Source organism: Gossypium hirsutum, chromosome A06, assembly GCF_007990345.1.
Source record: "Gossypium hirsutum isolate 1008001.06 chromosome A06, Gossypium_hirsutum_v2.1, whole genome shotgun sequence".
NCBI lineage: Eukaryota > Viridiplantae > Streptophyta > Magnoliopsida > Malvales > Malvaceae > Gossypium > Gossypium hirsutum.
In genome coordinates this window covers 28,019,517-28,091,605 of record NC_053429.1, presented here as the reverse complement: position 1 = coordinate 28,091,605, position 72,089 = coordinate 28,019,517, and the positions used below count along the sequence as shown (strand labels likewise).

The window sequence follows — 72,089 nt, the reverse complement described above, 5'->3', positions numbered from 1 at the left end:
CCCTTTTTTTTGGTAATGGCCTTTTGCGGCGTTTAAAAAAAACGCCATTATAGCTTAATTTTTTGTGATTTTTTTTCAAAAAACGCCATTATTGCTTAATTTTAATTTTTTTCATTTTTAACATATTTTTTCCTATTTTTTCTTTTAAAATTTTTGTGCTGAGATTATCATTTTTTGGATTTTTTTTTAATTTTGAATATTTAAATTTTTAACTGAAATATGGATTAAAATATTAAATATTAAATTTTTAAGTTTTTTATTTTTAAATTTTTAATTTTTAATTTTTAAATTTTAAATTTTTTTGAAGATTTTTATAATTTTTAAATTATCATATAAAATACAAAAGGAAACTTTAACAGAAATAAAATGAAATCGATGAATTTAAAAAAAAATCAAAATGACACAGCAATACAAGCATTATTCTTTTAAGTATGGTCTGCATTAGTTGTTTAGATTTTTATATAAATAGCATTAAATTATATGTATACACCTAAATTTTGATAGAGATACATCTTAGAATTATATATGAATTTTAGTTTAATGTGTAATTGTAGATGTGAAATTCTAATTGTGGTTTAAATGTATAGTTGAAACTTTAATTTTGATTTAATCATACACATTTTAAAAAATAAATACATCAATAATATATTTTTATATTGGAATGTAATATCTCGAAATAGGGCCTAAATGGAATAGTGGTTGCAAAACCACAAATTTGAGATAGAAAAGTTTATTTCGACTAATTTTTATGATTTACCGAGTGATTAGATGCATGTGTTAGAGTATTGATAAGAAATTTTATAGATTGCATGTTTAATTTGCCTATTAGGGCTTATTTGCAGAAGTTACTGTAACAGCCCAATTTAGGGCCTAAACAAAACGATGGTTTTAGAACCACGAATTCGAAGTCGAAAAATTTATTCTGATTAATTTTTAGCGTTTATTTATTTATTAAAATATTGTGTAAAAATATCGTTAAGTAATTTTACTGATAAAGTGCTTAATTGGACTTTTAGAACTAAATTGCAAAAGTTGCAAAATATGTGTTCTAATTCATAAGTACTTGATTGAAATGGGGGTTTAAAGAGGAGGTCCTTAAATGGAAATTAGACCATTATATTTCGTTTGGACAAAATGGGCATGAATAGGATAAAATTTTAAAGAAAGGCCTTAAGGGCATTTTAGTCATTTGGTAATTAAAAGAAATAAAAAAGGGAAAATAAAGCCAAAATTGACTCATCTTTTTCATGGAGGCCGAAATTAGCATGGGGAAAGCCATGGCTAGGGTTTTCAAGCTTTCCAAGCTCAATAGTAAGTCCGTTCTAGCACCGTTTTTCAAGTTCTTTACGATTTTAGAATCCCGGTAACTTGATTAAGCTTATTCTAGCAATAATGTAAGCTAGGGTTCATATTTGGAAAAATACCCATAGGTGAATGTGTTTATTTTGATGTTTTATGTTAGAATATAAAGGCTGAAGTTATGTTAAACAACTTTTGCTAAGCGGTTTTAACCAAAAATGAGTAAAACGGCTTAATCGGTAAAAGTTGTTATTGTTCATAACTATGTGTTAGAGTGAGAATTTGATGTTGCCATAGAAGGGAAAAATGATCAGCATGTCATAAAACATAAGAATAAGGGATGAAGTTTAATTCCCGAGCCTAGGGGAAAAAGTGTAAATATGCAAAAGTTTAGAGGCAAAATTGTAATTTTGCCAAAGTTTGAGTTAAGGATTGTTTTGAATAGTACATTAATTAAATAAATAAAATATGATGTTTTAGGTCCCGCAAAATGAGATTTGAATCTAGAATGGGAGAAAAATCGAAAATCGGGAAAGTTGGTAAAATGGCCGTTTTAGTATCGAGGTAAGTTCATATGTATAATAAGTATTAATTTATGCATGTTTCAATGTAAAATTGATATATTTACTATGATTGCCGAGGTGTTGAAAGCAAGTATAATTATGATGATTTAAATGTTCAATATTAATTCGACATGGAAATGAGAAAGTATGTAAGTTTGTATGTAAATAATACATTATCTTTATTATGTTTTTGTATTTCAGCATATTTTATATATTGTAGTTGATTTTTGAATCATAATTGACTATTGGAAGTACGGAATCAAGTATTAGAAAGAGAGAGAATTCCCGGTTGAACCTTCGGAAAGATTGGATGATACAGATGGAATGTAGCTAGGTCACATGTATGGTGCTGAGTGCACATCATGTGTACAAGAGAGCTACGAGACATTATGGTGTAGCTAGGTTGCATGGGTGATACTATGTGTACACCATGTAGACAAGAGAGCTACAGGATATATGTAGCTAGGTCACATGCGTGGTTCCAGGTGAAAGACACCATGTAGACAAGAGAGCTACGAGATAAACTGCCTAGGTCACATGGGTGGTACTAAGTGTTCACCATGTGTACAAGAGAGCCAAAATTATGTGTACAATCGAGCTAGGTCAAATGAGTGGTGCTAAGTGAAGGCCACTATGTGTACAAGAGAGCTTCGATTTTAAAGGTGGGCTGTGTGCGATACCATTGCGTATCTGTTATTATTCCGAAGCGTTCAACTGAGAAATTGATTAAATGAAATTATGTATGACTTTGTGATGATAAGTGTAAGTATATACGTGTGTAACTTATGAGCAATATGCTCGATATGTGATTGGAAATTGGAAAGATTGTTATGGGAAAGTGATGAATACAATTGAAGTGTAAAAGATCAATATTGACAATAAAACTGTTCTAGATAGTTGCAGTGACGTGAATCTAAAAATTTACCAAAAATAGTAGAAATTGAATCAGAGACTGAATGAGATATAAAATTAGATCTTAATGAGTCTATTTTCATATAACAGAAACAGAGCAAGCAAAGAAATTCTATTTTATGAGATATTTAAGTTTTTGAGAGACTGGTTCAGAATGACTACGTGATCCCCTGTTCTGACTTGGAAAAATCATTAAAAATTGTAAAAAAAAAATAATTAGGGGATATAATTTATATGCTTGAAATACTTAATGAGTCTAGTTTCAAATGAAAAAAACTAGAACATCCTTTGAATTCTTTACAAGGAGAAAATTGATTCGTAGTGAAGAGTGGTTAGAACAGTTGAGCAGTGAAATAGGGGTAACTTCAATGAATAAACTGTACTAATTGGCTAGACCAAAAATTTTGAAAATATTATGGTAAGAATATATGTTAATCTAGTTTCAAGGAAAATTAACGGTTTGTAATTTGGAGTTCTGTAGCTCTAGAAATAAATAATTTAGTTTCTGGTACTCTGCTAGACAGCTTATTTTGAACCTGTTTATGATTGTAATAGTGAAAGTATGTGTGTTTGTGATGGTAATATTCCGGGAACATATTGTGACTTTGTTTAAAGTATGATAATGTATTTTTTATTAATATTTACATACTTACTTACTAAGCTATAATGCTTACTCCTTTCCTTTCCTTTTTCCTATAGTGTCACAGATGTTAGCTCGAGTTGGAGGTCGCCAGAGGTTAAATCACACTATCAAACTATTGATCGATATATAAAGGTTTTAAAGTATTTTAAGTCTTTGGCATGTATGGAGACTCGTTTAATTGTTATTAAGTTGCTAGGAATTGGCTTAAAATACTGACCTATGTTATTTGAAGGTCTCTATTGTATAAAGTCATTTAATGTAGATAGTCTTGATTATGTTATTAATTATGAATCAGTTTTTATCCGATGATTAGTGATTAAGTCCGGTAATGCCTCGTACCCTGTTCTGGCGTCAAACACGGGTAAGGGGTGTTACATTGGATAAATATAAATATTTATGTATGCAATATATAAATATAAAATGATGTTATATCAATAATTGTGTTAATAATTTACAAGAACTGGATCAAATTAAAGTTCATGTATAAAATTGCACACTAAACCATTGTTAGAAAAAGAAACATTTACCGGGGATAATCATAAACATAATCTCTAAACCCTAAAAACCTAACACTTAACCCCTAACCCCTAACCCATAATTCATAAACCTTAAAATAGTAACTCGTATATTTTAAACCCTAAACCATAAACCCTAAACTATAATGATAATTAATTCAATATTTTAAAATTAATACTATCTCTTTTACAATTATATAAGAAAATATTTATCATATAAATTAAAAAACACTAATTAATCTAAACCCTAAACTCTTAATCCCTAAATCGTAAACCTTAAATCCTAAAACATAAACCATAAACCATGAACCCCTAACCCTTAACCAATGACACCTAAACCTTAAACCCCAACTCTTAAACCACCCTTAAACCATAATCCCTAAACCCATAATCCATAAATCTTAAAATAGTAACTCATAAACATTAAACCCTTAACCATATATCATAAACCCTAAACTATAATGATAATTAATTCAATATTTTAAAATTAATACTATCTCTTTTACAATTATATAAGAAAATATTTAACATATAAATTAAAAAACAATCAGTCATATACCAAAAATCTTTAAAATTATTTTAAATAATAATATTTTAATTTTTTTCATTTTTAACAAATATTTTTCTATGTTTTTACTTTCAAATTTTTTCTACGTGTCATTATTTTTTCCGAAGAATTTAAATATTCCATTAAAAATAAATAGTATTTTAATATAAATAAACCAGTTAAACTATAAGTAGACAGATGAAATATTTTTTTGTGGCATTTTTCAAAAAGCGCCGCTAAAGCCACTAAAAGCTTAATACAAAACAATGGCGTTTTGTAAAATTCTTTTGCGGCGTTTTTTGGAAAGCGCCTCTAAAGCCACTAAAAGCTCAATACAAAATGACGGCGTTTTGCAAAATTCTTTTGTGGCGTTTTTTAAAAAGCGCCGCTAAAGGTGTACTTATAGTTTAAAAACACCACTAAAGCCACCAAAGGCTCAATACAAAACGACAGCTTTGTGTTAAATTTTTTGCGGCATTTTTTGTAAAGCGCCGCTAAAGATCGAGCATTAGAAAAAGCCGCTAATGCTCGATCTTTAGCGGCGCTTTACAAAAAATACCACAAAAAATTTAACACAACGCTGTCGTTTTGTATTGAAAAGGCGCCGCTAATACTAGATCTTTAGCAGCGCTTTCCAAAAAACACCGCTAAAGCCATTGAAGCTCAGTTAAAACGACAGCGTTGAGCATAAGTTTTGCGGCGTTTTTTAAAAAGCACCGCTAATGCTCGTTCTTTAGCTGCGTTTTTCGAAAAGCGCCACTAATGCTCGTTCTTTGGCAGCGTTTCTTATTCAAACGTCGCTAAAAACACCGCTAAAAACCTGTTTTGCTATAGTGTATGAAACATGTATAAAACATAATGCATTGGATTAAAAGATATCCAAACACTCCAAATGACTCAAAAAGTCGTACACTATCCCATGTAAGTGTAGCATAAATGCTAACACTCTCCGAACACACCACGCTATCCCAGTGAATGGAGCTAAGCTCAATATTCTCTTTTCTCTCAAACGCTGTCCCAGGGCCTCAACTCCCAATCATATAACAAAAAAGGTGAGCACCTACAATCGTATGGCATGCCAATGATATCCATTGGGTCCAAGAGATCAAAATGCCAACATATTCACTTATAGACACATTTACTTACTTATTTATACACACTTTCACTTACCAAAAACACTTATACACATCACTTTCACAATCACTTTCAATACAGTCTCAAGTGCTTTCACAATTACTCAAAGAGCCACATTCAATTTAAATCACTTAGGTGTGCATAAAACCAGCAAGCCACTTAACATTAACTGTCAAATACACATATCACATAAATATCCTACATGTATCACACATCAATATATACAAGCATCGCATGTAATATCAAATAGATCAAGTAAGAAAACTTACACTCGAAACTTAGTTTAGGTTCTTAGGCCAACCTAAGCTCCCATTTAACGTAAGTAATCGTGCCAAGAAGTAGCAATTTTGATCACTCACCTAGTCGAGTCCACTAGCACACTGAAAGCTCAAACAAGCTTTTCTTTCCCTTTCTCATTGCTTATAAAAGTTCCTAGTGGATCTGTAACTTTGCAGACATATTAAACATATTATAAACACATCATGAATAGCCTCAAACATAATCGATTCGCGTTAAAAATGCAAATCTATGATCTCTTTTCTCAATACCAAACTCTAACTAGTTTTACCGTTTCCTTCCTCAATTTTCGTTCCTAACCCTTAAACGTGTTTATAAACATCCTAATATCATATTATTACAGATCAAGCCATCAATTTCATTAAATTTCTTAGATCTAACTTTTTCGAAAACATGATCATTCATGAACATTAAAAGAGGGAAAACTCTCAATTCTTAAAAATTCATTAACGGCTTATTAGATTAAGTTCAAAAACCTTCTAACTAGTTCAAAATAAGTTTAAAATCAATTTAAAATAGCAAGTTTACTTAATATTTCAGATTTTACCATTTTTTGAACCAAAATTTGATTTAAAAGCTTTAGATCTATTGAAATCTCGCAATAGTTGATCAAATCTCAAATTATTAAAACAACAAGCTTAGAATTATCAATAGGAATCAGAATGTTACCTCAATTTGAGATGAACAACGATGTATAGATCTAATTCGGTGAAAAATGTTTGAAGAATAATGAAAAGACTGATGAATAATACATGAATTTTCTTTAAAATAGGGGGATGATTTAATTTTTGGAATGTAGGAAAATCAGTGTAGTTTAGTCAATTTGAGAGAAAAAGTTCTAATTTGATTTTTAGAAAAAATTTCAACTGGGGAATATAAAGGAGGGAAGGGACATTTATGAGTATAAATAGGCAAGGGGAGGAGAACAGATTTTTAAATTTTGGACAAGTTACGTTTTAAAAACTTTTAGTTTTTCCCCTTTTTCAAATCATTCCTTCTTATAATTAAACATATTTTCTTAATTATTTTTCAAATCCAACTTCGTTTTTAAAATCCATTCTAAGAAAATTAATAGTCGAACACTTAATTTTAATTTTTCCAACCTACATTTTAATCTTGTTTATTTTTATAATACTTTTATTTATTTAGTACGATCCTAATTTTGAAATTTGGTCCACTAACCCGATTCTACTAACCCGATTTTTGGGATGTGACAAGATTCATAATGAATAATTAATTTCATTTCATTTTCAAACTTCAATTATTTAATTAAGGGAAAGTAAGGGGCTTTGATCCATGTTTGGTCCAAGCTTATTGCACCATTATTGATACACAGTATCAACGAAATGGAGAAGAAGAGAGGGGGTGTTGAGGAAGGTTGGTTCACCCACTCTAACGTTGAGAGTCGAAAACATAAAAGGACTCAGGATGAATATGTAGGAGAGTGAGAATTCGTACCTAATTATTCCTTATAGTGGGCCTAGGTGGCCCAAGGAGGGCCCAACTAAGTCCAAGTAGGGATATAACAATTTTTAAATGTTTTTAACTTTAGAATATCTTTCAAACAATAAATTTTGGTTTTAATTTCAACTTTGAGCAAGTTCTTGAAAAATATGCCATAGAAGAGTTCTTAAGAGAAAATATTTTGATATTTTAAGTTAAATTTTAAGTTTCTAATATTTGTTACAATGTTAGATTTTGAGTTTTTAGAGTTCTCTTAAATGGTTTAAGAAGTGAAAATGGTGTATTACTTTATTGAATGTATTGTTCTTGGAAGATTTACGAGTTTTCGTTGTTGAATTATGTTATAATAACTTTATTCATGTTTTATTGGAGAAATGGAAGTGAAAGAGGTTGTTGAGAGTTCTAAAGCTAAAGGAACGGAGAGAGTTTCAAGAGGAATAAAAAGGTTTTTTGTTTGTGCACTTTAACTTTTGACGTACTCGATATTTTTTCTTCAATTAAATTATTTGGAATGATATGTTTGAATTGTTGATTGACTTATTTATTTGGAATTTAAGATGTTTGTTTGAAATGTAGCATGAGTTGGAGTCCTATATAGTGGTCAATATTTTTTCTTGAGTTAGAATTTAATATTGTGATAATTTAAGGTTAATTTTATGCTTAAATGACATTATTGTGATAGCATGATGATTATAATGTTAATGTATGAAGTTATATTAAAATAATCCTTTTTAGATGATAGTGGAAAGTTCTAGGGTATAATTGACTTGCCATATGATATAGAGCTCTTATATGATTTTGGTTTTCAAATTACTTTTGCACATGGAAATATAATATACTTGAGCTTTACACATTCTTTGGGAATAGATGGATAAGTCATGTTTCCATGATTGGTTAATTGGGACAAAGATTTATATGTGTATGCTAATGATTCAATGTGAAAGGATGGATTGTCGATCATTCACTATAAGAACTTGATATGAGATGTTATTATAACTGTATGCCATATGAACATTTTTTTTGTGACAATTATCTTTTAATTGGTTATATTAATTAAAAAAAAGCATGATGTGAGCACATTGATTTTGTTTATTGATGATTGATTGTTGCAAATTGTTGTTTACTACCATGCTTTTAATTTTTAGCATCATTTATGGTATTGTTGGGAATTGAAAATGCACCATTGAGCTTTGAAGAAAGCTTAATGTGCGGATGTTTGCTTCGTTCACAAGTTTGAAGGATTTTGACAACAATTCTTGGTTTTAAGTAGCATCAACCTCAAAGATATCAAATCGTCGTTGGTTTTGTAAAGTTTATTTGGGTTTCTAGTTGTCTTGGCATGTACTTTGGCATCATATTGATTTTAGAGTCAATTGTCTTGGGATTAAATGAAATTTGGCCATATTTTCTAGTATCCTTTCTTTTCTTTTTTGTATTCCCTCATATTTTAGTAATATTGTTAATTGTCTTATCTCAACTTGATAAAAAAAAAACTTATGGTTAAGTTTAACTAATTCAACATGATACAAGTTAATAACAAATTTTTAACATAATTTTTGGTACATACTCATAATTTGTGGTAATCTCTCATTTTTTTTTTGGTATTTCATCATAATTTTTAGTACTCCCAAAATTATTGGTAATATTTCATAACTTTTAGTATGCCTTCAAAATTTTCAGTATGCTTTGACAATTAAATTTTGGCATGAGAAATCTATATTTGGTAGTAAAAAATATTTTTTTTGCATACTAATAAATTTAAAAATATTAAAAAATAAATAAATAAAGTAATTTTTTTAAAGACAAACCAATATTTGATACTCCTTCATTCTTTTGTGCTTTCTTAGAAGTTTTTATACTTCCTCATATTTTTTTGGTTTTTCCTTTTAATTTTTGTACAAACTAATATTTTAATACTAACAAAATTTTTTTATATATAAGAATAAATTATTTTAAAATTAAATAAAAAAAGAAAGGAAATTACCAAAACAATATAAGGGAGTGCCAAATATTAGTTTGTCTCAAAATTTTGCTCTATTTATTTAAATTTTAATATTTTTTAATTTATTAGAGTATAGACAACAAATTTTATTAGTATGCAAAAATAATATTTTATTCTCTATTTATGTCCTCAGAATTATTGGTATGCTTTCAAAATTATGTTTTGACATGAAAAATCAATTTTTGGTAGTCAATAATATTTTTTTTTTGGTATTCCCTCAAATTTTCTCATAATTTTTGGTACTTACTCAAAATTTTTTATACGCACTCATATTTTTTTGGTATTTCTTCTTAATTTTTTGCATCCCTCATAATATTTTGTACTCGTATTTTTTTGGTGTTCCACATGTATGCTCTTGACATTTTTCAGGCCCTAGACGAAATAATAAATTAGGGCCCCTATAAAATGTAATACGATAAAATAAAAACATACTAATAAAAATTGTTACTTTTGCATACAATAAATTAGGGCCTGAGACACGACCATGTGACCCATCATTGAATACACACACGGTCTAGCACACGGCCTGCAACACGGCAGTTTGTCCCTATTTCGAATATACACACGAACTGGGACATGGCCATGTGGCTCTAGTTCAAATGCTTACACGGTCTAGGCTAAGTCACACGACTGTGTGACCCCTATTTCCCAATTTTTTCATGTTTTTCCATAACTTTCTGATTTGTTTTAAATTGTTTCCCGATTGCTTTCAAATTGTTTTTAGGGCCCCAAAGGCTCGATTTAAGGCCCAAATTTGTATATTTGTTATTATTAGAATGAGTTATTAAGAATTAAAATTATATTGTATTATTTTATGTTTTGAATTTAAGGGTTCTATTTTGTACGGTTACACTCCATAGCCCTAATTCGGCAATAAAGATGGGTTAAGGGTGTTACAGAATCACCATGAGAAAAGATAGAGTGAAAAGTAGCACAATATTCTCTCAATTCCTTTTCATCCAATGGCTTTAACTTGTTTGAATCAAACAAAAACCCAAAATTACTTTCAAATGTTTTTAATTGCTCAAACCTGCTCTTCAGAGAAGTAATTGCCAAGTCTACAATAACTAAAAAATAATCAACTTTAAATAATTCATTAGACAACTGAATTTCTTCATCCTCTTGATTGTTCTCATGAAATTATTTTTTTCTAATAACACGACGCTTTGTTGGAAAGGTAAACTCTACATCCATATCAAGTGTAATACTTTTAGCAATATTGATACTAGAAGTAAAGCCTTCCTCTCTATACTTTTCAAAATATGACAATACACCTTCTAATTCTTTATGGTGGTATCAATGCACATAGGCTTAGATTGCAATTTCTTACTCACCATATTTATAGCAAATAAAATTTCATACCAAATTACCATATCAAGCAAAAAGTCAAAACTCCCAATGCATTAACCAAACTCTTCGCTTCACTCTTTGACTTTGTATCATCATAAGATTCATATAATTTTGACAAAGCCAATCTTATTTGGGGAGTTTGAAATCTAATAGCTTTAAAACTTTTAATTCGACTCTCCCAACGAGTATTAGATAAAAATTCCACAGTTAATTCAGGGACATTATCAAGCAAAAAATTTCATCTTTTTGTAAAACCCGAAAATAATGAATATATGCATTAAAAATTAAAAAAAACTGAAATAGCTCTAATTGTAAGAATGTGTGATGTCACTAAGAGTAAGATTCAAACTATGACAAGCACAAGGCATATATATTGCTCTCGTGTTTATTTCAAGAAATTGGTTTTGAACACCTTGGTGCTTCCTTTTCATATTGGAACCGTTATCATAACCCTGACCCGTTACATCATATTAAGAACAAGAGACTTCAAAACATCTTGTAATTCATTACAAAGTCCCAATCCAAATGTATCATCCAGCTTCAAAAAACTCTAAAAAGTACTCTTAAATTTTTGTTTTATTAGTTGACATATTCACACTTCATATTATTAGAGTCATTTATTCATGATAAACATTATCATGGGTACAATTAATAATTATAGAAAAATATTTCGCCTCTTTGATGGTCTTAAATATAGAACTTTTAACACTATCGTCCAAAAGGGAAATAACTCATTTTGAATTTTATGCCTAAGATAATGATAATGAATTTCATGGTTTTAAATGCATCTAACATGATCTTGCATTATCACATCGAATTCCGCAATCAATTCAATCAATCCTAAGAAATTACCATTGCTATCTTGATAGAGTTTTTCATTAGATCCTCGAAAAGCCTAATTATGAGTAGCAAGACATTTCAAAGCTAAAAATATTCTAAGTAAAACTTGCCTCTATCACTCTTTCTCTTTCATAATCTGTTCTTGCAAGCTTTTATCAATTGTTAAATTTTTATCCAGCCTTACTCTCATTTCATTCCCAATATTCATTTTAGTCATATGCTCAGCACTATTTTCATGTTGTTTGAGCCTCTCATTTATATGCCTTCAATTACTTAAACCCTCATTTGCTAACAAACTTTTGTTACTAATAGATTTGAAAAATTTACAACAAAAACAAAACACTTTGTCAACATATTTGGAATAAACCAACCATTTTCTATTGCTAATCTCACCATTGCTCAACTTCCTAAAGAAATAAGCATATGAAAAATGCAAATTATTATTATCGAAAGGAAAATCAAGATTAATTTCTCTTAATATAGGCCCATTTTCGACTAAAATGTTTCTTGTTTTGTTATCAAGATTATCCCAATTTCTAGGATCATAAATATCCAAACAAAGAATTGTTTGTTTTACATCAAGACCAAGATTGTAAATATTTGATACATTTGGCACATCATTATGCTTGTTACAATGTCAGTTATCTTGGGTCCAAATGGTCTAAATCTGAATGGGTTTGGGTCTATTCGGGTCTGATTCCATTGAGGTCGCATGACGTGTTAGTAGGTCGGGTTCGCGTGATGAGGTGTGATCGTAGGGTGTGGACTACAATCCCCTACGAGGTCGTGCACGTAGAATTGCACGTGGGTCCATGTAAACACATGTTAAGTCTAAGATAGGATACGTGTCCACGTGTATGAAGCCTACCTAATATGTCATGTCAGTAAATAGTATTTGTATCATATAAATAGGTCAACACCATCTTTTGAGAGGACAAGAGAGAAAAATACCTCAACAATTGGTGCAGCGAGTGTGGACAGACTTCCGATCTCCAAACCTTCAGTTTGTAAAATTTGAAAATAGTTCGCCCTCAATGAAAATTCCCTTATTAATTTCTTCACCAAACAACCTGGGGACTCTAGTGCAAGAAACTAACCTAGTGAAGCTTATTTGTTTACTGGTTGGTTTGCCGACCAACAAGAGAATATGGGAAACCTAGCTTATGCAAGAGCCTCAAATTCCTTCTATTTAAATATCCCTGCCGGTTAGGGTATTACTTTTGGTCAGAGATTTTCATTCCCTTCTAGCAAAGATGCATCTTCACAACAATTTGTTGCGCTTCAAGAACAAATGAGATTAATGAATGAGCAAATGACTTTGCAAAGTGCTAGATTTGAACAACAGTAGATGTTTTTGAACAACAACAGATGCTTTAGTAGGAACTGCTAAAGCAGAATAAAGAGTTAAGGAAGAAGGTGAAGTTTGAAAGTTTTTATCTTCATGATAATAGTGAAATGAGTGAGGGTAGTTCTGGATTGCATGTAAAGTCGTGGCAGAAGGATATGGATTCTCTACAAAGGGATGTACGAGCTTTACATCCTGATTCTCAAGATATGGATTGGTTATTCTGTTCTAACAATTCACTAGCTATTAAGGTTGCACCAGTAAGCTTGCCACTTGATTTTAATCCAAAAGAAATGTTTCATGGTAGAAGGGATTCTTAAGCACATCTCATGCATTAAAATAGTTACATGAATGTGCTAGAAGCCTCTGATGCAACAAAATGCCAAGCCTTCTTGACAACTCTCAAAGGTAGTGCAAAGCATTGGTACTTATCCCTCCTGTAAGGTTCTATTTAGAGTCTTTCGCAATTAGGCCAGATGTTCCTGGGTAGATTTCAAGCACACATGAAAATAGTAAGTACACTTATGGGGCTAATGACTGTTAAGCAAAAGGAGGGCGAGCTCTTACAAGAATAAGTTAAATGTTTTCATGCAGTAACGTTAAATGCAAAGAACTTGGAGGATCAGTGGGCCATCAATGCCTTTATTATGGGAGTTCTAAATGAACATGTACAATGTTTGTTCATCAAAAACTGGTCCTAGAGCTTGGCAGATCTGTACGAGTCGGCCCATAAGTTTGCTAAAGCTCAAGAAATAAAAAGAGCAGCTCGTGGTACATTTCATAGGGATGACATACAATCAAGGAAAAAGGAAGGTGTTCGTAGTCAACAAGCTACATCTTTTCAAGCTTTACGTGTGCAAGGTAGGGGACAGCAAAAAGGGTAGTCACAGAATGAATCACCTAGAACATTTCAGAGGTCACAACCTGAGCATGCCAGAAGGAATCCTCCTTATGGTAACTTTGAAACTTACACTGTTTTGAATGCTACACATGCCTACATTCTTAGCCAGGTAAAAAGCTTTGGTATTTTTCCAACTCCTCCACCTATGAGGCATAATGCAAGAACGTCAAGATCAAGAGACAAATTTGCTTTGATAAAACTAAAGATTGTTCTTCTCTAAAAGATTCCATCAAGGAAGCGGTTAGGAATGATGAGTTGAAAGATTTTGTGGCTCAGGGTACAAGCTAGCCAGGGTAGAGTTTAAGGATTGAGGCCAAAGGTAAAAAGAAGGTAAGAGGAACTATTCATGTAATAATTGGGATAGACGAGGATTGGGTGACTTCCAATCTAATAGCCCAATTTCAGTAAAATCAGAGCAGTGGTTTCGGGACCACAAATCCGATCCGAAAATAAATTTTATTTTTATTTTATTATATGGTTCGTATTATGATAGACATGTCGTGTGAAAATTTTGACATGAAAATTTTATCGATTAAGTGTTTAATTACGAGAAGGACTAAATCGCATAAAATGCGAAAGTTGAATTCTAGTAGCTATAAGGATTAAATAGCTATGGAATTCAAAAGTAGAGGTCCTTATATGAAATTAGACCATTAAAGAAAATTATGTAGATTTTTGGTGACTCATCCATGAAAATTTAGAAAAAGGGCAAGGACTAAATTGGAATTTGAAAAATATTTAATTAATTAAAAGATGAAAAGAAAATATCATCTTATTTTCTCATCTTCTTCAACCTAAAATACATAGAAACCCTAGGAGAGAGAGAAGAACTTTTATGGCATAATTGGGTAAGTTTTCTTGTCCCATTTTTAGTAATTTTGATATTTTTAAAATCGGGATAACTTAATCTATCTATTTGGGGGATTAATTTGAAAAGTTATCAAGATATAAAATTTAGTTCATGGATGAATATGCTGAAAATTAGAAATTTATGGTAGAAAATGAAAGTTTGTTGATAGATAAATAACTTTTACAAAGTGATTTTTGATGAAAACATGATTTAGGGACTAAAGTGTAAACTTGTGAAATTGAATAAAAATGATGAATTTTTATGGAATTTTTATGAATAAATGTGCTGTAAATTTTGTAATTGGATTTTGGTTAGGCTTAGAATAGGGAGTACATTGCACAAGTTTCATTTTCTGAGCCTAGGGACGAAATTGGAATTTATGGAAAAGTTAGGGCAAAATGGTAATTTTTCCTAAGACGTAAATTGAGTCCAAGTGGGTATGAAATATGAGAAATTGATGATTAAAACTATTTATTTAGATCCAGACAACTCACATTCGAGGTTAAATCGAGGAAAAGAAAAGGTTTAGGATTAGTAGATTACTTACGTGAACAAGTGATGAGATAAGTTCATGTAACTTAATCGAGCATGTAATAATGTTAAATTAAATGTTGTGATTGTATGAAGTGTGATTATCATTTATGTGATTTACTTGGATGTTACAATATGAGAAATTAGTACATGCTTGAAAATGGTGAAAAAAAAGGGCTATGTCCCGATTGAATATTGAATTTCGATTAACATATGTGCTTTCCCGAAATGGATGAGGTCCTTCATTTGTTTGGACAGGATTTAGTATGGACGACTAACCCTATTAACCTCATTATAGAAAGGATTTAGCTCGTACTGGTAATCCTGATATAATACCTCTCGAGTATACGTTATGATTAGGGTTTAGCCTGGACTGGTAATCCTAATTAAGCTCTTTTGAGCATACGTTATATAAAGGATTTAGCCTAGACTGGTAATCTTGTTATACGTCATGTGGCTCGAGAGTGTGTTCATTGATTAAGTGCCCTAATGGGTACTCATGAAAAAGAATTGACGGGTTATCGAATCATACACCTCAAGTGTACTACTTGAGCATCCATCGGAATTTCAATAATTCAACAGACATAAAACTCTTGACATGGCAAGAGAATTATGAGATGAGATGATAATGATTTAAAAGAATATTGCATGATGAGCTCATATATGTTTACTTGATTGATATGAAGATTTTGGTGACTAGGATGTTTGATTGAATACATGTGTTTAAGCAATTTTGCTAATGGATGGAAAACATGATATTGTATGCTTAGATTTAATAAATGGGATTAGTAAGTTTAGTTTCCGTTATATGAACTTACTAATCATGTAATGCTTACTCCATTTTATTTTTCCCTGTTTTATAGTACTCGAAAGCTCGCAAAGGTTGGAGATCATTGGAGTATCGTCACACTATCAATTAGCTTATTTTGGGTATACTTAGTAAAATCATTTTGATATAATGGCATGTATAGGACAACTTGACCATTAGTAGCTTGATAATAATGCTTGTAATCTAGCCATTAGAATGGTTAATAATGGTTGTTTTGATATACTTGTAATGCCATGCTATTGTAGCTAAATATATGTTAAGTAGTTGATCAAATTATGTCTAATATATGGATTGAACCAAAGTAAGATTGTAAGCATGTATGCATGTATGCATGTAATGGTATGCCATGATGAATGATGGAATTTGTTTAATTTGAATGCTTGGAATGTTTGTATTGGATGTGTGTTTCAAGTGCAGGTCATGGGTGTGATTTTGGGTGAGAAATGAAGCTAGAAATGGCTTTATTTTGTCCACACAGGCGTGTGTCTAGACCATGTGGGACACACAGCCGAGTACATGGGTGTGTAGCTAGGACATGTGTCCCCCGTACCTTAATTTTGAGAAACAGAATGCTTAGAATTGAGCACACATGCAAAGAAATGGGTGTGTGTCTTAACCGTGCGTGCTACACGGCCTAGAACACAGGCGTGTGTCTTGGCCGTGTGAAACCTACACCTAATTTCGAATTGAATTAATTAGCCATATAGCCTAGCACACCAGTGTGTGGCATGGCCGTGTGCACAACTAAGAGAGTCACACGGGGTCAAACACAGCCTGCAACATAGGCGTGTCCCAAGGTCACACGGACGTGTCTGTAACATCTCGAATTAGGGCTTAGTCAGAATAGTGGTTTCGGGACCATAAATTTGACGTTAAGATAATTATTTTATGATCATTATGAGGTCTAGGATATGAAAATAAGCATGTGTTAAAGTTTCATGAAGAAATTCTATGTGTAAAGTGTCTAATTGGAAATTAGGGACCAAATTGAATAAATTGCAAAACTTGGATTCTAGAAGCAATTTGCATGAAATTGCTTTGGAATATTAATTAAAGGTCCTTAAAAAGTAATTTTCCCAATTTTTAAGTTTTTGGAAAAAAAGGGCATGCATGGAAAATTTTGGAAGTTTTTAACATAAAAATTTTGGAAAATTTTTAAGTTTTTTACAAAATAAAAAGGGAAAAATCAAGCTAAAATCAGCTCATTTTCTTCTCCATGCTGCCGAAATGCTAAGAGTTTCCATATCTAGGGCTTTTAACATTTTCAAGCTCAATAGTAAGTGCTCCGCAGCCCTGTTTTTAACATTTTTCGTATTTTTGAGATCCTTGTAACATGCTCTCTCTATTTCTACCCATATTTCAAGCTAGGGTTCATGTTCAAAAATTTACCCATGCATGAGATGTTTGTATTTTGATGATTTATGGAGGAATATAAAAGTTTAAAGAATGGTAAACAACTTTTACTAAGTAGTTTTTCATGGAAATGTCTTAAGGGACCATTTTGTAAACATTACAAAAATGGGTAAAAATGTGAAATGAAAGAAAATGTGGGCTACTATAGGCAAGAAAAATATTTAGCTAGGCTTGGGTAACTTAGAAATAAGAAAATGTTGGCTGCTATAGGCAAGAAAAATATTCGGCTAGGCTTGGGTAACTTAGAAATTTCATGCATTTCATTATATGAGCCTTAGGACTAAATTGTAAAAGTATGAAAGGTTAGGGGTAAATTGGTCATTTTTCCTGAGAGTGAGTTTTAAATCCTAAAATAAAAAATGTGATGTATTAATAGTCAAATTTTATTGATATAGACCCCGAGAAATAAATTTCGAAGGTCGACTATGGAAAATGAAAGGTTCGGAATAACCGAAATACAAAACCGAAGTAATTACCAGGTAAGTTCGTATGATCCGAAGTAAAATCTTAATATACTAAAATATGCAAGTTCTTGCATGTATGAAAATTTAGATATTCATTGTATGATAATCCATGAAATGTGGTAGTGTAAATGAAAAGATGATAAATGACCCGGTTGAAATAGAAAGGGAAATCTGATGGATAAATTATGGCTTACATGACATGAGATCCTGCATGTGTTGCAGAAAAGGATTTAGCCCGGACGGGTAATCCGATGATCTCAAAATGGAAAGGATCTAGTCCGGACGAGTGTTCGTTGAGTGATCGAGCCTCCCGGAGAATATGGGTGCATTAAGAATTTAGCCCAGACGAGTAATCCGATTGAAGACTGAATTTAGCCTCGACTGGAAATTCAGATCCGAGCTTATGAGAGCAATTGTCGTTAAAAGGGATTTAGCCTGGACTAGTAATCCCGACATTGCTCTATGAGTTATTACTATAGGGGATTTAGCCTGGACTGGTAATCCCGCCGTAAGATGTAAGGTTCGCGGGAGTGCGTACTCGAGATGATCACTTGTGTGACTTGACAATAATTGAGCTATCCATCGAGATTTCTGAGAAATTTAACAGGATTGTCATAAGAAATAAATAATGGAAATATTGAATGGATGAGCTCATCTAAGACTAATGACATGATGTATTGTTATGAGACTAACTTGATGATTGAGTGCATGTGATAGGGAAACTATTTCATGCTTGTTGGAATTATTGCCTAAATATGGTTGTATGCTAATTAATCGGTAAGTTTACTTTTCAGTTATCCGGACTTACTAAGCATATAAATGCTTACCCCCTTCTTTTTTCCCTGTCTTACAGAGCTCATAGACTCGTGAAGATTGGAATACGACTAGAGAATAAACATACTATCGACTTGTCCTGCTTTGGTATATAGATACTTTCATTTTGTTTAATGGCATGTATAGGATTTTTGGTTATTTTGTCATATGTGTCATTTGGCCAGCCAATGTAAGGGCCTAAATGGTATACTTATTCTTTTGTATATGGCCATGAGATAGGGCTCATATTGATGTAGGTAGTAAACCTACTAATGATGCATGTCTATGATTAAATGTTTCATGAGATATGATGATGAGGTTTATCATGAACGAATGATTGAAATGGAACCTAATAATTTGAGAGTGGACATAGCATATAATGGTATATAGTTATAACATGGCCTAAATGTAAAATGTGATATGTTAATCCCTAATACAAAAAGGATAATTTAGCATGTACTAAACCGATGAGATGAGGTTGACATGCAATTGGGTTATGCTAAGGTTGTTTAAGAGTATGATTAGGCCATGTCAAATACCATTGAAGTATTTAAGTGTGTATGGATAATAGAGGGTGACCAAAGGCTCAGAAATAGCCCTAAAAGGGTCCACACGGGTAGACACACGGGCATGTGTCTAGGCCATGTGTGACACACGGGTAGCCCCATGGGCATGTTGCCTGGCCGTGTGTCCCCTGCACCTAAAATTTTAGGTCAGTTTGCATAGTAGTAAACACAAAGGTAGAGACACAACCATGTGTCTCAACCTTGTGGAGGACACGGCCTAACACATAGGCGTGTGCCTTGGCCGTGTGCCAAAAAATGAATGACAACGTCATAAACAGAATGTCGGGGTTTTCGGACATGTGCGATGACACAGGTGTGTCTAGAACATGTGAAGGACACGGGCCAGGGACACAGGCGTCTGCTCGGCTGTGTGAAAATCCCTATAGGTTCGAAATGAAAAATAAATCCAAATAATTCAACAGGGGTGGAGTATATGGGCATGTCCCCAAGCACACGGGCGTGTGCTTTGCCTCCACACAGGCGTGTAAGACATAACCCTAAGAATTTTACAAAAATTTTTTGTAGTTTTTGGTTTAATCCCGAATCACTTTTAATGTATGTTTTGGACCTCGTAAGTCCATAATCGGGACATTATGATGTTGTTTGTTCAGTTTTAAATTAGAATGAAATTTTATAACCCGTATTTTCCAAAAATATCCAAGTATGTGTCTGGTAACGCCTCGTACCTTGTCCCGATCTCGGGTACGGGTAAGAGGTGTTAGATTTAGTGGTATCAGAGCTACAATTTAATCAATTCTCGGACTAATGTAGCATATATTGAGTATAGCTATACATGCCATTATACAAGTTATGATAGTGTGGCATCTCCTAACCATTTTTAATTGTATTTGAATATAGTAAATATCTTCCAATTAAGCCCAAGATGATTCCGAGGGAGCCGAGAGCCATGCTCCATCTTTCGTACAACGAGTTGTTTCTAGTAGTAGCAGAAAGCCTATGTCTGAAGGCCGGGAAGAGGCAAGAGCTGTCTTTTTCGAGATGATGGATGAATGGTTTGAGGATTATTTGAGAAACCGCCCCAATATACCATGACCTCCTCCGCCCCCTGCTCGGCCTAAGGGAGAAGTGCCACAAGGTATGGCACCCGCGAGAATTGGTAAAGCCCCAATAGACAAGCTTAGAAAATATGAGGCTAAAGAGTTTAGAGCTAATGTTGATGATGATGCTAAACAAGCTGAGTTCTGGCTCGAGAATACTGTGTGAGTTTTGGATGAATTATCATGTAGACCTGAGGAATGCTTGAAGTTTGCTGTATCTCTTCTAAAAGATATAGCATATCATTGGTGGAAGACGGTATTCTCAGTGGTACCGAAGGAAGACATTACATGGGAGTTCTTCCAAGCTGAGTTTAAAAAGAAATACATCAGTCAAAGATTTTTAGACACGAAGCGAAAGGAGTTCCTGGAACTCAAACAAGGAAATAAGACTGTGTTAGAGTACGAAAGGGAATTCGTGAAGTTAAGTTAGTATGCAACAGAGTGGGTCCAATCAGAGACAGAAATGTGTAAGCCCTTCGAAGAAGGCTTGAATGAGGAAATTAAATTACTGATCGAAATCCTTAAGATACGAGAATTTACCACATTAGATGACCGAACTAAGAAGGCCGAAGAGCTAAATAATAAAATAAAATAAGCTAAAAGAGAAGCTTGAGTTTTGAGTAGAGCACACTCCTTCCCACAAAGAAATTGAGAAGTCACCAAGAACGTGGCACTTCATTAGTAGGATATTCAGGTAGAGCAAGAAGCTCCAAGCGACATAACCCGAAGTCTTCTTCCCCTATGGTAATTAGTGTAGGAAGCGTAGATGATTAAAAGCCAAAGTGTAAAAGTTGAAACAAATTTCACTACGGAGAGTGCCGACTGAAGAGTGGTACATGTTTTAGATGTGGGTCTCTTCATTATTTTCTCAGAGATTGCCCGGAGCGAGCTAATAAAGAAGTTGAATTAGTTCCATAGCCGAATGCTCCTATTTCTCGAGGCAGACCTTCGAGACATCCCGAAAGTGCAAGTGGCAATCGAACTGTTTCCAAGGATGCTACTACAAAATCAGAGGCTCGAGCCTTAGCAAGAACTTATACAATATGCGCTCGAAAGGAAGCCTCTGCTCCCGATGTCATCACGTGTACATTTTCTATTTGTAATACTCGTGTCATTGCCTTAATTGACCCAGGGTCAACCCATTCGTACATTTGCATGAAATTGGTGTCTAGTATGAATATGTCTGTAGAACCTACAGAAATTGTGATTAAGGTGTCAAACCCTCTATGCAAGTCAGTCCTGGTTGATAAAGTCTGTAAGAATTGTCCCTTGACAATTCAAGGTCATTGTTTTCTGGCTAACCTTATGCTATTACCATTCGATGAGTTTGATGTAATACTTGGTATGGATTGGTTAGCTGTGCATGATGTGATTGTAAATTGTTGTAGCAAGTATATTGAATTGAAATGCTCAGATGGTGAGATTCTCCAAATTGATTCAAATAAGCTGGATACTCCGCTAGTTGTGATTACCTCAATGATGGCTCAAAGGTATATGAGAAAAGGATATGAAGCCTACCTTGTTTTTGTGTTGAATACTAAAGAATCCGAGTTGAATTTGGAATCGGTACCGATAGTATGCGAGTATCCAGATGTGTTTCCGGAAAAGCTACCTGGATTACCTCCCGTTAGAGAAGTAGAGTTTGGTATTAAATTGATAACTGGGACAACTCCTATTTCTATTGTTCCGTATAGGATGGCACCAACGGAGCTGAAAGAATTAAAAGCACAGTTGCAAGAACTGACAGATAAACGTTTTACAAGACCGAGTTTTTTGCCTTGGGTGCTCCGGTATTATTTGTAAAGAAGAAAGATGGCTCTATAAGGCTATGTATAGACTACCAACAACTCAACAAGGTAACTATTAAGAAAAATTATCCGTTGCTGAGGATTAATGATCTGTTTGATCAATTGAGGGGAGCCACTGTGATTTCTAAGATAGACCTGAGATCTGGCTACTACCAGTTGCGAGTTAAAGAGTCGGACATGCCTAATACTGCTTTCAGGACGAGGTATGGTCATTTCGAGTTCCTGGTCATGCCTTTTGGTCTAACGAACACCCCAACTGTGTTTAAAGACTTAATGAATCGTCTTTTTTTATTATACTTAGACAAGTTTGTCATTATGTTTATTGATGATATCCTGATTTATTCCAAGGACGAGACTAAGCATGCGAAACATTTGAGAACGATTTTACAGATCTTACGAGACAAACAATTGTATGCTAAATTTAGCAAGAGTGAGTTTTGGCTCCGAGAGGTTGGATTCCTCGGTCACATTGTGTCGGGTGATGGCATCCGAGTTGACCCAAATAAGATATCTGCCATTGTTGAGTGGAAGCCACCGAAGAACGTAACTGAGGTTAGAAGCTTTTTTGGCTTAGCTGGTTACTATTGACGCTTTGTAAAAGGGTTTTCGATGATTGCAACTCCTTTGACGAGGTTGCTACAGAAAGATGTTAAGTTTGAATAGTCAGAGAAGTGTCAGCAGAGTTTCGAAAAATTGAAGTCGTTGCTAACCGAAGCTCCAGTTTTAGTGCAACCCGAGCCGGAAAAGGAATTCATGGTCTTTAATGATATGTCCTTAAATGGACTGGGTTGCATGCTTATGCAAGAGGGAAAAGTAATAGCATATGCTTCGAGGCAACTAAAGCTACACGAGAAAAATTAGCCAACAAACGACTTGGAGCTAGCTGCCATTGTATTTGCCTTGAAGATTTGGAAGCACCTTTTGTATGGCGAAACTTACCGTATATTCACAGATCACAAGAGTTTGAAATATTTGATGACTCAAAAAGAATTGAATCTGAGACAACAGAGATGGTTAGAGCTAATTAAAGATTATGAACTGATTATTGACTACCACTCGGGAAAGGCGAATGTGGTTGCAGATGCACTAAGCAGAAAATCCTTGTTTGCTTTGACGGCCTTGAACACGCAGTTGGCCTTGTTAGCTGATGGTTCAGTTTTGGCAGAGTTAAGAGCCAGACCAATATTTCTACAAGAAATTTGTGCAGCTCAGATCAATGATAGCAATTTACAAGCCAAGAGAACTCAATACGGGATAGGCACCGAATCAGATTTTTGGATTGGTCCCAACTGTTGCTTGATGTTCAAAGACAGGATCTGTGTACCGAGAGACAATGAGCTTACTCAAAAAATTTTGCAAGAGGAGCATAATAGTCTTTTATCTATTCATCTGGGAAGTACCAAGATGTATAATGATTTGAAGAAAATGTACTGGTGGAATGGCATGAAAAGAGACATCTCCGAATTTGTATCGAAATGCTTGATATGTCAACAAGTCAAGGCTGAACACCAAGTACCTTCAGGTTTATTATAGCCCATGATAGTTCCCGAATGGAAATGGGACAGCAATGCTATGGATTTTGTGACAAGATTGCCATTAACACCGAAGAAGAAAAATGTCATTTGGGTTATAGTTGATAGACTAACGAAGTCGGCTCATTTTATTCCTGTACGGACAGATTTCTCTCTTGACAGATTAGCTGACTTGTACTTATCTGAGATTGTGAGATTACAAGAGGTACCATTATTGATTATTTCAGACAGGGACCCGAGATTTACTTCGAGATTTTAGAAGAAGCTGCAAAAAGCCTTGGGTACAAAGTTGAGTTTTAGTACGGCATTCCACCCACAGATAGATGGTCAGTCTGAACGGACGATTCAGACTCTAGAGGACATGTTAAGGTGTTGTGTCCGTGAACTTCAAGGCAGTTGGGAAAATTATTTACCATTGGTGGAATTTGCCTAGAACAACAGTTTCTAGACAAGTTTAAAAATGGCACCTTATGAGGCATTGTATGGCCGAAAGTGTCAGACACCATTGTACTGGACAGAACTCAAAGAGCATCAGATTCATGGTGTTGATTTGATTAAGGAAACTGAAGAAAAGGTTAAAGTGATACGTGATTGTTTGAAAGCGGCATTGGATAGGCAAAGTCATATGCTAATTTGAAAAGAAAAGAGATTGAATTTCAAGTTGGAGACAACGTGTTCTTGAAAGTATCCCCATGGAAAAAGGTCTTGAGATTTGGTCGAAAAGGCAAATTGATTCCAAGGTTTATTGGACCCTACGAGATTACTAAGAAAGTTGGACCGTTAGCCTACCATTTAGCATTGCCACCTGAATTGGAAAATATTCATGATGTATTCCATGTATCCATGTTGCGACGATATCAATCAACCCCTCCCATGTGATTTCACCTACGGAACTTGAACTTAGACCGAACATGACTTATGTTGAAGAACCGGTCAAGATTGTGGCTCGAGAAGTCAAACAATTAAGGAATAAGAATATAGCCTTGGTGAAAGCCTTATGGCATAGACACGGAGTAGAAGAGGCCACATGAGAACCTGAAGAAACCATGAGAAGTCAATATCCGAACCTATTTACTGGTAAAACTTTCAAGGACGAAAGTCTCTGAGGGGGAGAAATGTAACATCCCGAATTAGGGCTTAGTCGGAATGGTGGTTTTGGGACCTAACATTAAGATAATTATTTTATGATCATTATGAGGTCTAGGATATGAAAATAAACATGTGTTAAAGTTTCATGAAGAAATTCTATGTGTAATGTGTCCACTTGGAAATTAGGGACCAAATTGAATAAATTGCAAAACTTGGATTCTAGAAGCAATTTGTATGAAATTGCTTTGGAATATTAATTAGAGGTCCTTAAAGAGTAATTTTCCTAATTTCTAAATTTTTGGACAAAAAAGGGCATGCATGGAAAATTTTAGAAGTTTAGTAAAGAAGGGTATTTTGGTCATTTGGTAATAAACAAAATAAAAAGGGAAAAATCAAGCTAAAATTAGATTATTTTCTTCTCTATGCTGTCGAAATTCTAAGGGTCTCCATAGCTAGGGTTTTCAACATTTTCAAGCTCAATAGTAAGTGCTCCTTAGCCCTATTTTTAACGTTCTTTGTATTTTTGAAATCCTCGTAACTTGCTTTCTCTATTTCTACCCATATTTCAAGCTAGGGTTTATGTTCAAAAATTTACCCATGCATGAGATTACTAGTTCGGACTTACTAAGCATATAAACGCTTACCCATGCATGTGTACTCGAGATGATCACTTGTGTGACTTGATGGTAATTGAGATTACTAGTCCGGACTTATAGCTCAATTTACCCATGCATGAGATTACTAGTCCGGACTTAATTGAGAGTGCATACTCGAGATGATCATTTGTGTGACTTGATGGTAATTGAGCTATCCATCGAGATTTTCGAGAAATTCAACGGGATTAACCTAAGAAATAAAGAATGGAAATATTGAATTGATGAGCTCATCTAAGACTAATGACATGATGTATTGTTATGAGACTAACTTGATGATTGAGTGCATGTCATAGGGAAACTATTTCATGCTTGTTGGAATTATTGCCTAAATATGGTTGTATGCTAATTAACCTGTAAGTTTACTTTTCAGTTATCCGAACTTACTAAGCATATAAATGCTTACCCCCTTCTCTTTTCCCTGTCTTACAGAGCTTGTGGACTCGTGAAGATTGGAAGACGGTTGGAGAATCAACACACTATCGACTTGTCTTGCTTTAGTATATAGATACTTTCATTTTGTTTAATGGCATGTATAGGATTTTTGGTTATTTTGTTATATGTGTCATTTGGCCAGCCAATGTAAGGGCCTAAATGATATACTTATTCTTTTGTATATGGCCATGAGATACGGCGCATATTGATGTAGGTAGTAAACCTACTAGTGATGCATGTCTATGATTAAATGTTTCATGAGATATGGTGATGAGGTTTATCATGAATGAATGATTGAAATGGAACCTAATAATTTGATAGTGGACATAGCATATAATGGTATATGGTTATAACATGGCCTAAATGTAAAATGTGCTATGTTAATCCCTAATACAAAAAGGATAATTTAGCATGTACTAAACCGATGAGATGAGGTTGACATGCAATTGGGTTATGCTAAGGTTGTTTAAGAGTATGATTAGGCCATGTTAAACACCATTGAAGTCTTTAAGTGTGTATGGATGATAAAGGGTGACCAAAGGCTCGGAAAATATCCCTAAAAAGGACCACATGGGTATATGTCTAGGCCGTGTATAACACACGAGCAGCCCCATAGGCGTGTTGCCTGACTGTGTGTCCCCTGGACCTAAAATTTTAGGTCAATTTGCATAGTAGTAAACACAAGGGTAGAGACACAGCCATGTGTCTCAACCGTGTGGAGGGCACGGCCTAGCACACGGGCGTGTGCCTTGGCCGTGTGCCTCAAAATGAATGATGATGACATAAAAACAATTTTCGGGTTTTTGGACACAGGCAACGACACGGGCGTGTCTAAGGCGTGAGAGGGATAAGGGCATGTGCTTGGCCGTGTGAAAATCCTTGTAGGTTCGAAATGAAAAATAAATCGTAATAATTCAACACGGGTGGGGTCATAGGCGTGTCCCCAAGCACACGGGCATGTGCTTTGCCTCCACATGGGCGTGTGAGGCATAACCCTAGGAATTTTACAAAAATTTTCTATAGTTTTCAGTTTAATCCCAGATCACTTTTAATGTATGTTTTGGACCTCGTAAGTCCATAATCGAGACGTTATGAAGTTGTTTGATCGGTTTTAAATTAGAATGAAATTTTATAACACGTATTTTCTGAAAATACCCGAGTATGTTACAGTGTCCCGGTCTCAGGTACGGGTAAAGGGTATTACAATGTCCCTCGGGGCACATGAGTGTGTTAGCCTTGTAACTTAGAAAATTTTGAAATTTCACGAAAAAGTCTTAGATTTCCCGATTAAGTCCCAACTCGATTCTAATGCTTGTATTAGGCCTTGAGGGTCCAATTAAGGGATGTTTTGAATGATCTCAGTTAATGAATAGTAATTTACATGAATTATTTGTAAAATGTTCTGAAAGTTCTGATAATGCTTCGTAACCCTGTTCCGGCGACAAGTAGGAGTTAAAGGGTGTTACATCTAATACGAAGAGAAAGGCACATCTCAGGAGTGTTATGTCAGTAGGAAAAATGGTGAGTGGATTTTAGTAATAAAGATGAAGAATTAGTTTGCGATGAAGAAGGAAATGATCCGATGATGGCTTCGACAACTATTGTAGGTTTTGAGGTGAAAAGGATACTAATGGATAGTGGCAGCGCAGCTGAGGTATTGACAAGGGAAGCTTATCAGAAAAATGGGTTTGAAAGAGCAAGCACTGAAGAGGACGAGCCTATTGTATGGTTTCGCGAACCATCTTGTTGAGGTAAAGGGTTGCATCACTTTGCCCATTACCATGACTGAGTAATGTCTTATTTTTATAGTCGATCATCCTATGACATGCAACGCTATCTTTAGGCGTTCCATAATTAGAATGGCCAAGATGATGGTAACGACCTTTTGCATTAAGATCAAGTTTCCTACAAGAACTGGTATAGGATTCATTTAGTTCGATTAGAGAACAACTAAACAATGCCATATGTTGTCTGTGAAACAAACATGCAAACAGGTGTAGTAGGGGCATAGCTCGCAACAAACAGGGGCAGATAGTCAACTTTTTGACTTGGACAGTTTGGATGCTAGGAATGGGGAGAGAGCAAAGAAACCAAAAGCTGCAGAAGTTTTGGAAACTTTGCAATTCTTTTACGATAATGTAGACAAGGTGGTTAAGATTTCATCAACATTAAAAGTAGAGGAAATGGAGAACTTGGTAAACTGCTTAAAGGCAAATGCTAATATTTTTGCCTGGTCAGTTGTAGATATGCCAAAGGTGGATCGTCGGATAATTTTTCATAGATTAAATGTTCTCCCTAAGGCTAAGCCAGTGAAACAAAAGAAAAGAAAATTTGCGACGCAAGTTGTAGAAATCATAAGACAGGAAGTGGGAAAATTGTTGTCAATTGGATTCATCAAAGAGGTTGCATACCCTAACTGGGTTTCAAATGTAGTAATGGTGAAGAAGGCTAGTGGTAAGTGGAGAATGTGTATCTACTTCACCAACATTAATGAGCCTATCCCATTATACGAAAGAGAAAAATACCTTAACAAGGCTCATTTGGATCATTAATTTCATCATTCTCATTGACATCATTATGTAAACTTTCATTTGATTGATCCAAATTTTCATTAGAAACTACTTTTTTTAAAAAAAATTTATCAATAGCACCTTGCTGTGATTTTTTAAACTCTTTAGCACGTTTTCTCTTTTTCTTTTTTTCACTTCTAGATAAATGTTTTTTAGGTAACATTGTAGATAAAAGATAAATCAAATACTCAAGTACCACAAGAAAATAAAACAATAGCACCTGATAAAAGAATTCCATGTTGAATATTTGCTTTCACAATTGCTAATTTCAAAACTCAAATCAAGTCATTGGAATTCTATAAATATAATTATAATAATCAATTATAAACAGACATGGTAATTAACAATATCCAATTATTTGTGAGTGAAATGCAACTAAAAAATTAAATGAGTAACAAAAATAATTAAAATTTCAATAGCATAAAGTCATAAAGAAAGTATAACAGCCCGTTTTCAGTGGTATTGAAAATAGTGGTTTCAGGACCACAAATCTGACGAATAAGATCAAAATAATTAGCATTTAAATTATATGAGTCTACCAAAATTTATATTTAATTTTGATTAGATGAATTTTAATTAATTGAATAAATAGTTAAGCATAGTGGTTTGTCCCAAAAGTCAAGTGGTTTCAGAAAATGAAGTATCGAGACATTGTTTCTGTAAACCGAGCTCTAAATATTTAGTAGGAGATATTATTTTGTTATGTGAAAGTTCGGTTTAGAAATTTTAATGTTTGACTGGTTAATTAGTTAAAAAGGACTAATTTGTAAATGATGCTAAACTTAATTACTATTGATTTTAGTGACTAAGTGGCCTAATTAATGTAAGCGGGAGGTTTTATATAGCAAATATACTTTTTTTATTTAGTATGGATGGTCAAGGGTTGGAAATAGGTTAAAATGTAAATTTTATTAAAGGGTAATATGGTAATTAAACAATTATAAGTTCAAGAAAAGTAAAAGAATAATTATCATCATCTTCCTTAGTATGTTTGCACCGAAAAATTGAAAGAAAGAAACCATGGGAGAGTGTTGAAGGTTCAGCCATTTGAAATTCTTGAGTGTAAGCGAATTTATAACCGTCTCTTGTAATTTTTATGTTTTTGAGATCTTTGCAACTAGTTCCAATTAACTCGTATCTTCATTTTCGAAACTACTAAGGATTTTGGTTTTTGCCATTAATGAATCTTAGTTAGTTTTGATGTTAAATGATAAATTTGTAGTCTTGGTTGTTGATTTAGAACTAGTTTGTGAAGTGATTTTTGTTAGTTTTTAGTTAAAGGACCAATTTGATTAAATGTTAAAATTTACATAGAACTTGTGTGACTTTTGAATAAATATGGACTATACTAGTATAGGAATATCTTCGGCTAGCATGGGTATTTGAAAAATCTTGTTAAATTTGGAGTTTCGGGTTTTGGGACTAATCCGTGAGAAATGTAAAAGTTCAGGGAAATGTGTAAATAATGAAAACTTAAGGGTCATATGCATAAAATTGAGTTAGAATATGTAATTGAATTTGATAAATTTGAATTTAATTATTATAGTTCAATATTTGATTCCAATAGAGGATAACCAAAGAAAAGGAAAAATTACGGAATTGTCACTACGAGTCAACCATTGGTATATAATAAGTAAGTTCATAGTGTAAGTGTTAATGTTTGCTGGATAAATGTATTTAATGTGAAATTTCATTATTTACCTATAAATTATTAAATGTTGTGATTGAGTACAAATGATAAATGAATATTCAGAAGTGATGAATTTTGTGGTTGCACAAAATTGAAATGAATATAAAGGATTTATGGTATGTGTATGAAAACAAGAAGTGCCTTTAAATGATTGATTTATCAATATTGTGAATTTAATTATAATGCTCGGTTGAATGTAGTAAACGGTTAGGATATGATTAACATGCTAATAAGGTTAGTATGAGCGCTTGTATGGGATTATACTTCGATGCCTCTATTTGCACTTCGATGCCCCTGTTTGCACTTCAATGCCTCTATATTTGCACTACAATGCCTCTGTTAGCATTTCGATGCTCTCTGGTATGTTTTGGAGGAAACCCGAGTATCCGAGTCAATTTGCTATAGTTTAACGGGCCATGAAACTTTATGATTAAATGTAAAATCATTCCATGAATTGAAGTTATGTATAATGACTAGTTTGGATATATATGTGAATATGTATGGAAGCGTGAATAGTTTTAACTTGAGCCATTATGTATATCGAATTATATGTTTGAATATTTTGGTACTAATGATATGTGACTATGAAAATGGTTGTCAGGGTTTAATGATTTAAGTTAATTAATGATCTATTATGAGTTAAGGCAAGTTAAATTGAATTTTGACTATGGACTTACTAAGCTTTATAAGATTACTCGCTTTGTTTTGTTTCTGTAGTTAATGTTTTACAAAACGGTTCAGACGGATCAACTTCAACTCACACACTATCCAGACTCTTTTTTGTAGTTTTTGTCTTTGAGTCATTTTGGTTGTGGCATGTATATAGGGTTTGATGTGGCTAAGATTAATATGTTAGTTGAGTTGTAATTAAACTCTTATGGTTGTGAATTGGTAAGTTATGTTTCATGTTGATATTATTTTGGTATGGCAATGTTTGTGCTTTTGGTTGATAGGTATTGTTTTGGATTTGGTAAATCTTATGGTGATAGAATATATGGAATGATCATAAGGTAGTTAAACTATAAAATGGACACGCTTGATTTGCCTTGTTTATGAAGTTTGGCATTTAGTATTTGAAGGCATTATTGTGGATTGAATAACTTAGATAAGATGGTGATGTTTTAAATGAAATGTTTAATCCACATGTATGAAATTTGTGGCGTCATTAAGGGCACATTGGTTAGGTACATAAATTGTATGAAATAGGTATGTTTTTTACTTAATTGTAGGTGTTTGAAAGCATGTTTATAGCTGATTATGGTTTGTCTTGACACCTAAGGTATTAGTGTCGAAATGTCTTGTTTTGGAATCAAACTTTAGGTGCACACAGCCTGGGACACAGACTGTCACATGGTCGTGTGTCACACTCAAAGTGATTTTTAGGTGCAGGTTTCACACGACATGGCACACGGTCTGTGACACGGCTGTATGACCATATTTCAAATACCCATACGGTCTGGCACACGACATTCGACACGGCCATAGGACCCAAGTCAATGAGTTACACGGGTGGGCACATGGGCTGAGACACAGTCATGTCCCTAATCCACACGACCGTATGACCTCTATTTCCAAAATTTTCAAGTTTTCCATACTTATCTGTTTTGATTCAATTTAGTTCCTAATTGTTTCTAAATTAATTTTATGGCCACGTAAGCTCATTTTAGGGCCTGTAAATGTATTTTTTCTGTGAATGAAACGTAGTTTTGAATGTTGATGCTTAGTTGAATAAATGATTGGTTTAATGCTGGAAATTGTTTCAATATGTGTCATAATACTCCGTAACCTAGTCTAATTACCGATACTAGTTAAGGGTGTTATAGAAAGGGTATGCAGTAGTATACTGTACTATGGTTCATCAAAAAATGAATTCGAGGGAGAAGCTAAATATAAGGCTAACTTAATGACTTTATTAGTTAAGACCCAAATATGTCATCAAATTAAGAATGAAAAAATTGCAAGAACGAAAAGGAAAGAGGGAGAATTATACTTGCAACAATGGTAAGCCGACAAACCACAGATGGGAGGCACCATGGGCAATAAGCAGGCGTAGCAGCCTGTTGAATACTAGCAATCTGGCATAACCACTTCAAAGCCACTGTCGACTGTCAGAAAAATTATTTTAGAATCTCAAGCTCTCAACCTCTCAAATATAAAGTAAAAATTAATAACTTGAATTGATTGATGTTGATGACTAACGAATGATGTATTACTCAAATGAAATTTGGCCTTATCTAACTTGCAGAAATTTTCTCCTATTGTCATGGTTATGGAAAAATAAAGAAGGTTGAATGCTAGTAACCATTGATATTTTTAGGGGAAATTAAAATTTTCCATTAATTTTAATGGTAGGAGTTAAAATTTGGGAACTAGAGGTGATTTGGAGAAGCCAAGAAGTTGAAGATGAAATGTTTATGGTGAAGAATTGAAGGTCCCTTTTATTTTCTTTTCTATTTTTTTCCTGCATGCTATGAAGCATTAATCAAAAGTCTTAAAAAACTGAAGATTTTTTTTCCCATATTAAAAGCTGAAGAAAAAAAAATTAGACCCTTTCTAGCCCTAGGTCTTGGGAGGCCACACTCCCAAAGCCGGCCTTTGTATTCCCTTTTAGTTTTTTATATTCTCTCATATATTTTGATACTCTTTCATAAGTTTTTTTTTAAATGAGAAATTCATCTTTGAAATAAAAAATATTATTTTTCAAAATAAAAAATTTTGTTGGGGTGAACCAAAATTTGATATTTTAAAAATAACAATTTTGCATACCAATAACTTTGTTATGTATAAGGATAAATGTTAAAATATTAAAAATTAAATAAAAAATATTGTTTTAAGATAAATAATATTTGATACTTTCTCATAATTTTTAATACCCATTTATAATTTTTTTTATATTCCTTAGTACTTTTTTATATTTTCATATAACTTTTGTAGTATTTTTACCGGATTACTCAGTAGTCTACGTTGGTACTAAACTGGAACTTACGGAAGCTAGCGTTCGCTAGAATTTCCGAGTCTGTTGGTTGCAATTAAAAATATATATATATATCGTCACTTTTTTCACCGCCGACACAAAGATAAACTGGCCACAAGCAACGCTGTCACTGTGTCACTGAAACCATGATTCATGTCATCCAAGTCGTCAGTCATCGGTCATCTTCAAGATTCAACTTCCCTCTTTAATTCCTTCACCTTCCTCCCAGCAGAACTCCCCACTCTCTCCTCCATAAATATCATTTACACCTCTCTCTCCCTGCGTCTTCTTCACGACATGCTATCCTTTTTTCTTTAATTTCCAAGTACATTTCTTCATTCTTTTTTTATTGCCCATAAACATGCCAAAATTTTCCTCACCCTCTTCCTATTTCTTGCTCTTCTCGCTTGCTCTTTGTTTCTACTCCAGTTCCAATGCCGGTAGCAGCCATGAATTTCCGGTAAATGTGCCACCTGCTGAGTTTGCAGGCTCTCTAAGGACCACCATTGATGCTATAAGAAAAGTGATCCCCATCGTTTCCCAGTTTGGCAGCTTTTTTGGTGATTTTCGACTTTCTAATGCCATTTCTGATTGCCTTGATCTCTTGGATTTTTCTGCTGATCAGCTAAGCTGGTCTCTGTCTGCTTCCCAGAATCCAAATGGTACTTACTCTCCCTTTGTTGCTTTAACTTTTAATCAGAAAGTACTTGTGATCACATGCAACTTTTGTGGTCTCTCTGGTTAACTGTAATTTCAACTATAATTTGTAGGTAAACACAACAGCACCGGTGATGTAGCTTCTGATTTAAGGACATGGTTGAGTGCTGCAATGGCAAATCAGGAGACATGCATTGAAGGGTTCGAGGGTACAAATGGCATCGCCAAAACAGTTGTAGCAGGGGGTCTGAACCAAGTCACTTCACTGGTCAGTGACCTTCTCACCATGGTGCAACCACCAGGTCCCGATTCCAGATCCAACGTTGAAAGGAAAGTTGCAGAGAAGAACCGTTTCCCATCATGGTTCGAAAGGGAAGACCAGATACTGTTGCAAGCAAACGGGGTAACAGCCGATGTTGTGGTTGCATTAGACGGGACAGGGACCTTTACTAACATAATGGATGCTGTGGCAGCAGCCCCTGATTACAGTATGAAGCGATATGTGATTTACATCAAGAAGGGTTTGTATAAAGAGAATGTGGAAATCAAAAAGAAGAAATGGAACCTGATGATGGTTGGTGATGGAATAAATGGGACAATCATATCAGGGAACCGAAGCTTTGTTGATGGTTGGACCACATTTCGATCAGCAACATTCGGTCAGTATTCTAAATTTAAGCCATTTTTCTTTAATATTTGTGTTGATGGTTTTCTTGAAATGAGGGAGGAAACCTGAGCCTACCTGACCACACATTATAGTATAAGCAAAATTCAATGCAAGGGTTGCTCACTGCCCTACTGGACCAACTAGCCTACCTCCTTCAGCTCATGGGTTGGGGCCATTATTAACTACAAGTTAAGACTAAGGCTCATTTGATATTAGTTATTTCATTTGTACAGCTCAAGGCCAGACAGATTTTCTTTTTCCATTTTTTATCCCTTCAGAAATTATTAATTCTACAGAGAGATAGGTGGCCTGGGCAGAGTAATTACATTTTGATCACTTTAAAAATTAATAATTCAATCCACATAATTAAACATGGGGAAAGTAATTTTAAGTTAAAATCGACTCAATCGGTTTAGTTGATTTCGATTCGGACAGTTTATGCGTTTTTTTCAATTATAGATTCAATTTGGCGATTATTTCTATCGGTTATCTGTTTTTAAAATTTCAAATTCAATAACTAAAGTTGATTATGAATTTTTTTTTTACCTGGGTTAGTGATTTTCTTGGCGAAATTATGTTAAACTAAAATATAGGTATTGGTTGATTGATTCTTAATTTAGTTGACACTGACATTGTTTATTATCAATGCAAAAGGATATTGGTTCGAGCGCACTGAAATGTGTTTATTCTCTTATTTAAGAGTTTAGTAAAAATTTGTTAATAATTTTAATTTGTTAATAATTTTAAGTATTGTATCAATATATATATATAAAAGTACTGATATCAAAATGTATAGGTACTGAATCTCAAGTAGAGAAGAAAATCATAATTTCACCAAAACTTTATTAATAAAAATAAGAAAACAGATGAGATAAGAAAAAAAGAAATATCTAGAAATAAATATGCTATGTGAAATAAATAGATTTAGGGAAAGAATAAATGATAGGATCATTAATATTCTGATATGCATGGAATGCTTTTGTCCTAAAATCTGCAGCTGTAAGCGGAAGAGGATTCATAGCAAGGGACATAACATTTGAGAACACAGCAGGACCCCAAAAACACCAAGCGGTAGCATTGCGATCGGACTCCGACCTATCAGTTTTCTTCCGATGTGCCATTAAGGGCTACCAAGATTCACTCTACACTCACACAATGCGTCAATTTTTCCGAGAATGTAAGATCACTGGCACCGTGGATTTCATATTTGGTGACGCCTCCGTAGTATTCCAAAACTGTCAAATCCTAGCCAAGCAAGGCTTACCGAACCAGAAGAACACGATCACCGCACAAGGCCGGAAAGACCCGAACCAGCCGACAGGGTTCTCGATCCAATTCTGCAACATCTCAGCTGATGCGGATTTGTTACCTTTCGTTAACTCTACTCCTACATACCTTGGGAGACCCTGGAAGCTGTATTCAAGGACCATAATCATGCAATCCTACATTGGTAATGCTGTAAGGCCACAAGGGTGGCTTGAATGGAACCAAGATTTTGCTTTGGACACATTGTATTATGCTGAGTTCATGAATTTTGGGCCTGGGGCTGGCCTTGGTGGCAGGGTTCAATGGCCTGGCTACCATGCATTGAATAACTCGGCTCAAGCTGGCAATTTTACAGTGGCTCGATTGATCGAAGGGGACCTATGGTTACCGTCAACTGGCGTTAAATACACTGCCGGATTAGGAGCATAAATAAGCAATCAACGCAGCTTCAATACTTCATTTATGTTTTTCTAATATAAAATCCCTTTCATATAACACTAGAGAGGTTTTTTTCTTTTTTCTTTTGTTTAGATTCTTTTTTTTAATCTATCAGAAATGATGAATGAAATTATTAAAGATTACATTTAATATAATAGTATTTGAACTAATATTAATTTTGAGAGTTGTTTCATGTATTGGGCCGAGACAGCTTAGGACTGAGTTTAAGCGTTATATTAACATATTTTACGTTTATTAAGTCAAATTTGACCTATAATATTATATATTACTATAAGTATAAGGAATAAATATTAAAATTATACATGAGCTTTGATAGAATCTGCAATGTTATAGATTAACTTTAATTTGGTGCATTTGTATACATTAAGCTTTAATTTGGGTTCAATTTTTACATTTCACTAACCCCATTATCCATGTGGCATAATTTCTTGTTAAGTCATATGAAAATTGTTGATGTGGCATTTTATTAAGTTAAAAAATAAAAAAATTTATTTAAATTATTTCCACCTAGATAAAAAAATAGATTTTCTGGGAGAAATATGAAATCCTTTTCTCAAGTGTGTTTATTTTTTTAATCCAGTTGAAAATAAATTAAATTTTTTTGTTTGTTAACCTAATGAAATGTCATGTCAGCAATTTACACGTGACTTAATAAAAAAATTGTGCCACATAGATAACGAGATTAATGAAATGTGAAAACTGAACCAAAATTTAATTTTGATGTATACAAATGTATCAAACTAAGTTGATGTATAACATTCCAAATTCTATTAAAATTCATGTATAATTTAGTATTTATCCCTAAATATAATTTTATGTATTATGAGTTACATAATATATAAAAATAATAATATAATATATTACAAACATTAAAAACAAGTTAGGCTCAAGCCTTAAATATTTGAGCTCGAGCCGAAACTATATTTTAAGTGGGTCTAATTTTTGTACAAGTTCATTTTTCAAGCCTACTATTTAGGCCCAAATCTTTCCAAAATTTAGGTGGGCTTTCGAGTTTGAATAAATAACCCAACCCTAAATAAATTTTGCATCATATTTAACATTTTTTTAAAGTGAATTGTATTTACCATGTATGAATTAATGATGGTAAAATGCTTTCCAAGTTTTTTTTAACCTAAAAATTTGTTTTTTATTCTTCAATTGTATTTTTTATTTTCAAGCAGTTATAATTGCAATTATAACTATTTATATTGTTAAATATGACTCCTATTTTCAGTCAAATTTGAGAACTAATCTTTCAGTTAAACTCTGTTTATTTGTTTCAATCAAACACTGATTAGTTTAGATTATTTTATTATTATTTGACCTATGAATTTAGCCTATAAATAGGCTCTTTTACAACCTTAGAAAATACACCCATTAGATATTAGAACTCATAACACATTTAGAGAATTTTGTGTTTATGTTTTAAAGGTTCTTTGTTTTCAGGTTTTTAGGGTTTAATTTTTATCTCCATCTTTTGTACTCTTCATTTTTTTGCCATTATAGTAATATTATATTTACCCGTGGTTGTTTATCTTCTTTAGAGGGGTTTTTTCACGTTAAATTTGTGTGTTCAATTTCTCAATTTATTTCACTATTTTTTACTTGTTGCTTAATCGGGTCGATCATATCAAATGGTATCAGAGCTAGTGTAATTTTCATAGATCAGCTCATTCAGAGATGGCAATAACAAGGTTTGAAATTGAGAAGTTCGATGGTTAGACAAATTTCAATCTGTGGCAAGTTCGTATGATGGCAATTCTAGTTCAATCCAACTTGAAAAAGGTTGTTACTGAGAAAAAACCTGAGAATCTAAATAAAACAGAATGGGAAGAGCTTGATAAAAAGACTTTGTCTGCAATCCAGTTGTGCCTCACGAATACGGTATTGCAGGAGGTATTGATAGAGAAAACTTCATCCGCCTTGTGGAAAAGGTTAGAAACTCTTTATGCGACTAAGTCTTTGGCTAATCGTTTAGTGTTGAAACAACGTCTATTTACGTTTCCCATGAACAAATGTGAGCTTCTTAGAAATTACATCAGTCAATTCATTACTCTTTTAAATGATTTAAAGAATGTTGAGGTTCATATTGACGATGAAAATTAGGCTATGCTATTATTGTGCTCTTTACCCCCTTCATACAAGTTTTTCAGGGAGACCCTGATTTATGGCAGAGACAAACTCTCGTTCGAATATCTGAAGGGTCATTTGCTGAGTAGAAACAAACTCGACAAAGATAGTAAGATAGATAGGCAAGCTTCCGTTTTGGTAGCATCAAAGAAACGAGACAAAAGGTGTCGCTATTGTAAAAAGTTAGGTCACGTCAAAGCAGATTGTTATAAACTGCGAAATAAAAGAGCTGCTGAGAGTAACGAGGAAGATGTAGCTGGTGCTAATTTGGCTGATGAAAACGGTGATGATTTCTTGTTAATGTCAACGAGCGATAACTCTAAACTCACGTCCGAGTGGATCCTAGATTTGGGATGTTCTTTCCACATATGTCCCAATAGAGAATGGTTCTCCACATACATTTCGGTTGAAGGTGGAGTTGTGCCCATGGAAAATGATTCATCTAGTAAGGTAATTGGTATTGGTACTGTTAAAATTAGGATACACGATGGGACGATTATGACACTCTCAAATGTCAGGTATGTACCTGGTTTACGAAAGAATCTCATCTCATTGAGTATTTTAGACTTGAAATAATACAGAATCAACATCAAGTCGACTGGCATTAAAGTATCTCGTGGAGCTCTCGTTTTGTTAAAAAGTAAAAGAACCGGCAGTCTTTATATTCTGGAAGGTTCTACAGTGACCGGTGAAATCGGACGTCCCTCGTCTGTTATGGAATCGAAGTCAACTCGTTTGAAGCAGAGACAACTTGGTCATAGGAGGGAAAAAGGTATGACCGTTTCGTTGAAGAGAGGTTCTCTTTTGGATACAGGTTTTGAAAAGTTAAGGCACTATGTTCGTGAAAATCAGACTCAGGTTAGTCTTGATTTGGTAGTGTACAAGTCGAAGGCTAGAAGTTTTCCAGTTTCTAAGTACAAATTCGACTTAGTTAACTCCCTGCATAGTTCAAGATGGGCTCGTGACAGGCTTTGGCAAAGATGGTGTTGTGGAAATATAAGTCAATGTGGAGATTTATTAAATATGACTCCTATTTTCAGTCAAATTTGAGAAATAATCTTTCAGTTAAACTCTGTTTATTTGTTTCAATCAAATACTGATTAGTTTAGATTATTTTATAATTATTTGACTTATGAATTTAGCCTATAAATAGTTTTTTTTACAACCTTAGAAAATACACCCATTAGATATTAGAACTCGTAACACATTTAGAGAATTTTGTGTTTACGTTTTGAGGGTTCTTTGTTTTCAGGGTTTAGTTTTTATCTCCATATTTTGTATTCTTCGTTCTTTTGCCATTATAGTAAAATTATCTTTGCCTGTGGTTTTTTATCCTCTTTGGAGGGGTTTTTCCACGTTAAATTTGTGTGTTCAATTTCTCAATTTATTCCGCTATTTTTTTTACTTGTTGCTTAATCGGGTCGATCCTAACATATATTTTATAACTTGCTTTATTTGGTGGTACGTTTGATCAAAGTATATTGGCTATTTGCTTGTATCTTTTTGAGGATTTTGCACAATTAATCTCGTGATTATAATTGAAGAAGAGATTGGATCAAGTAATATTACTTTATAAGGACCCTAATGTAATCTACTTACCTTATATACTAAAATATGCAATCCAAAAAAATAAGGATTGACTTTATGAATATTTATTCTATATTCTTATATTAAAAGTAATTGATTTGATAAGATTTAGACAGATCAGGATGAATTAAATTTTAGTTTGTAAAGCTAGATTCATGCTCTAAATATGAAAACTTTATTCAACCACGAAAGAGGTTACTGTGTCAGAGCTATTATGAAAGTAATTACACAAGCAATTACAACTGCACTTGGCACTGATTAAGAATTATAATTTGCTTTATTTAGAGTTACAAACTTTTGGACCAAAATAGATGGACAATGACTTAAATAATATCATGGACGTTTGCTAACCCCTATTTGAAAACCAATCATGTAGAGCAATAAATCCTTAAATATTGGTTGATCCAAATCAAACAAACTGAATCCCTTGATTTGTGAAGATTAAATTGAAGATATATCTTGTAGATCTTTGATTTATTTTGAACTTTATGAGGATATTTGTAAAGTCTTTTTATAAGACTATTTTAATGGGGTCTTGATTGTATTTGAAAGATATCTCAACAAGCTTTAAACTATTATATAATAGAGACGTGTGTAAATTAGAAAATGAGGAAGAGAGTCAGCATGTATTTTATTCGGTAAGTAATTTGTTAGTGTGCATTTTTGTAAGTAAAACAATTAAGTCACTTGGGTTTACAAACTTAGTGGAGAGATTTAATTATTAAGTGCAAAAGTGTGGTTATTATATCAGTATCTATAAGACTTAAACCATAACTTGTATGAGGTTAAAGATAATAAATTATCTCTCTCTGTAAACTCCATAAATGTAAGGAAAGTTGAGTTGCGTTTATTCTTTTACATTTCTCATGGTACTCCTAACCCTACTCATAAAGATTACATGAATTTTCAAAAAGGATTAAATATAAAATTAGTACCTAAATTTATCCACTTCTCCCATATTGGTACTTATGAGTTTTTTGTCCTAAATTGGTACCCAAACTTTTTCTTCCGTCAACTAAACCGATACCCAAGTCTAACGGCATTAAATTCAAGACACGTAGCACTCTAAAATGAATACACATGGCAATGATGATTCATCATTTAAAAATTTTAAAAATATATTTGAAAATTAAAAAAATTCTTTTGACTCATCTCTACCTCTACACTTTCGATTCTTCTTCTACCTTTTCAATGATTTTAGCCAAAATCCTTAATTTCTTCTTCTTTTTCTTCTTCTTTTTAAAAATACTTTGTATTCTCATCTCTCTCCCTATAGTTTTCAAGTTACTAAACCCACACAATAAATCACAAATTACAATACATTTCCCTATTCCATTCATATATAAAAGCAACAACAACAATTCACATTAATTAGCCTTTTGCCTTTTTTTGTTTAATTTTTTAATCCTAAAATTTGAATTTTCCTTTCAGTGTTTCATTCAAGATTCGCGGGAAGAATGTGAGAATTTTATATCTTCATTATATGGATCGTATTTTTAACGTTTTCAATATTGGATTCAGGCACAATTGGTTGCGATAATTGTTTTGAAATTAGGGTAAGTGATTGGGTTTTAAATCTAGCTGGGGCTTTGTTTTTGTGTGAAAATCAAGGTTTGGATATAGAGAAAAGGGGAAGGAAGATGATAGTCAAACAAACTGGGAATCTTGAAATGAGGAGTATGAAACGGCATAAGATGGAAAAAGAGGGCTACGATAATTGTGGGAAGAAGAGATATTTTATGGTTATGATGGTAATCCAAAGAGATTGAAATTAAACAGTTATTATTCATACTGCGAGGTTATTGCTTGGCATCCTTTTGAGTTTTGGGTCATCGAACATACCCAAAATCGATGAATAGGAAGAAGAGAATGTTAGTTATGAAGTTTCTCTGTTAAAAACTGGGGTTAGTGAGGATGATACTGTTGTCAAAACTGGTGTTTACTTTTGAGAGCTACACTTTGGTGTCATTTCCAAGCCAAAAAGGAGGCCAATCGGAGGAAGAAGAAAGAAGAAGAGAAAAGAAATTAATTACATGACAAAAAATTGAGGGAGAAAAGCAAAAAATATATATTTTAATTTTTTCTAGATTTTGACATCAGCATGACATCATTTATGTCACGTATCACAATCTTATTATGCCACATGTCTTAAGCTTAACGGCTTTAGACTTAGGTACTGATTTAGTTGACTGAAAAAAATTTAGGTACCAATCTGGGACAAAAAAATCATAATCAATTTGAGAGAAGTGAGTAAGTTCAGATACTAATTTTATATTTATCCTTTTTAAAAATAATTTTTTATAAAAAAATCAAATGATTAATTTAACTTAAAAAGTTGACATGCCACTGCCTAGTTTTTCTTTTACCCACATTTTATTCCAGCCGGCTTATGAGTCCATATCGCTAATAAAAGATATATTATGTTTTAAAAAAAAAAACATAGATTGGTCTAATAAGAGATTATAATATTTGTATGCAAGGTGCAAACCAGCAATCCAATTAAGTGGATAACCTGATGTTTAAACATATATAAGCACAAAATGTCGGAAAAGAATCAACGCATGTGATTTATATTATTTTTAAATATGAAATGCAATTCACCTTGTCCCGTGACTACCATATGCCAAGCCTCAACTTGCAACCTTTATTGTGTCATCATTATTAAACAAAATTAGGAATTTAATTTATATATTAATATTTTTAAAATTTTAAAATTTTAAAATTTTGGTTTAATTTTAATTTTTTTAAAATTTGTTGATATGATGTTTTGAAATAAAAAAAATTATTCATTTGAAATCCATGTAATTTAAAAAAGATATTTTAATTAACTTGAATTTAACAAAAAAATTAACAATATTAATAGTTAGATCTAAATTTTGAAATTTGACAAGTAAAGAGTCAAAATTATTAGGAATATAAGTAAAGAGACTAAATTCTTTATTTTTGAAAAGTACAAGTGCTATAAGTATATTTTAACCTTTAAAAAATTAATGTTAAATTTAATCCTTCATATTTATTCGTTTTGTTACTTTAATTTTTTTTTTCACTTTCACCCCCAATCTTTAAAATTCAACCAATTTTGCCTTTTTTTTTTCTTTTTGGATGACAAAACTATCTAAACTATTAATAATTTAATAGTGCTGACTTAATAGCTCAGGTGGTAATATACATGTACTTTATTGATGTTATAGATTTTTTTCAAAAATTATGATTTTTTTAAAAATTTTTATAAAGTATACATAAATGATCATGTGATTGTTAAGTTAATGTCCTTAAAATTTTAATATTCGAATAAGCTTATTTGTCTAAAAAAGTAACAATTTTACTAAATTTAAAAGGTTAAATGCAAAAGTGGTTAAAAAACTTAGAGCCAAATGGAAAAAAGAGTAAACTTTAAAAATTAAATCTATTATCATGCCAAAAGAAAATAGCAAACTCAAAGTTGTGTATGTAATTTGCTAGCGGGTTGATTACATCTAGACTTATCAAAGATTAGCTACATTAAATTTGAAGATTTGTATGAAATTTAAAAGGATGATTAAAAATATTAAGCTTTAAAATGAGCTTGAACAAAAAAATTAGATCCGTTTAAAATATAAATTAAACTTGAACTTTAATATTCAAAGTTTAAGTCTTGCTCAGTCTAGCCTATTTTCAAGTTTATAATAATTTCTATTTTCTTATATATATAAATATATATATTTATATTATGTAGTCTATACCATAAAAAAATTATATATATTATACTATAAGTATTTAAAAAATGTTAAGTTAGTTTATATTTAAACATTTAACAAAAGAAATATATATAATGGTATATATGATACAGGAAGAAATCCACTTACATCGATGTAAAAATTAAAGTGGTTTTGCACTCTTCTGTAACTTTTTTATACAATTGATATTTTAACAATTCAACCGTCACATTTAATGTTTCATTCACGTAGATCATGCATAAATTTTGGTATAAATTTAAAATTTATATCTATTTGTTTTGGGTAAAAAAAACTCTTAATTATTAAATATATATTAGTATATATAATATTTTAGACCAACATGATAGAGATATCGGATCGATTTAGAAATTTACATGCATGACAAGTACAAATATCTTGATAAATTCAATGGTCGGATTGTTAAAATATCAATCGTATAAAAAGTTATGAAATAGTGTAAAATCCCTTTAATCGTACATCGGTGTAAGTAGATTCTTTCTCATATGATATATATAATATTTCTAAATATTAAATAAAAATAATTATATTTTAAAAATAATAATATGGGTGACCTAAACTTGTTTGGGTTAGCAATTTGCAAATATGCGCAAACTTAAGTAAAGTTTGAGATCCATATCTTAGGTCAAGTAGGCTTAGACAACCATGTATGATATTGTTACCATATATCGGTCAACTTGAACTCAACTTAACCCATAAACACCTCTAATTGTATCAAACATCTTTAAAGTATGACTTAAAACTAAAAAATAAGATTGTTGAATCGGACCGGATCGACCGATCAAACAGGTTGGATTAAGAACTGATTAAGGTACCACTTTGGAGAAAGGTATTGAACCGGTTGACTTAACAACTGATACAAGCCAATTGAACCAAGAAAAAAATTGATTGAACCATATTTTAATATTTTTTTATTTTTATGAATTTTTAATAATTTATTTAATCAAATGGGCTAAATTGGTCAGACCGATTAGATCGACGAATCCATGGCTTGATCTATTTGATCACCGGTACAATTTTGAGAACCTTGCTTTAAACATTTTAATTGAATCCTCAAAGTATCAATACTGTAACAACAACTTTCTTCTCTCAACTTAGCCATTAAATAATAATCGAATATGACATATAGTCTATTACAATACGTAGATTAAATTTTAAACACTTATGTACCTTTGTATAGACAACTTGTAAATGAAGTGTTAAAAAAATAGCCTTTTTAATTTTTAAGATGTCATATTTAAGTAATCCATGCAATAGGTATACATATTTAAAATTTGATCCACCTATTTTAATATGCCTCGTGTCAAATCCAAACTAACATATAACTTCCAAACTCACTTGTAGGGTGGTAGAAGGATTTGATTGATAAGATATTGAAAATTTTTAAGACTCAATTAGAACATTTTAAAATTTGAGAACTAATTTAGAACCTGAATCATAATTTGGGGGTACATGATGGAATTAAACCATTTTTTTGCCAACAACTCCGAATTCTTGCCATCGATTAGAGTGCCCAAATTATTTGTTTGTATTTATTCATACCCCCAATAAACTTTTCTCATTCATTAACCAATCAAATTACAAATAAGGGAAGAAATTAACTAACAATTTCCTTTGCATCTTCAATCCAATTTGGCAGATATGAAATACCCTAGCTTTCTTGAAAAATTAAAGTTTGATTCCTATAACATACGTTTAAAGTAAGGAAAAAAAATCTCAATTTAAACTCAATCATTAAATTATTTCAATTTTATTGAATATTGAATTGCTTTTTTAAGAATAAACATGCCTTTGAATTCATACATAATTATACGTTCACTCATGCACCTTTCAATAAAATATCCAATGAATATAGGAACACGGGAAGCCTAACCATAAGGTTTAGATAGGAGAGTGTTTCGTCTAAACATTCTGTCACAACAGACAAACCCGCACAATCTTCAAAAGACCACGTCAATATTGTTTTGTAGATTGTTTTTCAAAACCATTTTTTAACTATGGAGAAGAATTTTTAATAGCACCTGTCAATTTATCACATCTTTAACTTGAAAAAAAACCTCTTTTAGTCCCTTCAATTCGATTCCAACAGTACCATTGATTAGTATCCACCACTCTACCACCTCGTACTTAAAGAGTAAGGTACTAAATGGTTGGGACCCCGACCATGCTAGACTCTTATAAATACCCCTCCTCGATACTAGGGCAAGGGGAGAGAGATATACAATTCACATTGTCTACACTCTACTCAAACTGAACCCCAACTTTTTAAATCACTATTCCCTGTCGCTCTTTGCACCATCTATAGTGTGAACCACCTCGATCCTAGTGACTATCTATACCACCTCTAGTGCAAACTGCTGCCATTGTATTGTTCTACACCTTGTATAACTAAATTAGTATAAGGATTAGCATCCCTTGCGATTTCAATCGCCACCATTGTATTGCCCTTCTCTAAGTCCAAAGAGAATTGTCAGTTGGATCGTTTTAGCCAATCATTCTCCACCGATAGATGATCAAGCCTCTAAGACAACTTTGAAGAAGTAACCTTTTGATCAAAGGGCAATCAAATATCTTCTTCTACTACTAGAAAGTATAGGAAGGGCATTACCTTGAGCGTTACCAATATAAACAACTCTAAGAAGAAGCTCAGCCAAGATTAAAACAAGGGCTTAGTGAATAGAAGTCATGCTTTCTGTCGAAAGCAAATGATGTGATAAACACAATAAAAAGCATAAGATTCTACAAAAAAAGATAGCATAAACCTACTTCAGAAGCCTTTATAGAATTTGCCACAGGACTATTTACAAGATTTCTCACAGGATATTTGACGAAGGGAGGATCGACACTCAAGTGTTCATGCACATACTAGTGAATGAAATCAATAGATTTTTCCTCCTCACCAAGCGTTAGCTTAGCAAAAAGGCCCTTACCATGCCAGGGCCACACCATATGAGATAAGGGTGGAACAACAATATTTGGCATAATAAGGAACTCCACCTTCTCCTCTAGAGTTGTGCCATTATGGTTACGCTCATTGAAACAAAACCTCTAAAATTTACTTAAAAGACCATACATCCCTAAACTTAGCATCAATAGTTCTTAAGCAATCGTATTGATCCTATGTGAAGGGAAGAGTAGAAAGCCTCGCACACATAAGAATAGACCATCTTAGAGGAAAAGAGAAATCTCCCACCTTATTTTTTATTAGGATGTATTTGTGGGAATAAAATACAACATTTTTTTTGTTGAATTGATACACTTTGGTTTCATCATTGTCGTTATCATGTGCCTAAAATTGATCTATGCAAAAAAAAAATCCTCAAAAGTGAAGGCAAACAAATTCCCAAAGCTATTTTGAAGAAGGTTCCTTTAAACATTTCTTGTAATCTAAAAAATACAACATTAATAGTAGCCAAAAGTCCTTGATAATTGTCTAATGGCAACGTAGTATAATTAAAGTATTTTTACAAATTAAGAATTGAGAGGCAGATGGAACCTTGCTTCAAACAGTTGCAAAAGGAGATAAAAGCCTCTCTTGTTGGTCGTAACTTTACTCATTTGATAAAACGTTGATGGAACAAGAAGGCCATATCTATACTGATATAATTTTAAATACTACAACAGCAACATGCCAATCATCTCCTCTATGATTGTGGTACATAAAAATTCATCACCTTCCACTAAAGCATCATCCATCAAGGACCTTATAGGATTGGCAATCATTTTGAAATGAAAAACAACAAAAGTGAGAGATAAGAAAAAAATTAACTTTTCAACAAAGAACAATAAAAATGAGTTGAAAGCAAAAGAATACGAACTAGCACAAAAGAACATTGATCCTAAAGTCCTAAATATGCATATTTATAGGTGTTTAGGTGGGAAAATGAAGTGACACTTCAAACAAAATGACAACAATGAAGAAATAACACATTCCAAAAAACCTCCAATTGAAGGTCAATGACATGTATAAAGGCAATTAATATGATGGCACAGTCATTAGAGTGACAATAATGACACTATAAAACCTTTCACAATCATTGCTAAAGATTCCTAGTGAGCTTCACTAGCAAATTGGCCCAAAATAAGTCACTTTATAACCAACCTTTCATCTAAGGGGCAATTGTTATACCCTATAACACTCTTGCACCCCTTGCTAAACTACTATTAGCTCAGAAGGATCAACTCAAAATTGCTGATAGGGAGGTTGAATTGGCCTTTGAGAAATTGTGGTGGAAGCAATGAAAAATATGGAACAAAGAACACAATGACTTATAGTGGTTCAACCCTAATCTCCTACTCCACCACCTTAGCTTACAACAACTAAGGATTTTCCCAAATTCACTAATTTGGAAACCTTTGAAAACAAGGTTTAACCTTACAATATCTCTTAAGATTTATGCTCCAAAATCTTAAGATAAAACTCTTTTAAGGTTTCTACTCAAACCTTAAGAATTAACCCTCTCTCAAAGAGAAACAAATAAGCAAACAAAGAAACAATCCTTATAAGATTAGGATGTTTCCCAATTAAGCACAAATACATAGAAGAACACTTGAGCTAAATGAATACAATGAAAGCTCACAAGTGTTTACAAGAAAAAGTATGAAAGAATTAAGCTCTATGTTGTTTTGATTGATCTTTAAGCTTTACACATGTTTCTTGTTGTTGCTAAACCTTTAAAAGATAGTATTTGTACCTTCTAATTAATTTCCAACTGTTGTGGTTGTTGTAGAAGTGACTGTAACCATTGGGAATGAAATACCAAGTCATTAACTTCACCTGCAGCAACAAGTATCGATACCTACTAAAAAGGTATCGATATTTTTTGTATTTAATGTTGATTTCAGTGGACGTTGGAGCATGAATATCGATACCTTAGGAAATATATCGATACCTTAAGAAAAGTGTCGATATTGGATCGATACCTACCTGTAACACCCCTCACTTGTATTTAATGTCGGAATAGGGTTACGAAATATTATCGAACTTACAACACATTTATAAATACTTTTCACATACATTTAATCAATTCATACAATCATCATTCAATCTCAATCAATTTGTCCCTAATACGAGCCTACTAGCCCCTAAACATACGTTGGGAGTGGTTCAGGACTAAGCCAATAACTTAAGAAACTTCCACGAAACTTTGAAAATTTTTCTCAAACAGGGGACACACACCGGTGTCACAGGCCGTGTGGATATTCGAAATGGAAGCACATGGTCGTGTCCCAGCCCGCGTCCGACCCCGTGTAACTCTCTGACTTAGGTCACACGACCAACACATACGCCCGTGTGGCTAGTCTGTATGCCCTAAAAATTACCATACACGCCCGTGCGTGAGGCCGTGCCAAACCTGTTGGGTATACTAACTTATGCCACACAACCAAGTCACACGCCCGTGTGTGAGGCCGTGTGGAGCATACTGACTTCATTTCAAATTCAACACCAGGGGACACACGGCCATGTAACATAACCGTGTGTCACACACGGTTGAGACACACGCCCATGTCTCTGCTTATGTGGACAAAAATAGGCTATTTACCAAGCCATTTTACCACCCCAAACTTGCATGTACTACACAAGCCAAATGGTACAAATTCATAGCATATATAGGCATCTAAAGCAACCATAACCAAGACTAAAATGTACCGTTTCAATATCAACAACTAACATACTTATAATACTATAATTTGCCTACTCAAATCATGCTAATTCACTTTTCCAAAGCATTAATGTATACCATTTTAACTAAGTATTTATTAGCCTAAAACCACAAGCACAACCATTCTCAATTCATTAATCATTAACTACATTAAATGTTGCATTCAACAAGCCATTCTCAAACAAACATGAACCACATCACTAGAAGACATTAATACGTATATATACATCACATAATTGCCAAAATAAGCCAACTTACATGGCTAATACAAAACCAAACACATTTTATTTACAAGCTAACACAAATGGCCAAAATCATGCTACATAAACCAAAATGACTCAAAGTCCTTATACATGTCATATATTTAGAAATTCCAGAGTTTATAGGTACCAAGTGATAGGTTGATAGTGTGAAGCGAACTCCGACAATCCCCGAATCCGAGCTAGCTTTGAATTTACTATAAAACATAGAAAAATAAACATTGTAAGCTATAAAGCTTAGTAAGCTCATATGAAATAAACTTAATGTAAGTATATAAATATAACTCAATAATTTGAGTACAACAATAAGTAGCTTACATTAGATAACAAACCTTTCCAAATCTCAATTGTGAGATTATACACTACCTTCACAAATTTCTTCGATTTTAAACTTATAATTCATGTACGTACATGTATCATTTAACATCAAACTCATATTCATCCACCTTTTTCGTATACCAGTTGAACCATTCGAAATAGAAGTCGGATACTCAATGCTTTCACATGATAAGTACCTATACCATGGCCCGAAGCCAAATCAAGGTAACTTATCTCCGAAGTACTGATATCATGGCTTGAAGCCAAATCAGTCGATATGCATGGGCTGAAGCCAAATTGGTATAATTCGTACCCTAAGTGTTATATCATGGCCTGAAGCCAACTCAATGTATCCCCTAATGACATATCACTAACATCCTAAACTATTCCTAAGGTTCAACCGGGATTTCAAATGTTGAATCATCGTCGAATCACTATCGTTCATATCTATAGTCTCATATTCACAATTTATGCAATATCAAACCAAATGAAATACACTTTTATTGAAATTTATCACATACGAACTTACCTCGAATGTGGAAACGACGAAATAAGTTGTTTAGTCGATAACTTTCGTTTTTCCCGATCTAGATCTGAATTTTGCTTTTCTTGATCTTAATTAGCTATCCAAGCATGGCCAAATGAAAATATAAATTTTTTGGCTTCCTTAGGTTAATTTTCGGTGGATGAAAGATAGTAGAAGATGATACAAAATTTTGTTTTATTATAATTAACCTTCAATTTTCAAATTACCTAAATAACCTTATTAATAAACCATTACAACACCTAATATTGTGTCCATATAAGTCCACTCATGTTTTAGATGGCAAATTACAACATAAGGACCTCTAAATTAAAATTCCATAGCTATTAGAGACCTTTAGCTAATGGAACTCCACTTTTACACTTTACGAGATTAAGTCCTTTTTTATCAAATTAATCATTCAAAAGATAAAATTTCTAAACGAAACTTTCACACAATCATATATTCATGTTGTAGACCTTAATTTAATAATTAAATAAATATTTTATTTCGAATTTGTGGTCCCGAAACCACTATTTCGATTCGACTAAAAACAGGCTGTTACACTACCACGGTTTAAAAGTGGCAAAATGTCAATTTGGTATCTATTATCAGAGGGGTATCAATATCTTGTAAAATATCTATACTTAGACAAAAAGTATCGATTCTTTTTGTCCTCAAGCAATTCCAACTTGTTTGAAAATGGTTAAAATATATTTGAAAATGTTTGACTTAATTGAAACCATTTCAACTTGATTTTTATGAAATTTCTCAACTTTAATTTTATTCAAAAACACTTTAATTTCTTATATCAAAACATATTATCCAATAAGGCTTAGTTTAACAATCTCCCTTTTTTTGATAAAAAAAAACATTTTGTAAATTTATTTTTGAATAGGTTGCTCCCCCTTAATAAAAGTCATTTTCAATTTAAGCTCCCCCTATATAAAAATCATTTTCAATTTAACGCATAAATATTTGGAGCATAAAAATTTTAAATAAGCTCAAATTTGACATTCATTTTGCTTTGAAAACATATTCACTAAAATTGACATTCATTTTACCTTTCTCTTCTCCCCCTTTTTGTTATATTAAAAAAAATCAAGTAAAACTTAAGAGGAAAAGAATTTGGTTAGTCCAAAGATAGATATATTAAAAATAAAGAACAAATGAAGTACCATACCAAATAACATTAAGGTGCAATCACATAGAATTTGCATTTGTTCCCCTTGAAGCAATACATCTTACCTAAAAACATAGAATTAAGTTTTTGGTACCCAATTTCTTTTGGGTCCATAATCATTAGTCTCCAAAATCCTAGTCCCTTTAAATATCCATTTTGAAATAGCTTCATTGTCTTGAGTAGCACTAAGTCCTTTAAGGACCCATACACTCTTAATAAGTTTTCCCTTGTAAAATCTTGAGGGACTTCTATGTTTATAGAAAGTAAAGATATTTTTAACAATATTTTGTTTTGAATTTTCTCCTTTTTCAAAAACTTTGTTAGAGGGAACTTTTTCACTTTTAAGCAACTCAAGTTGTTTTTTATGATCCTCGTGAACTTTTGAAAGTAAATTATGCAAGTCTAAATATTTCTTTTCAAGGTCATTAATAATTTCTTGCATTTTATTTACTTTCTCTTCAAGTTCATGATTGGTTTTGGAAACTAAGTCATTTTCATTTCTCAATTTTGAAACATTTTTCTTGTGTTTTGACATCATTACTTCAAATTCCAAACCCAATTCATCATAGGATCTTGCAACTCATCAAAAGAATAATCATTTAAAGTAGATGAGTTAGAAGTTACCTTAGGATCATTGATGGCCATAAGGCAAAAGTTGGCTACTTCATCATCGGATGAATCTTCACCACTCCAAGCAGCAACATAGGCCTTTTGGTTGCTAGATCCATTCCTTTTAAGTTGAGGACAATCATACTTTATGTGTCTCGATTTCTTGCATTCATAGCAAATAATGGGATCTTTCTCCTTGGTAGATTCAAGCTTGAGTCCTTCCTTTTTTTTGAATTTTTGTTCCTTTGTTGGACCTCATGAATCTCTTAAATCTTTTAGCAAACATCTCCATCTCTTTATCTTCATCCAACTCTTCTCTTGATTCACTATCATTATTAGTGGTGGATTTTAGAGCTTTACCAACATTCTTCTTCATAACTCTTTCTTATTCACTCCTATTGTTAAGCCTCATCTCATGTGTAAGCAAAGAATCAATGAGCTCATCCAATGACAAAGTTTCTAAATTCTTTGCTTCCTCAATTACGGTCGCCTTGGCTTCCCATGATGTAAGTAAGCTATGAAGCACATTTCTTACCACCTTTTCATTTGGATAAGTCTTCCTATAAGACTTCAATCCATTTATGATAATTGTAAACCGATCGGACATCTCCTTGATATCTTCTTTGGGCTTCATCTTGAAAGATTCATGGTCGAGAGTAATGATTCCAAGTTTAGACTTTTTCACTTGGCTAGTGCCTTCATGGGTGACTTCAAGCTTGTCTCATATCTCTTTGGTGTTTGAACAAGACGAAACTCTACTATACTCATCTGGACCAAGTGCACAAAATAGAGTATGCATTGCCTTGGTATTTTGTTGCATATTCTTCCTATCTTCCTCATTCCATTCATTCTTGCTCTTTGGAAGAAAGATCTCTCCTTTCTTTTGAGGTATGCTTGGACCATTCGTGATGATGTCCCACACAGCATAATCATTGGTTTGTATAAACAAGGTCATTCTATTCTTCCAATAAGAATAATTTGCACCATTGAAATAATGAGGTCTATTGATGGATTGAGACTCACCAAGGAATATTGACCCGAAAGTAGATCTCTTTGTTGTAGAATAAGTTAATGATCGTTTTAAGCTTCTCCGAGGATCTTCTCTTGGTTGTTAAACCATCTTTAGAAGCTAACTCTGATACCAATTGTTAGTTCGGAAGGATCAACTCGAAATCATCGATAAGGAGGTTGAAAATATTTAACTTAATTGAAACAATTTCAACTTGATTTTTATGAAATTGCTCAACTTTAATTTTATTCAAAAACTCAATAAGGCTTAGGGTCTGTTTGTTAGAAGTAAAACATTTTCCGGAAAAGCTTTTCAGCCTTTTCCAGTGTTTGTTTGGCTGAAAATGTTTTCCTTAGGTAAAATCAATTACAAAACACGGGAAAAGAAGCCCTTAATTTTGGAAAATATCTTACGGATTTCATTTCTGTAAGACATTTTCCGGTTCCTCCTTCATCCAGGTAAGGCTTATTCTCCTTCTTCCTTTCTTCATTCATTTTCCTTCTTCCGTTCTTCATCTTCTCCTCCAGGTAAGTTGCAATCCAGTGTAGCGCCCAATCCTCTCCATGCCACGTTGATCGACCAATTTACTGTATTACAATGCCTTTTTGGGGGATAGCCATCAATTTTCTGGCTCTTTCGATTTACTAACATTTTTCTCCAAAATTCTCGAGCAATAGTAATTGACATTTAGGGCCTAGTCTATAAATTACAGCAGATGGCACCGTTCTTTTTCATTTTTCTCTAGTTCGCTCGTGCAGCAGCCATGACTAGCTCATCCGATCATTCACGCAAGGTTTCTATATTTTTTCTAAAAGAATTTTTATGTTATCTATTTTCCCTAATTGAGGTTGCGTCTGCCAATTTGTTTGATTTATTTTCTTTTTTATTTCTCTATTTGTTTGATTTTTTTACTCTTTTTGTTTGGAGTATATGCTTTTCGTAGGCTTTGAGCAAGATCGCATATAATAGACTCCAGAAAGAATTAATGGAATGGCAAGTTAATCCACCCACTCTCCTTTATGGTTACATTGTTTCCATTAGTCATGTGGTATTTGTAAATTACAATTCAAATTGTCATGATAAATTTCAATAAATGACATCTGCATAAATAAGAGGTCATTTAATGTTCCATTGGTATTGCATATGATTAGCACTTTTCTTGGATGTAAGACTAACTACATAATCGACATAGCACTTATATCATTGTTCATAGTAGTTCTTGAGCCATCTATTTATATTGGAACTATTCACTTATGGTGTTATGTTGCCATTTCCATCATTCGTTTTTCTAGTCAAACTGTGAGCCTGAGAGTATATTAAGGTTTGCTTAGAAATGTCTAGCATATTATATTGCTAGACTGATATAGGATAAGTTTCTCCCCATGTTTTTCTTTCAGAGGTGACTTACTAGAGAGTTTGAGTTTTTTTGTTGCTGTCCTATGCTTGGAGATGCTCTGTTCTAGCATATTACTAGTTATGAAAGACGTCTAAGAGAGGTTGCTTGGTCACCTAATGGAAATATTAATTAGGAGAAAAATATTCACTGGAAGGTGTCTAAGAGAGGCTGGTCATCTTTTGCATTTAATGCGACTAACTGTTTAGCGAAGTACTTGTTTTGAGCAGTTTACTTATCATAGCCATGAATGAGTCTTGACCATCTAGAATGTTGTAAGTATCACACAAGAAAGTAAAATATGGTCCGTCTTAAAAGTTTGTCTTTCGTGTCTGTGGGCTTTACATGATCCTCAAGGTGTTGGTGATTAGGTAAATTTTCATGAAGACTTTGAATTTGGCACTCTGGTGTGAACTGTTCTTTCTTTAGGTGTTGATTAATTGCAACCTTCCTGGCCATTAAGAAATCTATTTTGCATTGTTTTGTTAGTGTTGTGTAGGCATGTTCCTAGGTGTGACTTGCACCTTGGCACTAGACAACAAAAGTGCCTTAGACCTTTTTGAGTGAACCTCATTTGGGTGCACCTAGGCAATCTTTTTTGTAAGGCAATAGGTGCAAAAAAGAAAGGCCTACTTGATTGTAGTTCTCTTTAATTTAATTTTTTTCTCACTTATTCATTAGATGTACCTTTGCTAGTAATAAAGAGAGTGTACCAAACCCTCTACTTCTTAGTATTTGAAAATCAAATAGAAAACCTTGAACATAAGGAAATCTTGCATATTGAACCAAAATAACTACATATGTCAATCATCTTTTAGAGAAATTAGTCCACATTCACACACATACTGTGCTTTACTTTCACTTGGATTTTTTTTTCTTTTTTGCAACTTGTCTCTGAGTCCATGTAAAGGGTCTAATGTAGAACAACAGGAAAGGCTGCTTGATCATTAGCATCCATTTTGCACTTCTCTTTTGTGATATGCATGTGGTCTATTATCTAGCTACCCAACATTCAAAATCTTGCATTGATCCTATTTTGCAGATATTCTGTATGATAGCTGGTCCCCAGCCATGACTGTAAGTTCTATCTGCATCAGCATTCTCTCCATGTTATCAAGCTCAACTGCTAAGGTTTGTTGGAATTATTAGCAATTTGACCGTTTGTTTTGCTCCCTAAGATCTGGCCTTATATGTTCAAAGGTGGAATACTGAATTCACTCTCTAATTATGCAGCAAAGGCCGGCTGATAACGATCGATATGTTAAGAACTGTCGCAATGGCAGGTCTCCCAAGGAGACGAGATGGTTGTTCCATGACGATAAAGTATAATAATATGAACCTATCATCTATAATCTGTGTATAAAAACTGAGGTTACAGGGATAGGTAATCGTTTACATTTGTCACGTTGTGTATGAAATTATGACTTAAATGTAGATTTATTTTGAATATTGTTACCTAATGCAAGAAGCAGACTGAACAATATAAACCTTTCTTTTCTTCTATTCCAGTTATGCATACACTTTGTTGTTTGTTTTCTCTCTTCTTTAGTTATTTTGTAGTTGTTGACCATTTTGCATTTGGTCTCCAACATTTTAAGGGAAACAATTTAACATTCGCTTTGGATATTCTTTTTGGAAGCTACTGTAGAAGATTGGGGTGAGGATTTACATGTTTAGTAAGTACTCAGTTTTTATATAAATTATTACAGGAGGGAAGAGTCTATTTGTACTGGTGTATTAATTTTAAACACTTTCTTAACTTTTTTTATGGCATTTTAACAATTTAGTTGTTAAATTTATCGTATTTGTCATGTATGTAAACTTTTAAATCAATTTGATATGTAAAAACAATTTAAATTATAATTTATTAATATGTGTAAAAACAATTTTTTTGGAAAATATTTTCAGGAAATCTGCCAAACAGCAGAAAATATTTTACACAGATTCATCCAAACACCAGAAAATATTTTCCACTAAATCATTTTACAGAAAAGTAAAACATTTTCCAGAAATCATTTTACGGAAAACATTTTACTGCCAAACAAACGGACCCTTAGTTTAACAACTACCCAATGACTATAGAAACACAACAAAGCCCAACAATATGGCTTTCTTAAAAGAACATCTTGCCTAAACACCCCATTACAATGAGCATGCCTGCACAATCCTCAAAAGATAAATGGGGAAAAATTCTTGACAGCAGTTGTCAATCTATCACGTCCCGAACTTGATGGACACCTTGTCTAGCCCCTTCAAGTTGACTCCAACAATATCATTGAGTGACATCAGCACCTATGAATTAGGGTAAGCCAACTTCCCTCTATAAATACCTCTTTTAGCACCAAGCAAGGGCTCTCATTGTTTACACTCTACTCAAACTCAACCCCAACTTCCTTAAAATAATCATTTTTCTTGACTTTTTGTACCATCTACAGTATAAACCATCCAATTCTAGCGGTTCTCTATATTCCTTACCGTGTGAACGATCATCATGATAATGTCCTTCACTTGTTAATTTTAATTATTAAATATTATCAAGTGTGTAACTAGAAGTTATATTAATTTACAGTAAAATATGATTTATTTATTATTTGGAAAAAAAGAGTTGGGGATGCAAGACAAGTAGCAATCAATCTGAGTTTCGCGTATTCTTTGGTACATAAATTTAGAAATTTCCACAACATTATTTATACCGCCGTATTTAAGTTTGTAATCTTATTACAGATACAGAGTCCCACGAAAATGTTTAGACTAAGGGTGGGTTTGGATGGGCGATTAGGTGCGGTGCGGTGCGTTTAGCTTACTTTTTGTCTCACGCTACAGTATCGCTACAATATCTAATCTCACCGCCACCACTATTTTTACACTAACCGCAGGTAAACGCACCGCCCATCCAAACTCACCCTAAACTAAAAATGAAACTCACGTTCCCAGTCACATTTTTTAATATTAATTCTACTTCTTGGCATTTGATAGTTATACAGAATTTAATGAAACGTTCATCCTTGTCTATTCCAAAATGTTTAAATTTATTTTTGTTTATCCATTGAGTCGAATATACCTTAATATCTTCGTAAGTCTTATAATGTTTTTTTATTTTTAAAATATATTTTAAATATTCTTATCAAATTAAATTGTTGTCAAAACAATTGAGTTTAATCAAATTCAAAGCTCAAATCAACTCTTAACTCACCAATATTCAAGCTCTCCTATACAAAACTCAAATCTAGTAAGATGAAGAAGCCTCCGTTTACTCTACTTGCGCTTCACCTAACAAACATTAGAATTTAATATAATTGTCTCTCGGTCTCAAGTCTCAACAATTTCACTTAATAATTATGGGGAAAGCCATTAGACCTGTCTGATCTCTCGCGGCGCCTATAAAATAAACAAATATCTTTTCACCTTCTCCGGCATCACCTTTCAATGGCTTCCACCATTTCCAAACTCTCTATCATCCTCCATTTCACCCTCTTTTTATCTTTTGCTTTAGCTCTGAACTCTATTTCAACTACTCCCCTAAGCTCTAATCTCTCTTCCATACGAAATTTTTGCCAATCAACTCCATATCCAGATGCTTGTTTCGATTCACTGAAACTTTCCGTTTCAATCAATATCAGTCCCAGCATAATAAATTACCTCATTCAATCACTCAACTCTGCATTATCTGAAGCTGGAAAGCTCACAAACCTGTTCTCCAATGGCGGAAATGCAAAAATTGTTGAAACACAGAGAGGGACAATGCAAGATTGCAAGGAACTACATGAAATCACACTATCTTCCTTGAAAAAATCAGTATCAAGAATTCAATCAGGTGATTCGAAGAAGCTAGGTGATGCAAGATCTTATCTAAGTGCAGCTCTCACAAACAAGAACACATGTCTAGAAGGATTGGATTCGGCTTCTGGGACTTTGAAACCTGTTTTGGTGAAATCATTGACGAGTACTTACAAGCACGTGAGTAACTCCCTTTCAATGATTCCCAAATCGGGTGGTGGCAAAAAAGGCCATAGAAATCGTCGCCTGTTGGGGTTTCCGAGGTGGTTGGGACGGAGAGCTCGCCGGATTTTGCAGAGCAGCGACGATGAATACGATCCGAGTGACGTGCTCACTGTAGCTGCCGATGGAACAGGGAATTTCAGTACCATAAATGATGCCATAAACTTTGCTCCCAACAATAGTTATGACAGAATCATAATCTATGTTAGGGAAGGGGTTTATGAAGAAAATGTTGAAATCCCAAGCTATAAAACCAACATTGTTCTTCTCGGAGACGGAAATGATGTCACCTTCATTACTGGAAACCGAAGCGTACGTGATGGCTGGACCACTTTCAGATCTGCAACTGTTGGTAATCTCAATAACTTGGTTCTTAAAATTTTCTATTTCTAGTTCAAGACATTTTTACAAGGAAACCCACTTAATACATAGTTTTTGATCAAGTCAGTTCTGTTCAGTAAAATCAGCTATAATGGTTAAGCTTGTTTTATAAGCACTCCATCAGTTGTAGGTTATAAATTTTGGTAACTAGACCAATTTCTTATATATAATTTTTTATTTTTAAATACATTTATAAAATGTAATAAACAAATAAATAAACTTTTAACCAAAACTTCAACCTAACTCGACTAATGTTAAATTGGTTCAATTTGATCAATTAAAATCTAAGTCGATTGATTAGTTAAAATATGAGATTAGTTGGTTAAGTTAATTTTTTGGTTTAATCAATTGCTCTCCCCTTAAATTTTGGGTTTGATTTGGATGGATAATTTTATATAATCAAGTCTAATTGAATTAAAATTGAAATAGAATTGAGAGGTATATCTGCCTGAAATTATGTTCAACATTAAGATTAAACTTATTGTGTTATCATTGCAGCGGTATCTGGCGAAGGCTTTTTGGCTCGGGATATAACAATCGACAACAGTGCAGGCCCTGAGAAGCACCAAGCAGTTGCATTAAGAGTAAACGCAGATTTCACCGCATTATATAGGTGTTCCATCAGTGGTTTCCAGGACACATTATACGTCCACTCTTTTCGACAATTTTACCGTGAATGCGACATATCAGGCACCATAGATTACATCTTCGGGAACGCAGCTGTTGTTTTCCAAGCATGTAACATAATCACTCGAATGCCAATGCCCGGTCAGTTCACAGTAATTACAGCACAATCTCGAGACTCCCCAGACGAGACCACCGGGATTTCGATCCAAAACTGTTCGATTCTTGCCACGGTTGAACTGTATGGGAATTCAAACCGCTTCAAAAGCTACCTAGGGAGGCCATGGAGGATGTATTCCACAACAGTTTATATTGAATCATATATTGATGATTTTATAAATCCTAGTGGATGGACTAAGTGGTCCAACGATGAAGGCTTAGACACACTTTATTATGGAGAGTACGATAATTATGGGCCAGGTTCAGGGACGGATAGCCGAGTCACTTGGCCTGGATATCACGTAATGGAATATGATGTTGCTTATAACTTCAGTGTTTCGGAGTTAATTACCGGTGAAGCTTGGCTGGATTCTACTGCTTTCCCATATGATGATGGGATTTGACAAAATATAACTTCACTATTTGGTATTTCTAACACTGCAGTCGTGAAAGATAATGTAGATAAGGGAACTTTTACTTTACAGGTCAGACCCCACATGGATCTCCACTCTTTCCAAACTTCAATTTCTATTTTACTTCCTAACTGTTAACAAAAACAAAGTGCAAACTTTGAAGCATAACTGTTAATGGCGATTTGGTTATATTATACATCAATTTCATAATCTTTTAAAAACTCATATTATCTTATCATTTCTATATACAATTTAAACCTATCCCACCCCCATTTACGCTTTCTACCTTGACAAGCTTAATTACAAATTGAATAATAATAACAGCTTACAACACTTTTACACTAAAATAAGTGCTTTCTCAATCTTGTATATAAAACTAAAGCAAGTCTTGTCTTAAGAAGTCCCAACAGTTTTGTTCAAAAGATGACAATCAGTTATACCAAATTAAATTGTGCAATCAGATGCAAACTAGTTTGCAAATAGAGTTGCATTTGGCCTATGCAATTGACACTAACAACTCAAATTAAAATATCATTTCAATTAGATTCTTTTGTTGGTCTAACCATTAGTTTCGAAGTTAACATGTTTAAAAATATTTAATAACACATTTAAAGTAGACATTTTTTTAAGTGTAACAAGTACAGTATAATTACAAATACAAATTTAAATAATCACCAAATAGAATCAAACTATTACAGCATGAATAGACTAATAATTAATACAATCCATACTAGAGCTAACAAACTAGGATTATTTAGACTAAAATTACACATATAATTATGCATAATAGGTCTAAACCTAAGAACCAAATTAGATAGATTAATGAAAAAAGTTGATAAAAATATTATTTTAATTTGAAAATTTAGGATTAATTTAAAATTTGAGAAGAGGGTAACACTCTTTTCAGTCTTCTAAATTATCAACAGAAGTATGGGTGTCGGTGGGATGATTTGTTTGACTAAGGTGAAATGAGAATTGCAGACAAGGAAATATAAAAGGTGGGTAAAGTAGTTGATTTTTGGAGGCAAGGTCTGAAGTGGAGATCTTTTCCTCTGTTCATAGTTTTTGTTTTGGTGTAACAAGTGGTGTTGGACAGACATATCAGAGTTTTGAAGTCTAGGGGGCTGTCCTTCTACACCCAAATGTACGCAACGCAACATGATCTGTTGCCAACCATCGTATTTCTAAACCAACACGCAACATAACCCTCACTTTCCATGCTTCATAAGTCCCCACAACCTTTTATTGACTACAAAGCCCGCCAAGGCTGATATTACAGGGTCAACAAGCTGTTCTTACAGGCTTTCTTCATTTGGCTCTCTGCCCCCTGCCCAATAAATGTTGAAATAATGGTTTTCGAAGATTTTGGCATTAAGAGACAACGGAATCAGGGACAAATTATCGTGATTCACGTGATAGCAACTTGGGTAGTAATTAAATATGGTGAAGTGTGAGAAATATTGCTAAATTTATTATCCTTTTATTCTGTTGTTGGTATGTTAGTCTTATTTCATTTTAGATGTTAAAATTTGAAAATTACTAATACTTTCTTGGATTTTAGATACATGCATTGCGGCCTTACTCCATCTTATTTGATATTTAGTTTTTATTTTAATAATTTCAATGGATATTTTACATATAGATATGAAATAATAATATGTAGATATCTCACTTAAATATTTTGAAGTTTATTTTTCATTATGGTATCAAAATAAGAAAAAAGAAGAAGTTAAATATGTAATATAGTGATTTTATTTTATTTTCTCTTTTCATATTTCAAGAAAACCTAAAGTTAACTCTTAATTTTCTCCCATTACAGCTGCCACTTATTGCCTCATCAACCTCTGCACCTTCTCCAACCAATTTCACCACCGGCATCTCCTTTCTTCTCACTCTTTCTTGATCTTGCCTTGGTTTAAAAAAATATAGTAATTTTAAAATATCGAGGCGAAGCAAGTAAATACTAGAACAACTCATATTTGACATCCTACAGATTCAAACTTCATATTTGACATCCTACAGATTCAAAAACTATGTCCTAAGTTTTTGACAAATTTCAACTAGAACCAAATTAAAAAGTACATGTAGAAAACAATTCATTTCTTCTTCTAATTATGTATTTCATGAATTGTATACTAGAGTTAAGGTTATGAGCGTGACCGATACTTGGAAGCCCAATATGAGTCTAGAATTTCAAAACAAAATGATAGCACAAATTCAATAACGAGAAATATAACTCTTAATACCTAGATGAAATTTTCAACAAAAATTCAAGATTATGCAAGTCTACTACTCTAGACCAAAGCACCACAAAATTTCTCTAAACAAAGTCTAATGCTATTATGCTACTACATTGTTAGCTCAAGCCAAAACAAATATATATATGTATATATATATATACCAAAAGCTTAAGCCAAAAATGTTTAGCTCAATGGACTTTGATTTAGAAGAAGAAAAGTCCTCAACATCATCCATCAAACAGTGGAATTGTAGATGATATTACAACGGTGATAACCACTAAGATGACAAAGAAGTGATTATTGCTCAACAATGTATCAATCTCAGCACCATGTACGTCGCTTCTATAGAGATTCAACATTACTGAAATTAATACATTGTTGATCAATCCACTTATGCCTAAGCACTTTCCCATACCAAAGGAAAAGATTGATGTTCTGATTAATACCTTCACCAGTCAAGGTAATATTATTTCAACCATTGATGAAACCCTGGTTAATGTTGCTGCCAATATTGACTCTACCACATATGTTTTTACTACAATGTTGTTGAACCTAAAATTGTTCCTAAGAAAGTTGCAGAAGATAAAGTCGAGGAATTTGATGGCCTTGGAAACCCTAATCACAATCCCTCAAAGAATGAATTTAAACTTGTTGCCTCAGAGAAGGATGTTCAAGTTATTGTAGTTATGCTTGCAATACCTACCACATTAGGCATGTAATAGTCCGTTTTCAATGAAATCAAAATAGTAGTTTCGGAGTAAATTATTATTTTATTATTTTAATTTCTATGGGATTTTAGTAAGGTCATATTAAAATTTCGTTAATAAATTTTGACGTTTGCATGCTTAATTAAGTGAAAAGGACTAAATCGTAAAACGTACAAAAGTAGAGTTCTATTAGTTAAAGGTGTCAAATGCTTATGAAACTTTAACGTGAGATGACTTAGATGGTAATTATACCATTTAAGTAGCTATTGGATGATTATGGAAAGGTTTTATTGAAATTATTAATGTTTTTAAAGGGCAAAAATGGTAAAATGGTAATTCAAACATAAAACAAAAGTAAAGGAAAAGATGGTATCATCTTCTTCATTTTCAAAACCTAACTGAAAATCACCATTAGAGATGGGTTGATATTCGTCCAAGCTCTCCCGTTGCATGTAAGTGTAATTTTGTCCCATTTTTAATGATTTTTATGTTTTCGGGATCGTTGTAATTTAACCTAGCTAGCACGGGGATCAATTTGTAAAACTGTTAAAGATATCGGGTTTTTCTATGAATTTTTTGCATGATTATTGATGTTTAATGATAGATTATTAGTCCTTGTTAATAAATAAACTAGTTTTGTGAAGTGATTTTAGATGAAATTATCATTTAGGGACTTATTTGTAAAATTAGTAAAATTTCATGGTAAATTTGTGAAATGATGAATTTTATAGATTGATATAGGTCCCTATAAAAATTGGCTAGCTTTAGAAAATGATGAAAATGTTTAGGTTTCAATTTATGAGCTTAAGGACTAAATTGTGAAAAGTTAAAATGTTAGGGGCAAAATAGTAATTTTGAAAAAAATGAAATATGGACAGAATTGAATAATAGAAGTATTAAATGGAGTAAATTTGTCTATTCAGATCAAGATAGACCACGTACGAATATAGATCGAGGAAAAGCTAAAGCCTCAAATTAGTCGATCTTATTTTTACACCCTTATCCTCAAGGTAAGTTCGTATGAATAAATATCATTTTAATGCTATTTTCAATTGTATTTTAATATGTTAGTTGTCATGTAATTGAATGATGAATATCCAACAATGCCCTGATGGTTATCGAGTCCCGGTTGAATCCTAGAAATTCGTAAGATACAAATGACATGTCATTAAGGATTTCATATTTCGGGTGCTGGTCTTGAATGTCTTACCGATGGATGAGGTCCTGCATTTTTTGTGAATACTCCACAGCTCATGTGAGCAGCATCGTGTAGCTTACATTCCAAGCCATATCTCATGTGAGCAAGCCCATTTCATAGCTCGTGTGAGCAACGATGTAAAGGAAAGGTTAGGATTATATGTTTAAGCACACTTCGTATGAGCTTTCTTGAGTATCCAATAATATTCTAAGTGGTTCAACGGGCATGAAAAGGAAAGGAATGGTAAGTGTTCTAATGAACTATATTATGTATACATGGAAAGGAAATGATGAAGTCAAATGAAGTATGCTTATGTAAAAATGGCTTACCTTATTTTTAATTCAAGTGAAATATGTTTGAATGCACTAACTTGTGTTGGTGATGGTGCTTAGGCTTGTGCCAAGCTTGTCATTGGATTACATTATGCTTATACTTATGTTATTTAGAGGAAATGGTAAGTTATGTTTCATGTTTTACAAACTTACTGAGCATTATGTGCTTACGTAGTTTTCTTTCCTATGTTCTATAGATAATCAGAAGCTTGATCGATTTTGAAGCTCATCGAAGATCTATCACACTATCTAGCATAAATCTAGGTAGTTTTTGATATTTTAATAAAGGTTATAATGGCATGTATAGGTTGAATTATAATGTCATAATGATGAATGTTTAGTTGGTGAATCGGCTTGTAAAAGTTGTAAATGTTATCTTGTTTTGGTACTTTGATGCCTTGATGATTTGTGTCATTGTGCTATTTCATGTTACATGTTTGGAATGGTTTATATGGTATGTTTTGAGATGGTTTGAATATGGTAAGATTATGGTATGTTTTGTAAGGCATATTGGTTGAATGATCTTGGACTATTTAATTGGTCATTTCATGTAGGTTTTGGTCATGTTTTGATGCTTTGATATTTTGTACCAAAGGCCTTTAGGAGGTTGCATAATTTGAGGTTGGAAATGGCTTGTTTTTGGGAAAATTCATGTCCACACGGCCTGAGACACAGGTGTGTCACTCAGCTGTGTGTGACACACGGCCTGGCGATACGGCCGTGTGTCCCCTGTAGGTTTTAATACATGCAAGTCAGGCTGTTAGACGACCTAGCACACGACTTGACACACGGGCATGTGGGGCTATTTAGAGAGTTACACGGCTTGGCACATGTGCGTATGACTTGACCGTGTGACCCAACCCAGAGAGTTACACGAGTGAGGACAAGGGTTGGGACATAGCCGTATGTCCCTATTTTGATTGTTACACGGCCTAAGACACGGTCATGTGTCTCAGCTGTGTGAGGTAGATGGCCTACTCACACGACTGTGTGACCCCTACAGTCCAATTTTTCTAACATTTTCTTATACTTTTCGATTGTTTCCAATTTGGTCCTGAATTGTTCCTAAGGTATTTCAAGGGCCTCGAGGGCTCGATTTAAGGATGTTATGAATGTAACTAAATGTAATTAGATTATGTTTGCAATGATGTATGAAATAAATGTTTTAATGTTTCGTTTGTACAGTAATGCTCTATAACCTTGTTTCGGCAATGAATACAGGTTAGGAGTGTTATAAGGCACCGCCAAAGTAGAGCGAAGGAGGACTCGCTTTGTTGTAGCAAAGTGTTGGTTATATTGTCAAAGAAGAACAGAGAACAAATGAGAAAAAAACATGCAGTAAAGGTACTTGTATCTGTTAGCTCTATCATTGAACAAGAAAACAATATACTCAAATTCAAATACATCACCAAATACTCAACTAACCCCACTAGGCAATCTTGAAACTTGAAAACCATTATTTGTACACCAAAATAAATCAACTAAACATGTCATTCATCATCTAAACACATCAAAACATGTAACACCCCTAACCCTTAACCATCGTCGGAATAGGTTAAGAGGCATTACCAAACTTTTAACTCAGTTCAGAACAATCATTTATCAAAAATCATCTCATTTCAGTAAATATCATTCATTCACATTCAATATGTACTTAAATCGAGCATAAAAAGTTTAAATCATGCATTCTACGTTAAATCAGTAACATATGAAAATTTTGGAAACTTAGAAACCCAAAAATTTCAACATTTCAAGTACACGCCCGTATGAATAGACTATGTGCCTCACACGACTAGTAGACACGCCCGTGTCTTAGACAGTGTGAAAACAAGGCATACATACTGACTTGTGTCACATAGCCAAGGACACACCCGTGTGCCAAGGCGTGTGAAAACTAGAGAGGATACTGACTAGGGTCACACGGCCAACCACATACGCGTGTGTCTAGCCCGTGTGCCATTCGGAATGACCACACACACCCGTGTATCATGCCGTGCCAAAATTGTAGGGTATACTGACTTATCAACACAGCCAAGTCATACGCCCGTGTGCTAGGCCATGTGCCATATAAGGGGTATACTGACTTGTACCACACGGCCAATCACACACTAGTGTATGAGGCCCTGTGGTGCATACTAACTTCCACTCCATTTCAACACCAAGGGACACACGGTCGTGTACTTTACCGTGTATCACACACGCCCGTGTCCCTACCTGCGTGGACAAACATAGGTTATTTGCAAAGCCATTTTGCGACCCTATTTTCACAAGCATACACAAGCATAAATGACCACATTTTATAACCCAATTGGCAGCCATTCTATAACATTTCATACACATAATATATCAATTCAACTTGGTACTCAATTACCTAATTAATATCATGTATTATTCATTCATATGCCAAATACATATCAAGATATCATTTGCACATTTTCATTCCATCTATTTCTTACCAAAACATACCATATTATAACATTTATACACAATCAAAACATGGTACCAAAATAAGCCAAATCACATGGCTTAACTCATACACAAAATATACTAAAACCTTGATATCAAGTAACTTAATTAACATCTTTTAAACTAGCCTATACATGCCATATTTACAATTATCCATAAGTTCAAAAATACCAATCGGAAATTGGATAGTGTGATGTACAACTCCGACTTGTCTGAAATGAGTAAGCTATCGAACATCTATAAAACATAGAAAAAGAAACAGAGTAAGCTTTATAGCTTAGTAAGCCCGTATAATTTAGAATTACTTACCATTTATACATAATCAAAGCAATAATCAAAGTGTAATCAATTCACTTACAAAATGCCTAAACACAAGTATTCATCACATGTTACTCATTTAAAATATATGAAACCATCCATTAATACAATACCTTGCATTATACCAAATTCATATATCATATAAACAATAATTCATTTGTAAACCATAACTCATCCGTAGAAATAGTAATTGTGCCCGTTGAACCTATTAGAACTTAAAAGGATACTCGAGTGATAAACATCAATAATCCATCAATTCATTAACATTTATGCTCTTTCGAGCCATGATCGGTAAGCTCCTCTTGAGCTAATGAACAATAAGCTCTATTGAGCTGAAAATAGTAAACTCTATCGAGTTGAATAGTAAGCTCATACGAGCTGAAACGATAAGCTCAAATGAGCTGAAAACAGTAAGCTCTTACAAGCTAAAATATCAGTAAGCTCATACGAGCTGTGGTGAGTCCGCAACATATGCAGGGGCTCGACCAAAACGGTAACCCTAGTGACATGTCATCCGTATCCTATGAATTCATATAATTCAAACGGGACTCGGTAATCAATAGATTATATCAATAAGGAATTCATATTACAAGTATATCAATTACTCAATTGAACATTCATTTCAAATATTTAAAAATGCATAAAAGTGTGATTTTAATTATACGAACTTACCTCGAGTTGCTCGGATGGAAATTATCGTCTATTTATCAACCTTTCTTTTTCCCCAATCTAGTTCCGGTATTTGCTTATCTTTATCTATAATATATCAAATTTAACCCATTCAATAGTTATTCAATTCAATTAAGCCCATATTTCCTAATTTTGGAAAATTACACATTTGCCCCTAATATTTTACATTTCTTACAATTTAGTCCCTAAGCTTGTAAAAATGAAATTCATTCAATCTTCATGAAACCCAAGCCTATCCTAATTTATTAGGGACTTCTAGCAGCCCAATATTTCATTATTTCACACTTTTAACCACCATATTTTACATTTTTACAAATTAATCCCTTTTTGACATTTTTGTCAAAAATCACTTTACAAAACTAGTTTAACTATTAACAAATATTCAAAATTCATCATCAAACATCAAATAACTCAAATATTCAACAATTTAACTTCACAAAATCATGAAAAAATTCAAAAATTAAGGCATGGGCTAGCTAGAATACAAAGCAACAATATAAAAAATGTAAAAATCATCAAAAACCGAGCTCAAACCATACCTTAATCAAGCCAAATGTGTTCCGAACCCTAATATCTCTTCTTTGGCTTCTTTTTCTTTTTTTTAATCGGTTATGAAGAAGAAAAATGATGATAATATGGCTTTTGTTTTATTTAATCTTTACTTATTTTGCATTTTACTAATTTAACCTTTATTAATACATTAAAAACGTACTTAATATATGTCCATACATGTCCATCTTCATTATCCATGGTCTAATTTGATAATCAGGCCTTTAATTTAATAATCCATCGCCATTAGGCACATTTAACTAATAACACTCAAGTTTTACACTTTACGCGATTAAGTCATTTTTACCGAATTAAGCATTTAAACAGTAAAATTTCTTTACAAAACTTTCATATAATTAATCTATCATGCTATAGACCTTATTAAAATAATAAATTAAATATTTTCCCTTTGAATTTGTGGTCTCGAAACCACTATTTCGATTTGACCTAAAAACAGGCTGTTATAACTCTCCCCCCTTAGGGATTTTCATCCCTGAAAATCTTACCTGTAATAGCCCATTTTTGAGTCAAATAGGAACAGTTATTTCGAGACCACAAATATGAAGTAAAATATTTATTTTAATATTTTAATAAGGTCTACAGCATGATAGAATTATTATATGAAAGTTTTGTAATTAAATGTTTAATTCGGTAAAAAGGACTAAATAGCGTAAAGTGTAAAACTTGTGTTCTATTAGCTAAAAGTGCCAAATAGCTATAGAACATTAAAGTTCTTAAGTGATAAATAGTCCATTTTTGGTTAGTGGATGATTATAGCATGGAAAATGGTGTAATTTTGAATTATTTTTAAGGTTAAAATGGTAAATGGTTAATAAATGTTATAATAATTAAAACAAAAACATAATTTTTTGTTATCATCTTCACTTAGCCGATTCTAAAGGAAGAAAAGAAGAAAATTTTTATTCCTAGGGTTCGATCACTTGAACATCAAATTGGTAAGTCATTTTCACTCGGTTTTTAATGATTTCTACGTTTTTGAGCTCGTTGCAGCTTAATCTAGCTAGCCCATACCTTTGTTTTTAAAATTGTTATAGATTTTGAATGATGCCATTGTTAAATACTTGAGTTCTTTGATTTTTAATGATAGATTATGGAAGCTTGATGATAGTTTTATAAGTTTGATAAAGTGATTTTTGACAAAAATGTCAAATAGGGATTAAATTGTGAAAATGTAAAATGTGGTAGTTAAAAGTGTGAAATAATGAAAGATATGGGTTGCTAGTAGTATATAGGAAACTTTTTCATTATGGATTATGGCCTAATTGTGTAATTTTGCATTTTTATGTATTAAGGAATAAATTGTAAAGTAGTCAAAAGTCTAAGGTAAATTTGTAATTTAGCCAAAATGATTGTTTTAGGTTAAAATGAATTAAATGAAAGTTTGAATGAGTTAATTTGATATCATAAAGATCAAGATAAGCAAATACCGGAATTAGATCGGGGAAAACGAAAAGTGGACGAATATCTAATAGTTTTATCCGAGGTTACGAGGTAAGTTCATATAATTAGAATTGAACTTTTCTATACTTGTAATTATTGAAATGAATATGTATAATTGAAATACTTGAAGTATGAATGCTTTATTGATATAATGTATATATTACCGAGCCTTGTTTGAATCGTATGAATTCATTGGATACAAGTGACATGTTATTGGGATTACCGTGTTGGTTGAGCTCCTGCATTTGTTGCAGACTCACCACAGCTCGTATGAGCTTATCGATATATCAACTCGTAAGAGCTTTCTGTTTTCAGCTCATTGGAGCTTACCATTTCAACTCGTATGAGCTTACTGTTCAGCTTGATAGAGCTTACCGTTTCAGCTCATTAGAGCGTATTGTTCGTCAGCTCAGGAGGAGCTTACCGACCATAGCTCGAAAGAGCATATATGATAATGAATTGACAGATTACTGACGTTGTTCACTCAAGTATCCTTTGAAGTTCTAATAGGTTCAACGGGCCTAAATACTATTTTTACGGATAAAATTAGGAATTATAAATGTTACTAATGTTATATATATGACATTTGGAATGATGCAAAGTATTGTATTAATGGATGGTTTTATGTATTTGCCAAATGACTAACATGTGATGGATATTGGTGATTAGGTGTTGGTTAATTAAATTGTTGGCATTTTTTAATGTTGCTTTGATTATGTATAAATCGTAAGTTTAATTCTGCATTATATGGGCTTACTAAGCTATAAAGCTTACTCTGTTTCTTTTTCCATGTTTTATAGAGGCTTGATAGCTTGCTCATTTCGGACAAGTCGGAGTTACACATCACACTATCCAATTTTCTATTGTTATTTTGAACTTGTGAATATATGTAAATATGGCATGTATAGGCTAGTTTAAATGATGTTAGTTATGTTACTTGATATCATGGCTTTGGTATGTTTTGTGTATAAGTTAAGCCATGTGATTTGGCTTATTTTGGTACTTTGTTTTGGTTGAATTATGTGTTCAATTATGGTATGTTTTGGTAAGGTAATGTTTGAATGAAAATATGTGACAGCCCTAATTTGACCCTAGTCGGAAAGTGGTTTCGAGACCACAAAATTGAGTCACAAAAATAGTTAGATGTTATATTCTGTACTTATTGTATGTGGAATTTGTATGTGTGAATATTTCGTGCCTTGATTTTATCGATTAGGTATTAATTTATAAGGAAGGACTCATGTGATAAGATTTGAAAATGTGATAGGTGAATTTCGAAGTGACCCATTAATGCATGAATTATTGACATGGGGGACTTGCATGTCAAATGGACCACTTTTAATGTAGTGGCCGGCCAAGGTGATGGGTAATAGATAATATATGCATTTTAGCATTAGAATAGTTAGTGGGTGATGGGCATTTCATGTCCTTTATATTAAAGAATTAAATGTTTAATGGATTAATATTATGAAATATGAATTTTTATTAAAAGAAAAGGGTGATAAAAACAAAGTTGGCTCATCTTTTCTTCTTCCATTGCCGAAAAAGAAGAAATTGAAGTTAAGGCATTTGGTCAGCTTTAAGTTGATTAAGAAGCTCTTGAATATTCGGTGCCTAGGGGAAAAGTTTCTAAGAAGTTTTGCCATGCATGTAACTAGATTGAGGTATGTTTGATATTATTCTTTGAGATTCATGTATATTTTAAGTTGTAAGTTTGAAATATACCTAGCCATGGTTCAAATTTTGTTATTTGATGGAGATGATATTTGGCCATGAATGTTACATTCTTGGTTGGTATTTTGATGTCTTTGGTGATGAGGTATGAAGATGGTTGATTTTGAGTGTTTAATAAAAAGGATACTTGAATTGTTGTTAAATAATGGTCGAATGTAGCATGATTAAAGATGTGAATAAATTGAAGTTAAGGAGGTTGTCAATGAAAAATATGAGTTGGATGAGCATGCATGTGCATTAGATGCTAAGGGGAAAAATCAGCTAACATGTTGT

At 33.1% G+C, this 72,089-nt stretch overlaps 2 protein-coding genes and 1 long non-coding RNA gene across 7 annotated transcripts in view; 2 read left to right on the top strand and 1 right to left on the bottom strand.

Moving 5' to 3' along the window:
• The window catches only part of LOC107961648 (uncharacterized), a 3,660-nt gene extending 3,652 nt beyond the window's left edge, over nt 1–8 (bottom strand). For 4 of the 5 annotated variants that reach the window (XR_005928587.1, XR_001701333.2, XR_005928588.1 and 1 more), the window contains exon 1: nt 1–2. This exon is cut by the window's left edge and continues 434 nt beyond it. This is a non-coding gene — a long non-coding RNA (uncharacterized lncRNA). The other variant, XR_001701336.2, reaches the window with a different exon arrangement.
• A 33,175-nt stretch (nt 9–33,183) lies between these two features.
• On the top strand, nt 33,184–36,297 carry LOC107961647 (pectinesterase/pectinesterase inhibitor PPE8B). Its single transcript, XM_016897713.2, has 3 exons — nt 33,184–33,749; nt 33,858–34,403; nt 35,409–36,297. Exons 1-3 carry the CDS (start codon nt 33,449–33,451, stop codon nt 36,104–36,106), a joined length of 1,545 nt encoding a protein of 514 aa, XP_016753202.1. The 5' UTR covers nt 33,184–33,448; the 3' UTR covers nt 36,107–36,297.
• A 21,460-nt stretch (nt 36,298–57,757) lies between these two features.
• On the top strand, nt 57,758–60,344 carry LOC107961646 (probable pectinesterase/pectinesterase inhibitor 12). The gene is made up of 2 exons (XM_016897712.2): nt 57,758–58,896; nt 59,424–60,344. Exons 1-2 carry the CDS (start codon nt 57,972–57,974, stop codon nt 60,110–60,112), a joined length of 1,614 nt encoding a protein of 537 aa, XP_016753201.1. The 5' UTR covers nt 57,758–57,971; the 3' UTR covers nt 60,113–60,344.
• The last annotated feature ends 11,745 nt before the right edge of the window (nt 60,345–72,089 follow it).

Coding starts and splice junctions, on each gene's coding strand:
- LOC107961646 (XM_016897712.2), top strand. CDS start 57,972: ATGGCTTCCACCATTTCCAAACTCTCTATCATCCTCCATTTCACCCTC. Junction 58,897..59,423: donor TTTCAGATCTGCAACTGTTG/GTAATCTCAATA, acceptor TTATCATTGCAG/CGGTATCTGGCGAAGGCTTT.
- LOC107961647 (XM_016897713.2), top strand. CDS start 33,449: ATGCCAAAATTTTCCTCACCCTCTTCCTATTTCTTGCTCTTCTCGCTT. Junction 33,750..33,857: donor TGCTTCCCAGAATCCAAATG/GTACTTACTCTC, acceptor TATAATTTGTAG/GTAAACACAACAGCACCGGT. Junction 34,404..35,408: donor ATTTCGATCAGCAACATTCG/GTCAGTATTCTA, acceptor TAAAATCTGCAG/CTGTAAGCGGAAGAGGATTC.